Source organism: Erpetoichthys calabaricus, chromosome 2, assembly GCF_900747795.2.
Source record: "Erpetoichthys calabaricus chromosome 2, fErpCal1.3, whole genome shotgun sequence".
In the NCBI taxonomy this organism is placed as follows: Eukaryota; Metazoa; Chordata; class Cladistia; order Polypteriformes; family Polypteridae; genus Erpetoichthys; species Erpetoichthys calabaricus.
In genome coordinates, this window is record NC_041395.2 from 44,542,138 (window position 1) to 44,614,226 (window position 72,089).

General features: G+C 38.2%; 1 protein-coding gene across 1 annotated transcript; it reads right to left on the minus strand.

The window, feature by feature from the left end:
• Positions 1-17,534: 17,534 nt before the first annotated feature.
• On the minus strand, positions 17,535-56,104 carry slc22a17 (solute carrier family 22 member 17). The gene is made up of 10 exons (XM_028793687.2): positions 55,096-56,104; positions 52,565-53,277; positions 47,335-47,438; positions 47,099-47,253; positions 35,255-35,420; positions 34,889-35,004; positions 32,569-32,683; positions 28,387-28,610; positions 21,164-21,275; positions 17,535-21,060 (listed from the first exon to the last, which is right to left on the minus strand). The coding sequence occupies exons 2-10, from the start codon at positions 53,189-53,191 to the stop codon at positions 20,784-20,786; spliced, it is 1,896 nt and encodes a 631-aa protein (XP_028649520.1). The 5' UTR covers positions 53,192-53,277; positions 55,096-56,104; the 3' UTR covers positions 17,535-20,783.
• Between the last annotated feature and the right edge of the window lie 15,985 nt (positions 56,105-72,089).

Genomic DNA, 72,089 nt, shown 5'->3' on the forward strand with positions numbered 1-72,089 from the left:
AGAGAAATTATATTTGATGATATTCCCTGCAGAAAGACTGAGCAAAGAACATTTGAAACAAAGGAACACTTATCATGAGAAACGGTGCACTGGATAAGTGAGCTAGAATATGGACAGATACATTTATATTAAAAATAGAAAGCTGTAAACTGTAACTATAGAGTGGATACAAGAAGTATTCAGATCCGTTCACTTTCTGCGCATTTTATTGTGCTGTCAACATTATTTTGAATTGATAAAGTTTACCATTTTTGCTCATCAATCTGCACACAAAAAACCCATAATGATAATGTGAGAATGTGCTTTCAGCAAGGCTTGCAAATTTATTCAAAGTCAAAAACTGAAATAAATCTCTCATTCATTAAGTATTCAGACCCTGTGCTGTGGCACACCAGACTGTGGTTGTGTGCATCCTGTTTGCTTTAATGATCCTTGAGATGTGTTTAAAACTTGATCAGAGTCCACCTGTGGCAAACTGAATTGATCGGAGGCATTTACCTTTGTAAATACAGTGAGACCCCACAATTCACATTGCCTGTCAGGACAAAATCCAAGACATGAAGTTCAAGGAGCACTCTGTTAAACAAATTACAGTAAGGGTTAGATTAGGGCAAGGGTATAAAATCATTTCTGAAGCTTTGAGTGTTCCCAGCAGCACAGTGGCCTCAGTAATTGTGAAATGGGAGAAAATTGGAACCACCAGGTGTGAATCCTTGTACCCATCACGTACCTTGCAGTGGTTCAACCTTGGGACGTGCCAGGGATAAACCAGGATACATGAGAGCGACACAGACAAGTTGTTAAAAAATAAGACTATATCACAAGTACAGTTCATTTATCTGAATAATAATGATTAAATAAAAAGCAAAAACATTCAAAAACTCCATGACTCTAGTCCAGTTCCCTTTTCCCTTCTTCAGACTGCTACAACGGACCACCAAGGACCCAAGTCACAAACGAAACACATTTCTAATCCCAGTAAAGTCTCTAGTCCCATTCACTTTTCAGGCTACTCCAAGGAATAAACCTCAAATAAGACAGATACCCAGCTCTCCATATTTATTCCCATTCCTGTATTCTCTAGCACCTGGGTACTCACCTCCAGTCTGAGGTCTGCAGTAGTTGTAGGTTTTTACTTTAACCAAATGTTTAATTAGAACCCATTTATTTGCGATTAAAGCAGTATTTTTTTAGACTTACAGTACTTAAATTGAAATGACGCAATTCAGACTTACTCGCATATTTCAGTTTTAAACAGCTGCATTAAGGTTTTAATTGTTGCCTATTTTCTTAATAATGACAAAGGAACCAGCATCTCTCCAGTTAACTTTCTTCAAATGAAACCTGTAAATGTGCATCATGAAGTGTTTGTGTTAATACCATGTTTTGAAATAAATGGGAGAAAAGAGAAAGACCATGAGGTACAAATCTGTTCTGGCCCACAAAACGTCTGTTGATTTTTCGTTTTCTGAGAACATTATCAAATGTGATAAATATTTGTCTTGGAAGAATGAAACCACGAATAAGCCACACAATTAAAGTTTCATGATCTGCCAGGCCTGGCTTCTAATTACGAAACTGGTTGGAATGAAAAACTGAAGCCCCTGCGGATAGCTGAGTACCTCACTCTAGGAGATAAATAAGAGGAGTGCTTCCCCTTTTATGCTTTCTCAGGCTGCTCAAAGTTCTGCGATGTATCCTCCAAAATTGACAGAGTTGTCTACCAACGAAGACGAGTGCTCCATCAGACTTCTGGGTCTTATATGCCTGTGATTCCTACACCCAATCCCGAAGGACACCTCATTCAACTTCCCATTACCAAGCGTGCCCCTATGGTACTTGCTCTACATGCCGTAACTCCGAACGAAAGCCTACACACTTGTGCCCAAACGTGAATCATCACAGACGCTCCAACTCCCGATTATTCTCTAGCAAGTAACTATTTTCTTATATCTCACGAGAAATCTTAAAACGAAACAGCGTCGCTAACGTTCACCTCTTTTATTTGCAGCCCAGCATCTTGTGCTGACATGCCACAGCACATTTTGACAGTATTCAAGTACAAATAGCGCTCCCTGCTCGCACTCGTTGCTTCGCTTACTATTTTTCACTGATCATGACCTCCTAACAACACCTTTCTACAGATCAAACTAAGCATCCTCATCTAACTACTTAAACCAACCAGCAAAAACAGAGATGTGCCTGAAGAAAACCTGCCCCAGAGCGCATGCAACCTCAGATTAGAGTGACAGTTCATCTTTCAGCAAGACAATGACCTGCAGCATACAACCAAGACAAGACTGGAGTGACTTTGGAACAATTCCCTGTCTGTCCTGAGTCGCCCTACAAAGTGTAGACTTAAACCTCATTGAACATTTGTGGAAAGACCAAAGATGGCAGTTTACAGATGCCACCCAGCCAATCTAATGGAGAGGATCTTCCAAAAACAATAGGATAAACTGTCTAAATCTAGATGAGCAAAGGTTGTAGAGACTTACACAGGAAGGCCCAAAGCTGTAATTGCTGCTTAAGTGGCTTCCATAAAGTACTGAATTAAGAGTATGAATGCTTAACTGGGGTGTCCAACTCTGATCCTGGAGGCCTACCATGGCTGCAGGTTTTCATTCTGATCATTTCCTTAATTAGTGACCGTTTTTTCTGATTAACTTTTCCCTTCATTTTCATTGACTTGGTATTTAAGACGCGGACTGCTCATTGTATCTTTTTTATACAATGAGATGCAAAACGAGCCAACACTAGACCAGCTAACCTGTGTCCGTCATACAACATCACAAAATAAAGAAAAGTGAAGGTCTCAATGATGTTGATCTGCTCAGGTCCACAAAACATTTTGACAGTGCTCTTAGACAAAAACTAAAATCAGAAATGTCTGCTGTGGGAGAATGAGAGCACTAACAAGCCATAAATTAAATAGCAGGTTTAACAAGAAGAATTTGAGTTTGAGACCACGATTTAGTTGGTCATCTGTTGGCTCACTTCACATTTTGTTTTTGTTTTTGCTTCTATGTAAGGAAATAAAGGATTCATTTAGAGGAGATGGTCAAGAAATTACTGAAGAAAATGGCAGAAAAGAAAACTTGCAGCTATTGTAGTCCACCAGGATCAGAGCTGGACACTCCTGACTTATATGAATGAGAGATTTCAATTTCTTATTTTTAAAACATTTGTACACTTTTATGAACACATGTTTTGACTTTCATTATGGGTTATTCAATGTTAATGGTTAGAAAATTACATTTTTCCTTTTAAAATTAAGTCTACAACACAAAGTGTGCAGAAACTGAAGGGGTCTGAATACCTTCTGAAAGCCCAGTATCATATTATACAATAAAATCTGCGATGTGATGTCTGTTAAGGCCAAGCTACAGTATGTGCAATTGATGTGACAGGCTTTTCAAATCCGTATTCATCATAAATTCTCAAAGACAGAAACTTGCAAAAAAACATATGAAATACCTTAACAAATGGTGGAGGGATAAGGGGTTTTGAGTCAGCAGTCAAGTCAGCCTCTCTTTGTTAACTTGGGAATTAAGTGAGCAAGTCGTAGAATGTGCTATGGCTGGCTGAGCAGATGTCAGAGAGTTGGCATTTTGATGGTAAGCTAGCTGAGCAAATAGAGCTAAGAAGAATAACAAGAACATCAGGAACTCCTGACCTAAACAGCCTGCCTGCTGTCCGTGAGTACTACTGCCAATTTGTTTTAATATTGAAGTTTTGCAAATGAATTATAATGTTTTTATTGTGGGTGGCCTGGTATTCTAGTGGCTAGATTTGCTGTCCAGCAGTTTAACTGACCTGGGCTCAGCTGTTTGGCTGGAGTCTGCATGATTCTTCTGTGTCCATGTAGGTTTCTTAAAGTACTTCCGTGTTCTCCAAATGCATGCTGCCTGGATAATGGGTGACTCAGTGTCTTGCGTGTGTCCCTAATCCTGCAAAAGACAGGTTTCCAGTTTGTCTCCTGCATTGTGCACATGTATGCTGGAATAAGACTAAAGTATCAGAAAAAAGTGGATTTAAAAGATGGACAGATAAATGGAATTATTTGCTTTTTAAAGTACACTAATAAAGGCTTAAAGAGAGTGGCGATGTGTTGCATGTTGAGTAGCAAGTAAGAATTTTGCTGTACACGTGACTATAATGACTGTACAAACCTATAAACCTTGTGATAGTCCTTGCTGTGAAAAACACTATTTAAATCAACGATTGACAGATTTTAAGATCTTCTGTTTTTAATTGAAAGAAATCACACATCCATTTTCTAACCTGATAATCCATTTCAAGTTTATAAAGTGAAGTGTTCTTTCCTGGCGGCAATGGATGCACAGTGGGAATCAATAGCAAACACACCAGATGTCCATCACATGGCACACTCACTCATTGTGTGTTAATTTAGATGCTTACAGTCATATGAAAAAGTTTGGGAACCCCTCTCAGCCTGCATAATAATTGACTATACTTTCAACAAAAAAGATAACCGTGGTATGTCTTTCATTTCCTAAGAACATCTGATTACTGTGGTGTTTTCCGAACAAAGATTTTTAGTGAAGCAGTAGTTAGTTGTATGAAATTAAATCAAATGTGAAAAATTGACTGTGCAAAAATTTGGTTCCCCTTGTAATTTTGCTGATTTGAATGCCTGTCACTGCTCAATGCTGATTACTTGTAACACCAAATTAGTTGGATTAGCTCGTTAAACCTTGAACTTCATAGACAGGTGTGTCCAATCATGAGATATAAAGGTATTTAAGGTGGTCAATTGCAAGTTGTGCTTCCCTTTGACTCTCCTCTGAAGAGGGACAGCATGGGATCCTCAAAGCAACTCTCAAAAGATCTGAAAACAAAGATTGTTCAGTCTCCTGGTTTAGAGGAAGGCTACAAAAAGCTATCTCAGAGGTTTACACTGTCAGTTTCAACTGTAAGGAATGGAATCAGGAAATGGAAGGCCACAGGCACAGTTGCTGTTAAACCCAGCAGCTCTGGCAGGCCAAGAAAAATACAGGAGTGGCATATGTGCAGGATTGTGAGAATGGTTACAGACAACCCACAGATCACCTCCAAAGACCTGCAAGAACATCTTGCTGCAGATGGTGCATCTGTACATCGTTCTACAATTCAGCACAATTTGCACAAAGAACATCTGTATGGCAGGGTGATGAGAAAGAAGCCCTTTCTGCACTCACGCCACAAACAGAGTCGCTTGTTGTATGCAAATGCTCATTTAGACAAGCCAGATTCATTTTGGAACAAAGTGCTTTGGACTGATGAGTCAAAAATTGAGTTATTTGGTCATAACAAAAAGAGCTTTGCATGGCGGAAGAAGAACATCGCATTCCAAGAAAAACACCTGCTACCTACTGTCAAATTTGGTGGAGGTTCCATCATGCTGTGGGGCTATGTGTCTAGTTCAGGGACTGGGGCCCTTGTTAAAGTCAAGTGTCGGATGAATTCAACCCAATATCAACAAATTCTTCAGGATAATGTTCAAGCATCAGTCACAAAGTTGAAGTTACGCAGGGGTTGGATATTCCAACAAGACAATGACCCAAAACACAGTTTGAAATCTACAAAGGCATTCATGCAGAGGGAGAAGTACAATGTTCTGGAATGGCTGTCACAGTCACCTGACTTGAATATCATCAAAAATCTATGGAGTGATTTGAAGCAGGCTGTCCATGCTCAGCAGCCATCAAATTTAACTGAACTGGAGAGATTTTGTATGTTAGAATGGTCAAAAATACCTCCATCAAGAATCCAGACACTCATCAAAGGCTATAGGAGGTGTCTAGAGGCTGTTAGATTTGTAAAAGGAGGCTCAACTAAGTATTGATGTAATATCTCTGTCTTGGTGCCCACATTTACGCACCTGTCTAATTTTGTTATGATGCATATTGCATATTTTCTGTTAATCCAATAAACTTAATGTCACTGCTGAAATCCTAATGTTTCCATAAGGCATGTCATATATTAAAAGGAAGTTGCTACTTTGAAAGCTCAGCCAATGATAAACAAAAATCCAAAGAATTAAGAGGGGTTCCCAAACTTTTTCATATGACTGTACATGCACATCTTTGGGAATACTGGGGAACAATGTGCAAATTTCTTACAACTAGGCATGGAATTTAAACTGCTTGAGCCAGTATCACTAACCACTGTGCCACCATGCCCCAAGTTGAGAATTTGTTAAATACAAATCTTTAATCTTTACAACTTATTTGATATAGTGTATTTTTTTCATTTTCTATTAATTCGTCCATACAGGTGCTTCACATTTAAGATATTTGTTTCTATTGCTTTTAATTATTGCTTTATTTATTGTTTACATCCTTTTAATGGTTTGAAGTGGTTACCCAGTTACCAGACTGACCAAATCCACCTACCATTGTGTCTGCAGATGATTCTTGGAGTTTGATGGGTTTTTGTAAAGTTGACTTTTGCTCATTTTATTTCTTTCTCTTCTTTTCATGGGCAACCAGCTATCCACAAAATGTTCACATTTCAGCCTAAGCAAGCAACCTGGTGTGACAAATGGGCAGTGGGAGGAAACACGTGTTGCATCCAACTTACAGTATGTGGGAAACATCCATTTTCTAACCTGCTTCGCCCTGTGCAAGGTAGTATTGGAGGTGAAGCCTATCCCAGCCAGTTTAGCAGGGCACCAGTCCCTCAGAATCAGATGTTAGAATAGTCAAGTTATGGAATTGTAGTTGAATAATGAGGTTTGTGCTATTGATAGGGTGGAGGGACTAAGACGTGATAATAATGAATCAGGCTACTTTATACTGTCACTTTTACAGCAAACATGACAAGTTGCTATAAAGAAAACGGGGGGAAAAAAAGATTCATATTCAACAGAAATTGCAGGGAGATATTATGACATGAAGAGTGAGGATTTGTGGCCGTTTTGTCAGAGCGGGGAAGCTGTTCATTCAAATCCATGTCTGCCTCCTGTATTATTAATTATAAAAGCCCTGTTTGGACTGTCTGTCACTTGCAAGAATGTAATACTTTAATGTGAATTAAAGGGTCAGACATGATGTGACGTTGCCAGCTGTACAATACAGTGCATAATATAATTGATCAATTTAAATATGAGCAAGATATAGAACAGAAGGGTAACTTGAAAAAAATATAAACTAAAATACTTTCACTTTTATATTGGTACCAGTGACTATTATAAACTAGATAATTTAAGATTACGGACTGAGCAATCAATGTTCAGATCTAGTAGCACTGCATCAAGTCACTTCACTCCTTGCACCTATCACTTCAGCAAATCTAACTGTTAAAAAAGCAGGAGAATGAATATTTATTTTTCAAAATGAATTCTCCTAACTGTCCTTTGGACACAATTCCAATTGGTAGTTGCACAACTAATGTGGCACAATTCATTAAAATCATTACTAAATAGAATTGCCCCATGCCCCCCTTCCCTTAAAGTAGCCATAAAGAAATCAAATTCAAATCTGAATGTTTTTAAGAGTAAGTTTCTAATTTACCGTTTCTTTGTAGAGTTTTAGAAAAAATTGTCACTGTACAACTTGAATCTTGCCTTAACAAATAATAGATTTTTTATACAAAGTTACTTATAAAGGTCACAGCTTTGACATTTCTAGTCAATGATATTCCACCATTAGAGGAAATGTCACCAAACAGCAAAAATTTGAACACTCTGGCCAGATTACATATTTTATTGACATTTAAAGTAAACAAACTGAACAAATGGCATTTTTTTCAAGGTTCATCTGTAGTTAAGATGTCTGCGTGGGTTTCCTCCGGGTGCTCCGGTTTCCTCCGACAGTCCAAAGACATGCAGGTTAGGTGCATTGGCGATTCTAAATTGTCCCGTGTGTGTGCTTGGTGTGTGGGTGTGTGTGCCCTGCGGTGGGCTGGCGCCCTGCCCAGGGTTAGTTTCCTGCCTTGTGCCCTGTGTTAAGATATAGCGGGTTGGATGATGACTGACTGACTGACTGACTGACTGACTGACTGACTATGAGCCTCTGAATTCCAGCTTTGAAAAAAAAAAAATCCCTATTCTCCCTTGCAGATCGGTTCCATCTGTGAGATGTTCTTGAGCAGTCTCACACGCAACCCAGCTTGAAGAAAGATGTTCTAGGATTGCCAGGGCCTGTCCAAAACCTTCACCTTCAAGGTACCTTATAGTACATTTTGAAGTGTATTGTTGTACAGTAGAAGCCATCTTTTTTTTAGGCTTCAGTTTTCTGAATGAATGCCTGACATTCCCCTTGAAGATTTGTTGAGATTTCGTGGAATCCATTCTTTCGTGTACTCACACATTGTTTCCTGTGCCACTAAGCTGCCACACAACCCCAAAGCACAATCGATCCACCTCTGTTCTTAACAGTTGGCAAGGTGTTTTTTTCTTCAAAAGCTGCTCCTTTTTTTCCCAAACCTTTTGTGGTTGTGGCTAAAGAGTTCAATTTTAACATCATCTTTCCACAGCACTTGGTTTCAAAATTCCTGTATTATGGAGTTATTGCTTTTGCATACCTAAGATGAAGCTTTTCTGACATGAGATTGCAGGTTATGGTTTCCTCCTAATGGCTCTTCCATGAAGGTCATGTCCATGTGCTCAGTATACACTTATATTGACATATCTGTCAGTTTTCTGAGCCCTCCATACCTTGTCTTGATTTACACAGATCCCCTTAATGACAGTTTAGACTGTACAAACTGATACCTCCGAAGCACTTTGCTATCTTTTCATAGGCTCTCCCTGTTTTGTAGGCATCAGTTAGTTTAATTTTCAGATCCTCAGTCAGTTGCTTAGAAGCTATCTTGTTTGCTGAGTGTACCCTAATGTTTGAAGAGTCAAAGAAAAGAATTGATTAGGCTGTGGAACTGTCATCCACTGACAACTCCTAGTGATAGTTGTAGGCCAGACTAACGCCCAACAAGCTAACAAGCCCTGATCAGAGCTGATTAACGACCTCACAACCGACCCGAACATTTGGAGATGACACATTTGCCCGTTTATTTTTTACTATTTTAGTACTTCAGATAATTTTTTATAAAAATTTGTAAATTCGACAGAAAGAGAGAGAAAAATATTTTTTTGTTTGTCTTATTATATAATGTTTCTCTGTTTACTTTTCAACATTTTTTTTCAGTTTATGTTGCATTTCTTTTTTTCATTCTCTATTTGTAACTACTGTTTAGTATGCTTGGCTCTGGTGTCAGAATATAAATAAATATAATTACAAAAGGATATTTCTTCTTATCCTTTCCTATCCTTTTGTAATTATATTTATTTATATTTTGACACTGCAGGGACTTCACCTAATATCGTTGTATTTGTTACAATGACAATAAATATATTCTGATTCTGATTCTCTTAAGTGGAAGTGCACTTAATAGGAATTTATTGAATTGAGTTAAGTCAAAGCTTTATTGTTTATTTCCCAATTGTACACAGTTAACTACCTTAATATATCTTAATCTTTATTATTCAGTGTAATGTTTTTCATTTTTCTTAATTTTTTTATGAAGACTGCACTTTAAATGTAGTCAGCTATTAGATAATTATTCTCTGAATTTAGCTGATTAGGTCATTTAGGAATTGTGATTTGCTGATTTAGTTTTTCATTCAGGCAGTTTTCAGACTCACTTATTGCAGTGCAGGATTATCTGGGAAATCGCAGAGCACAGTCACACCAGTCTGATCTGGGGTCCCAATCAACAAAACACCAGTGTACCCAGTGATACACCTGTGTAAAACAACCAGGATTCAGGAGCTAGGAATATTCTTGACTTTCCCCAGCGCATTTTAATGGATTTTCAGTTTGTACAATACCTTTCTAGGGTGAACAATATGCAGAGATGCTTAATAAATGCAGAAGTATTGTACAGATATAAACTTACATTGGCAGTGTGCATGCATATATATGTGTGACGATGCAGGCTCCTCTCAATACTCCCATCCGGCTTCTGGGAGTTCTGAACCCGACACCGTCGGTAATGTCACCGATGAGCCTCACTGTCTAGCTCAACAAAGCAAAGGGATGGTGCAAAAAGTGAAAAAGTGCTTTTATTTAAAATAAACAAAACAGTGTTCAAATAAATAAGTGTGGTGTCTCTCAAATCTTCAAACAAATAATCCAATAAAAACAAAGTGAAATCGTGGAGGTTAAAAACACAATAGAAAAAAAAATCCTTTCAAAAAACCCGAGGTTAAAACAATGGCTAGAAGCAGTCTTTTTAAAATCAGCCTGGTGCCTTTCTACTGGTGACTCCCCCGCTTCTCCCGTCCAGGCTATGCACCAGGGGAGCCACCCTACCTGCAGCTGACCTTCATTCTGCCTTCTACTTGCTGGTCTGTTTGCCTCGCCGATCCCTGGCTCTGGTAGGCTTAACCAGACCGTGACTTGGGCTCCCCAGCGACAAGGGCGCTCATGCTGGGCCTTTCACGTCCCAAGTCCCGACTCCCGCTGCCTTCTTGGCTTTATGCGGCGAGCCATTCTCCTTCCGGTCACTCCCGCTCCTCACTAACTGCACAGCGGGAGCAAACAACAATCGACTACTCACGGGGTGCCGGCCAAACACCCAGGCTCACTGCTTAGCTGCCTGCAATCAGCGCGAGCCTGCGCTTTCTTGTTCTCCTGCGCTGGCTTTCCTCTACCTGCTTCCAGCCTTCTTCTCCTACAACCTCCATTGTTCATCACTGTCTTCTTCTCTTTTTTTTTTTTCTCCTAGCCGCCTCGCACTTCTATTTATCACGGGGACGTGAATCAAATGTGGCAATTAGCAGCTCCCAGCACCAATTACGGATGTGGACAACTCCTCACCTGTGCACTTAGGCAAGGACCGCCCGCATCACGAATTCCCCTGGGAACCGCTTCCGGCCACACTACCATGCCCCCTCTCTAAGCCGCGAGAGCAGCGATTATTTATTTAAAAAGTGGCCCTGTTGACTTGAGCTATGGACCCGCTACACCACAATATAATCTTGCTTTTGGAAGTTGCATTGGCAAACAGCATAGCTTCACAGCACCAGTAGCTGGAGAGTTCAAACGCTGACCATGGGCCTCATGTATAACGCTGTGCGTAGAATTCGCACTATAACATGACGTAAGCACAAAAGTGGAAATGTGCTTATGCACAAAAAAAATCCAGATGCATAAATCTGTGTGAACGGCAACTTCTATGGTCTTCTGCTCCATAAATCCCGGTCAGTGTGAAAAGTAACGCACGTGCACGCGCCTGCTGTCCCGCCCCAACTCCTCCCAAAATTACGCCTCTTTGAATATGCAAATCAATATAAATAGCCCTTAAGCTCAGCCTTCTGTGAAAAGACAATAGCAAAAGCAAGAGGGAAAATAGAGGAATTTCAGCAAATACCAAGTGGAGGCAAAGAAAAACGTACTATTTGTTAGTTTAAACAGTGATATAAACAACAACAGGAAGTTGATCAAGTGACAGAGTGTCAGAGAAACTCGAAAGCACAAGTTCACAAAGTCGCACAGTGCCCGAAATAAAAAAGAAGTTGTCAGATATCAAAGTCGCCCACCGTCTGAGTGTCATATGAAAGCTTATTAGGGTACAGTGAAAAAAAAGGCACACAGTGGGAAAAAAACACGAAATGCCAACTTTAATCTCGAAATTTCCACTTTAATCACCTAGTTTATTTTGTCATTAAAGTAGAACATCATAAATTTCATCTTAAAATCGTTTAATTTACTAGTTTCTCAATCCCATCGTAACAAAAGTAGCACATTAAATGCTTTGTTCTTATTTGATCTTCTATGTGCTCTATGTGCGTGAATCACTATGTGCTTCCGGGCTTTCTTTTCCTCCGACAGGACACAGAATCCATTACATTCATATTACAGCTCTCTGAATAACTAAAATACTGAGATGTATACGTGATATCATTTTCATGATGATAGGAGTTAAAGCATGTTATTAAACATGGGAACACAGTGGTGCAGTGATTGTTCATGTCTCATGCAAGATACTTGCTGCGCCGTGTGCGACCTTCGATGAAATACTTTATTGCAGCAGTACTGTCTCTTTCAAACGTACTAACCTCCAATTCCTGTCCTTACTTTTCTTTCTCCAAATATCCAATCACCACACAATCAGCTGTGTAATAGACGTTAAGCCAACTGTAAGCTTAGAACGCCGATTCTTCAAAACTTTTAAGGAACATTGAAATATCTTCGTAGTATGTATTTAATTATTCTATGTTCTATTTAATTATTGTGTCGCGCCAGTACAAGCAAGAATACAGTGCGAGGCAGGAACAATCCGTGAACGGAGCGTCAGCAGCTCGCTAGCGCTGCGGCACTGTGTAGTTAAGGTTTTATCTGTATAATATAATAAACATATTTTGCTGCATTTCATCTTAAAAATGATATCGTCATCATTTGTAAATATGTGCTTTATAAAGTGACTCAGGTTGTGCAATATTATAACTGTATCGCAAGTTTACAGTGAGGTGATTGTACTTATAAGTACAAACAGTTCTACAAGGAGCACTTGATGGACTGATTGAGTGCGTTTATAGTTCTTGGAATGAAACTGTTTCTGAAACGCGACGTCCGTACAGGAAAGGCTCTGAAGTGTTTGTCATATGAGAGCAGTTCAATAGACAGCATGGCTGAGGCAGCGTGAGCTTGATGCTGTATACCGGTAATTCTCTTTCCAATCAGCTGCTGTACAGCTGTGATTCACACTCAGATACAGTGGGATAAATACTCTGAGTGGTGCAGTGAGAGTAATATGGAAAAAGATGATCTGCTGTGGCAACACCTAACAGGAGCAGCTAAAAGAAGAAGAAGAAGGTGCAGTGAGAGTAACCGCTAAAGCAGCTATGGTATTTGGAATAGTTTGACCATTATGTGGACCATTATATTGTTACAGGTTAATTACAATCAGATGCATTAAACTAATAAACAATATGCAGTTAATTTCAGTGTATTTATAAAGCCGCGTCAGGGATGTGGATCTAAAAAAGAAAGGATAACCACACAGGAACAGTTTCACTGCTTTGACGCTGGGTGCCGCCAGTCTGCAAAACCGAGCAGAGAACTTGTGTACTACAGGGTATGAGCTACCGTGGAAATGTGCGTGGCTTTACACCAAGTTTTATACATCGCGATTTGAACATGGAAATGTTCTTACGCAGCATTTTTGTGTGTACGCACCGTTTATACTTGAGGCCCCAGGTCACTATCCCCTTTGGTTATCATGGTTTCTCTGTCACATGCCAAAACGTGCAGTTTAGGGTGATTGGCTTCTGGGAGTATTCTTTGAAGTGGGCTGGCAGGTCATGCAGATAAGTTCTGGCTTTGCACTCGAAGCTGACTTGAGTAGGTTGTAGCCACACCAAGACTCTAAAACGAGTTTCAGGAAGGTCATGAAATGCATTCTAAGGGATAACGTGAGAAAAGACCCTTAAAAGTTAAATATTACTTTTAATCAACAGTCAATTATTTATTTTTTGACATCTCTTTGTATTACCCTCCCTAATGGGTATTGCATGAAGGTGTTTTCTTCTGAAGTTCAAAAATGAATGTATTTTAAAGAATGCTACAAAGAAATTATAAATGACGTCAAAGGTAATGATGTTATTTCTTCTCTCCTTTTCATCAGTGAAATTTTGTAAGCATTTTTGCAAAAATGACTTTACTGGAAACTAACAGTTAGAAGTTTTCTGGGATGGCCTGAAAGTCTTACTATTATCTGGAGAAAGTGAGACTTTAACTAAAGTTCACAAGAACAGTACACAATGGACAGATCCTGAACACGTGTTCGCTCATGATCAGCTGTATGCAGCTCTCACAAAAAGCAAAAACCCTCAAATGAACCATGTGCACATCACCAACACAAAGGAGCACGGCAATATTATATTTGACCAACTCTATCGAAAATAATCAAAGAAATACGGAATACTAAGTAATTAATCCAGGTCCTCAAATTAAAAAGCCAAGATGTACACAATTTAAATTTCTTTCTGCTCATCATTTTAGGAACAAGTATTTTACTATTACATTTATTAATTTAGAACAGCTAATTAACTAGGTGGCATACAGTGCCTAGAAAATTTTCAGATGTTGCTGGATTACAACTGAGTTCTAATTACATCTAGTTTTAATTTATAATTTTACTGCAAAGTCGCAAGCTCAAAAGCAAAACAAATCATTAAAGAGAAAGTTAGTTATCAGTCAGTAGAATTCTTGAAGTTGGTAAATGAAATCTTCTGCTTACAATGACATATGGATGAAGTCTTTAGAGTGGGTACTGAATGTGTTTGTGCCCGATTGGTCTCAGCTCTTTATGACAGACCACGGTTTTCCAGTTGTTCCACAGTCGCCTCATGAAGTAAAGTCCAGCTGTTTGACTTGGTGACAAAAGAAGTTCCCTTTTTCAGTGCCATAGCATTGCAGTGTCACTTTGTTCCTGTGCATAAGATTGTCATCCTGCTGAAAATGAAGCACCCAGATTTTATTTTATTTTTGTCCCCTTTAAATATTTTCTGCAACTGCGTGCCACCCATTTTTCCTTAACTCCTCACAAGTTGCCAAATCTGAGTTTTTAAGAAGTATCCATAAAATATGATGCTGTTTCCACCACACTTCAGTGCTGTGATAACTTTCTTGGGGGTTTGCATTGTGCAGTGTTTTAAATTTTACCAAAATGTTACCATAAGAATGTTTGCCGAGGCTTGAGTGTGCACTAAAATACTGGAAATGTTAAAGAAGTTTGAATATCTTTGGAAAGCATTACAGTACTTTGAGACAGTGGTGGCCACTAAGACTTACATTTATCCTCAATGTCCTAGAACCCACTGCCCAGCATTATGTCAATGATTCTTCTAATACATTTTATTTATAAAGTGCCTTTCCCATGCTCAAGGCACTTCACAGAGTTTAAGAAAGAACAGCAGGGTATACAGTATATAGCATTGTACTAAACCAGATAAATAAATAAAGAAGATTAAGACGGTAAATTCAGAGAAAAAGCCTAACAGACAACATAATTGATGGTCTCGCGCACACACACACACACACACACATAAGTTACATGACCATCTTGACAGAGAAGTAAACTGAGAGAAGGGTAATAAAGTCAAGTAGAGCTAAAAGCCTTCCTGAACAGATGAGTTTTGAGTTGTTCTTTAAAAGAATTCACAGAGTCAGCTGACCTGATTAATTTCGGTAGCTCATTCCAGAGTCTGAAGGCCCTGTCACCCATAGAGTGTAGATTAGTGTGGGGCACAACAAGATTAGTAGGCGGGCAGGCACATAGTGATGGAGAAGGTCACTGATGTAGTTTGGCGCGAGGTTATTTAAGGCTTTGTAAGTTATTAGTAGGATTTTATATTCGATTCTGTAAGACACAGGGAGCCAGTGAAGACAGAGCAGGATGGGTGTGATGTGCTCGCTGCTGCTGGTTCGTGTAAGGACTCTTGCAGCTGAGTTTTGAATAAGCTGGAGCTGTGATATAAGATTAGAAGGGGCACCTGCCAGTAGGGAACTACAATAATCGATGCAGGATGTGATAAAAGCATAGACAAGTTTCTCAGCATTACAGAAGGAGAGGAAGGAGCGAACACGGGATATGTTACGGAGGTGAAAGTAAGAAAGTTTCTTAATGTGATTTATGTGGGTGGAATAAGAGAGGGAGGAATCAAAAATGACACCAAGATTTTTTACAGTAGAGGCAGGTCTGATGAGATCACTGCCAAGATGGACTGGGAAGGAGCTCATTTTATTAAGTTGCACTTTAGTCTCAATTTGCAGGAGTTCAGTTTTGTTGCAATTTAATTTTAAAGAGTTCTGCTCCATCCAGGTATTAATTTCACTGAGGCAGGTTGTGAGCCGAGAGAGCTCTGATGAAGTTCCACTTTTAACATTGAAATAGAGTTGAGTATCATCTGCATAAAAATGATAACCCAGTCCATAGCTACGGATAATATGGCCAAGGGGAAGCATGTAAATACAGAAAAGCAGAGGACAGAGCCCTGAGGAACTCCTTGTGTAAATGGTGCTGAGTTGGATCTGCTGTTACCAAGACTAACAAACTCTTGCCTATCAGTCAGATAGGACTTGAACCACTGGAGGGCAGTGCCAGAGATAACCAGCATGTTCTCCATTCTGGACAGTAGGATGTCATGTCTGACCCGAGAGTCAAATGCTGCACTGAGGTCTAACAGAATTAATATGCTAGTTTGACCAGAGTCTGCTGCCATAAGCAAATCATTGGTTACCCGTAGCAGAGCAGTTTCACAGCTGTGACTGAAAGGGATCCATCAAATTATTAGAAGTTAAGTAATTGGTGAGTTGGGAGGCTACAACACGCTCAAGAACTTTTGACAGAAAAGGTAAGTGGGAGATAGGCCGAACACAGTCTTTAAACACTTTTGCTATTTCAAAGGAAACATTGACGATTAAGAAGTATAATCAAAACCTGGTATTTAATTTAGGTCAGCAAACCTTAAACATAATCTATTTAAAAAAAATGGTGTACATTAAACATCTTTTAAGAGTTGAATTGCCAATGAGATGACTGATACTGTAAGCGTTTTCTCCTGTTGTTGCGGCCCAGCTAATGCCTCACGCTATCTTAGAGATGTCCTTAATAGGCCTCCATTATGTCTGCTACACTTACAGCTTCCCAATGCTGTACTTTTATTTAGTTTAAACGAAAAGCATCATCTGAAAAGGAAATAGTTGGTAGAAGCTGTGTTATGAAAAAACAAAGAGTACAAGAAAAGTGCAGTTTGGTGTGCTAAAAATAATGAGAACACATACAGTATATGTTAAAGCCTTGCAAAATACCGTATTTCTTAATGCTTCCTTTCATCTGTTTATAAGTAGATCAACTTCACTGAAGGCTGCCCAGGAGTTGCCTAAAATACCAGTAGATGGTGGTATAGGCCCATAGAGGGACGTTTCTTCACCCTGGAAGTTACTTCCATTTTTCTGGGCTCTGTTGGAAAACATGTCAAGGCTTACTGTTGATGGGACAATGGCAGGGAAGTAAAAGGCAGACAGAAAAAAACAACGTGGGAGTAAAATTTACGAGAAAAACACAGTGATGATCCTCCCCATCAGACAGACAGGGACACAAGGTCATTTAAGACACCCCAAAGATACAGCAGGTTTCTTGTTTTATAGGTTTTTTTAAAACTTTGTATTCTTGCCTCGAACATTTTATTAGTCTAGTGTACCACATTTAAGTTTATCATGTCAGTATCGTTATTCTGGCTGTACAGAGACAATATTAGCACACAAACTCTCAGTTCAATGTAAAAGTAGGAATTACTGCTTATTCTGTTATTCTGCATACAAGCCAGAATTGTACACAAAGTTACTGTTATATTGTATATGTGATAGATGTTCTTATGAAAAGTGACTTAGAAGATTAGAATACAGTTGCTTTCATGTATATTGTTCACAGCTGCAGAATAAATATGTTCATTGACTTAACCCTGTGGCTTAAAGTGAAATGCTTTGGCGAGAAAGCTGTGCTGCCTGTCGGTAATACAAAAATATTTTCAAAGATGTTTTACTTGCTTTACAATGTTTCCAGTCCGTAATACATTTGCAGATATTAAAGTACAACAAGGCACTTGTAGCCTTCATGTAACACATTATTACAAAAAGCAAAAAACTCAGCATTATAAAGTTGTAAAAAATGCTGCACTTCAGGTTATGCTGGGACTTCAGTCAAAGGGTCCATACAGTTAATACTTACCAACAACATAGCTGCAAGCGGGCCTCAAAATAAAAAAACAATTTGTAAATCACTACATGATTTGGACTTCACACAGAGAAATGTATAAAATTCTTTTTCAGTTATGCTGTTGTCTTTTTCTAGAGTAAAATAAAGCCCAAAGACTTTATTCACACCAATAATAATTTAATGTCAGTAGCAGGTCAAACCAAGAACATCAAGGCTGGCCAGTTTAAGCCATCAGTTTTTGTCTTTAGACGTGTAAGCATGTGATTGTAGGTTCACATCTGATCATCATGTGGAAGGAGCCTTCAACGAAGTCAAGAGAAAATGTCAGTTGTACCCTTGAGTGATCACAATTTCATTCGAGTTTAACTTCACTCATAATCAAGATTCCTTTAAATTGCTCATTCATAGCTGCTGGTAGACTCCGTCATTTGATCAACAACTTGTGGTGTCTTTCAATAATTTTCCTTGACTTTTGGCAGATATTGTAGGCATCAGAATGTCATGATGGTAGTTTTACCTGTAAAGCCATTTTCAAAGTCAGTTTTTTTTTTGCCTCGGACATGTAATGCCTATCTGTCTGCACCTCAACTGCGTGCTCTGTGTCTTCTTGTCGAGAACATTTGTTCTTCAATATTAACAAGGAGGGTATTTTTATAGATTGGAACTAAAACAGGCATGAAGCCTGAATGGACCCGTGCCCTATCTCTGTGTCTTTGTCAGTATGGTAGTAGCACACTAAGTATAGATCTAGTATGTCTGTAGAGAACCACTAAAGTATGGCTCTAGTTATTGGGCTGAAGTTGACAAATATTTCTAACATTGGGCCTAGTAAACATTTTGTTTTTTGTTTTTTTCAAAAACAAGTCTTGGCTTCAGCCATAAACTTTTATTGTTTAAAACCCATCCATCTGTATCTGTGTATGGCTCTAATATTTACAAGAGAGAAGTGACATTTGACAGAGATGTAATTGATTCCTGGTAAGAATTTTCTATTTCTTATGCACTCCTCATTTTTAAAAACCAATTATGTAAAGCTCTTTCTTTAAAACTAGTGTTCCATAGACTTAACACAAATTTAAAAGAACGTTAACTTAAACCTACCCAGTAAAGGCACAGATATTTATGTTTATTTGATGATGTGCAGATGTAACTGTCATTCCCTCCAGAGGACCACATGGTATCAGCCACAATATCTGCATATCTCACTGATATTGCAACCTGGAGGAAGGAACACCATCTCCAGCTCAACCTTGTAATGATGGACCTCCGTGTTATCCCAGCTTCTCCATCTATTCAGCACCCCATCTGTGTTCAGCCTGGCCGCTAACTGGTCAGTCACCCAGGGGTGACTGATGACAAGACATTCTTCAACACCATGTTGCTACAGTCTCACAGATTCACTCAATACAGTATCTGCAAGGTCAGACCATATCTGACAGAATATGCAGAACAACTCCTGCTTCAGGCTTTGGCCACTTCTGGACTACTGCAACTCTCTGCTGGTAGACATACCATCATGTGTCACCAAGTCACTGCAGATGGTTCGAAATGCAGCAGTCCAGTGTTCTACCAATACATGTCACTAATCTTTTCAATTCACTTCATTGGCTTCCTGTAGTGGCACATGTTACATTTAAATCCTTGATGCTTGCCTACAGAGTAGTCATGGGCTCAGCACCCATATACAGTATATGTATGATCAATGTATAACCTTGTCCTATAACACATGTTCCCAGCAGTCCCCCAGACTGATGTTAATTCATTTATGTTGACCTCCTTTGTAAGTTACTTTGGATAAAGGCATCTGCTAGGTAAATAAATGTAAATGTTTATTTTTCAGAGAGAGTTTAACTGTCACTTGATTTCCTTCTGCTGAGCAGTTTTCTGTGTGCGCACAACTTCTGGGTCTCAACTCGTAAACACATTTTAAATATTTATTTTTTTTAGTAGATAGGTGTTCTTTAGATTGAAGTATTTATACTCCAAAATATAGCAAGAGGGTGTATAATTTTGTCTGACCTGGCGGTTGTAATGTAACTTGTCTCTTTATGTTGATTATTCCCCACAATGAACTGCTGGACCTCTAGAAGTAAGCTGTCACATTAAATTAAATATATACGATTACCAGAAAACATCAAGGAAAATAGCCATTGTCTATTTTCACTTTCATCTTTCATTTTTTTTTAAAGTTGCACTCATGCTAGGAGAGGGGTTTCTGGCTGAACATTATACTTATTATTGGACAAGTGCTTTTATAAGAATGTTGAAGTGGATATCACATGCCAAAATATAAGCATGATGTAAGTTGGAAGTACGCAACGTTTTGTTTATCTGCGCCCATTGTACCTGTGGATAGTCTAGAGTGCCAGTTCCAATTAAGATTGCTCAGTTGAACAAAAAACCTGATTTTTCTATTTTCTTTCTACAAGAACAGTAACAATAATGCAGACAGGTACTCCATGTCCAGTATATGCTATATAATTTTTTATACAATGAAAGCAATGTGCCAGCTGTGCACTTTTTAGTCTTACTTAAACATTAAACATGAGACTCTCTCTCAGATTCAGCTGCATGTCCATTTTATTTTTGGTGCAGGACCAAAAAAGCTTTCGACACCCTTTCCTTTTTAACGGAAATTAATCTTTATGGTTTGTCTTAATAGGTGGGTCTGCATTTCTCAAGATTGCCAAAATTCAATGTATGTTTTATCAAGAGGCTATAAAACTGTTGCCCCCAACTCATTTTCTTAAACCGGGTCAAGTATGTCTTTTAGTCAGGAGAGCAAAGTACCTGCAATATATTGTACTGTCGATCACTCCATAAAGTGCTTTTTTATAGTGCTCACTATGAAAGGCGCTGTGAAGCTTAAACACAGGCTTACTGAATAATGGATTGCTTCAATATAGTGCCTGAGGTCATAGAATCATTTATTCCTCTTTCAGGTGCATCAGTCTGACACTGAAGATTTAATTGGTGAGCTACTGATAAAAGCTACCTGACTGGTAAGTGTGTATTTTTTAAAACTCCTGTTAGTGTTTTTTTCTGTTAAAAGATATTCAGATGGAAGGGTTAGGAGTGGAAAGTAAAGGGACATTGTCTCTCCTTTTGCGGAGAAGTGAAGGACGACGGTACAGCTCGCCATCCCGTAGTGTTTCAGGCAAAGGCTTTCTCTTACTTTCTGGTAGTAGCATGATGGACAGAATACAAAGTAGGGCCAAAGAGGTGTAGACCACATGATGCAGAAAATAGCCATACTGGTTATGCAGATCCATGATTGGGGAGGTCAGTCTCCCAACTGCTCCAAGTGAGAGGATCAGTCCGACCCCAACTCCTCTGTAACAGAAAATGAATATAAAAATAAAGGCCTCCCACAGCATTCTAGACTTTACTGACCACGTAACAACACCACATCTTCTGCTGCATTTTAGACTCTTACCTAACTATAGTAGGAATGACTTCTGCTGCAAAGAGCACACTCAAGGCTGCAGCTGCATAAGAAGAGAAGAGACCCAGGACAGAAAAGATGGTGATTGCCACTTCATTCAAATCTGCAAAACAAGGGTACATTTAAGTACTTCCATATGAAATGTGCAACATAAGAAAGACTAAGCAGATATAGAAAGGGGTTTACTATGGTGATTATTAGTAAATAGCCAATGATTAGCTGCTTTATTCTGAAATATGTACATTACAAGTATTTTAGCATTTGTGGCATATAGTTTAATGTTTATCTGTTTCAGAATAAAGCCAACATGTATGGTGAGAACCACAAATGTGCTATCATTTAATTTATAATAATAAAGAACAAATACACCTTCAGGCATTAATTTTTGCCTAGTAAACATGTAGCAAGTAAAATCCCCTTCATATGCCAGAGTACAAAGATTAGCTAGAGAAATCTATCATTGCTGGACATCTCTCAAAGATAACCCAAGGTCTGGGTAGCCTTCAGCAATGATGACAGAAGAAAATGTTGCCAATGTGGAGCAATTCATAATACAAAATAACAGGGCATGAGATAAAACACAAAGTATTGGGGTTAGTTAGGGGTCAGCTGAAATAAATTCCAACCATTTAAAACATGAAAAAGATCATGTTGACTCCTGAAATAAAGCATCATCACATACATATACACTGTAGCCAGAATCTGACATAATGAATGTGAACTGGGAGAACCTTGAAAAGTGCTTCAGAAAAGTGTTCGTAAGTGTAGAGAAAACTTCGATGTATTGTTACATACCAGAGTCTAAACATTATACAGAACAATGGAAATACTGTGATTCTCTAATACCAAAGAAATCTAAAGTCAAGGGCAGTCGTAGCAAAATCATTCATACTATATTTAATGATGTTGATCGTGTAGCCTCAATTGATTACAAAAGGCTCACATATAAGGCCATCATTACACTGATGTACTTTGGCATTTGCAGCAGTCAGTAAGGGAAACGTATTGAGGAAAGTTGTCAACCATCCCCACAGTGCTTCAGGACTAAGTGTACCAGCTGTACATTAATTACATTTATTGCTGAAGATGCACTAAGAAACTCTTGATTTGAAGAAATAGCAATTTTACCCTGTAATCCATACCTGCCCCTCTCTGACTACCACCTGACATGCAATTTAAAAGTTACGTCTGTGGGACGTACTTTGCCAATGATGAAGGTATCAAGTCAGCTGCAGGAGAAAGTTTGTGCAAGAAAAAAGATGGCCTAGAAAATCTTTGTGAATCTTTGTGAATGTAATCCTGGAACACTAGTAGTGTACTAGTGTTCCAGGATTAAACTAAAAAATAAATTCGTTTTCCTAATGTTTCTCGGAATATGTCAGGCTCAAAAACATCATTATCACACCTAGTATTTGCCCACGTGTCATGTCTTTGCAACTTAGGAGGAAAATGAATAAGTCTTAATTGGTCGTTTGAACATGAGATAGATAGATAGATAGATAGATAGATAGATAGATAGATAGATAGATAGATAGATAGATAGATAGATAGATAGATAGATAGATAGATAGATAGATAAACTTTATTAATCCCCAAGGAGAAATTCACATACTCCAGCAGCATACTGATAAAAACAATATTAATTAAATTAAATTAGTGTACACCACACAGACTGAAATAAATGTATTAGGGACAACAACACTACTGATATTATGAACTACTGATGACCCAATTCCAATTTTCCCAAATACCTGATACAGGTCTGATTTTGGTGTACACTCTCAAATCTATGTGATATAAAATGTTTTGAAATCAGATACAAGCCAGTTTTGTGTGGAGTACTGAATTCCAAATCCAAACTGATCACAATTTAAGTAGGTCAGATTTTTGGCAGAATGCGGCTTACTGTGCATCTTTTTTGTGCATTATGCAATATGTGAAAACAATCATCATGGACAAATTCAATTGTTCAGCGAGAAATCAAAAATGTTAGTAAATGAATGCACTGTGCTACATTAACTATCAAAATATTGAAAACATGTTCTGCCTCTAAAAAGGTCAAAAATGAATTGACATCAGCAGAAAAAAAACATGTTTGCACTTTACCTGCACAACTATATCAAAACCCACGTGCAGCGCACACTTTTTTCACATATGCTGTGTATACATAAATGCTTAATCCACATTTAAACCATGCAATGTCAACACCACAGTCATCAGATCAAAGTTCTTCACCAGTTACAAATCAGGCATTACCTGTAGTGTAAACTTGGTCTACGTATGGGGAGCTATGCATGAAGTGGTGGTCTGCTTTTTCTGTTGGTCAGTATATTCTCTTTTTCTTTATTCTTCTTCAAAATGAAACTCAGTGAAAGTAACTATCATACTACTGGAGAGATTTCTGATATATCAAGTAACTTGTTACTGTTTACACCCTTACCACCATTTAATGAAAATACAAGATAATAGTACTTTCTACATAATTATATTCACAGAAAACGTGTGGTACTAAAAATATGTTAAATCATTGGTACTGCCAACGTATAACTAATAAACTTTATTTAAATGTTTTGTTTCTTACCTGATGAACTGAAAACTATTCAATATTTAAAAACAGTATTGCTCATGAGAAGTTCAGAATCCTCACATTTCCCTACTTTTAGACAACACTGAATTAATAATTATGAAAATATATTGTAGTTGAGTAGTGTTTTTTTCTAGTAGAAGAAATAAATTAAACTCACCTAAGCAACTGTTTAAATGGCCAGGGCCTGCAGAGCAATTACTATATAGTGGAAATGTAAAATGTCCTGCTCTCTGGAGATATTAAGGAGCAGTGCTAAACTATACAACAGCAAAGTAGAACAGAAGAATTAAAAAGGTAATATTTTTCATGTATACATGTACAACGTACATCCATACTTACATACATACATGTACACTTTCACCATACAGTAATCCCTCCTCCATCGCGGGGGTTGCGTTCCAGAGCCACCCGCGAAATAAGAAAATCCGCGAAGTAGAAACCATATGTTTATATGGTTATTTTTATATTGTCATGCTTGGGTCACAGATTTGCGCAGAAACACAGGAGGTTGTAGAGAGACAGGAACGTTATTCAAACACTGCAAACAAACATTTGTCTCTTTTTCAAAAGTTTAAACTGTGCTCCATGACAAGACAGAGATGACAGTTCCGTCTCACAATTAAAAGAATGCAAACATATCTTCCTCTTCAAAGGAGTGCTTGTCAGGAGCAGTGACTGTCACAGAGATAGAGAAAAGCAAACAGATCAATAGGGCTGTTTTTCTTTTAAGTATGTGAAGCACCGCGGCACAAAGCTGTTGAAGGCGGCAGCTCACACCCCCTCCGTCAGGAGCAGACAAAGTAAGCTGTTGAAGGCGGCAGCTCACACCCCCTCCGTCAGGAGCAGACAAAGTGAGACAGAGTTTGTTTTTCAATCAAAAATCAATACGTGCCCTTCGAGCTTTTAAGTATGCGAAGCTCCGTGCAGCATGTCGTTTCAGGAAGCAGCTGCACAAAAGATCACAACGTGAAGATAATCTTTCAGCATTTTTAGACGAGTGTCCGTATCGTCTAGGTGTGCAAACAGCCCCCCTGCTCAATCCCCCTACGTCAGGATCAGAGAAAGTCAGCGCAAAAGAAAGAGAAAAGTAAGCCGGGTAGCTTCTCAGCCATCTGCCAATAGCGTCCCTTGTATGAAATCAACTGGGCAAACCAACTGAGGAAGCATGTACCAGAAATTAAAAGACCCATTGTCCGCAGAAACCCGCGAAGCAGTGAAAAATCCGCGATATATATTTAAATATGCTTACACATAAAATCCGCGATGGAGTGAAGCCGCGAAAGGCGAAGCGCGATATAGCGAGGGATTACTGCATGGAGTGTTCTAGAATGAGAGGGCTGTCTCAAGGGTGAATAAACAATGTTATTTTCATTTTTATTTTTTGTCTTGTGAGCTGTAATAATAGTTTAACAATTAAAATATCAATTTTAACATTGATATTCTTTGCTAGTTAAATTTGCAAAACCTTTTCTGAAGTCTATGGCAAACATACAGTGTGTGGCAAATAGGCTCCCAAAGGGAGTTTACCAAATTATTTGCACTCCTGGGGGCAAATTGCTATGTTTACGTCTTTAATGATCATCCATCCATCCATTTTCCAACCCGCTGAATCCGAACACAGGGTCACGGGGGTCTGCTGGAGCCAATCCCAGCCAACACAGGGCACAAGGCAGGGAACCAATCCTGGGCAGGGTGCCAATCCACCGCAGGACACACACAAACACACCCACACACCAAGCACACACTAGGGCCAATTTAGAATCGCCAATCCACCTAACCTGCATGTCTTTGGACTGTGGGAGGAAACCGGAGCGCCCGGAGGAAACCCACGCAGACACGGGGAGAACATGCAAACTCCACGCAGGGAGGACCCGGGAATCGAACCCAGATCCCCAGGTGTCCCAACTGCGAGGCAGCAGCGCTACCCACTGCGCCACCGTGCCGCCCTCTTTAATGATCAACTGTAGTGATATATAAGAAGGAATTCTCCAAAATACAAGTACATTATATGCCAAAATATGGCATATTTTACTTTACATTAAATTCCGATGACACCTTACCGCAATATCTCTGAAAAGGATGTTTAATGATTGAATCCATCAATCCAGGGATTTGTCCATCCCAGCAAGCATTGGGCACAAGGCTGAAACAATCCCTGGACGGCACAGAAGACGGTATGTGAGACTTTTAAAATGTATCGTGTCATTACGATCGGGAATATGTGATGCTTGAATATGAAAGCACCTCGAATACATCTGTATGTCGGCATTTTGCTTCACCACATCGAACCATTTATCAAACATCGAAGCACATACACCGATCTCGTAGGGTCCGCAAAGCGGCTTTCTGTCACATGTAGATAGTAACCAGAGACTCTGACATCACTTTTAAACTTTTAGCACACTAGGCCCCCTTGAATATTTGCTGGTACTGCAACTCGCGCACGCATTGCATTAATTTCTGAGGACCTGCTAAGAGGACGCGTCAAATGAACGCTGGGAACACGTGGCAGCCATAATGCGTGCGCGTACACGTTCTGAGCAGTTCTGTCCAGGCCTGTTTTCAGCCTATTACCCAGTCCTAGTGATATAGACTTCAGTCACCGCCACACAGAAACAGGTTGAGAAGGCTCTAGAATCTACATACTGAACTCAGTCCATTGAGGGTGACAATGAAAGCACCTGAATACTAATCTATGAGTACATTTTCTAACTTTTTTTAAAATCTTTATTCTAGTTAAAGGTCATGGGGGCCCAGAAGCTTATTTCAAAAGCAAGAAAGGAACCAACCTTGAGCATAGCACCAAATTATCAGAGTCCACTGAAAAATGCTTGCAACTTTTTTGGTCTTTGGCAAATATCTTGCAGGTAGTCTAACTAAAAAAATCCAAATTCCAATTGTATACCAACATTTTTTACCGGTTAGCTTTTTTTCAGACTTACTGGTTTTGAATCTATTTATTACTACATTGTTATTATAGGTTCTTATTTTTCTGCATAAAAGATGGTTGCATTGTTACACTAAAAACACTTTTGTACACTTGCAAACAAAACTCCAGTAAAATGCAATTTAACAATTTGAATAAACTACTTCTGACTATAAATTAAACAAGTTTTGTAATAATTTGTCCGAACAATTTATACAGATTTTAGAAATCCATGTTATAATGTTTTCTTAGAAAATCTACCTCTCCTTGCATGTCACACGTCAAGTATTACATACTTTTTAACTCACCCACACTCTCTGGATACTGCAGATTAAGTCAGGGTTTTATATTTCTGCAGTTAATGATATAGTTTGTCAAAGGGTTTATCTTAACTACATCTGGCGCCCATCTTTACATCTCTTGATTCAGAAATAATTTGCGTACAAACCACTTTGGAACAAGCATATCCATATTCCTCATGTATTTTTTTAATTCATTGTGTAACAGTATGAATACATTTAACAAGGATCTTTAAGAAATTATCAATGAAAGAAACTTATGTAACTTCAAAACAATAACAAATTAATTTTGTATTCATCTATTTATCAATTTTTAAAACCACTTAATCCAATTCTGGATCACATGGTCTATCCTGGTAATATCAGGCACAAGTCAGAATTCATCATTGGTTAAGAAGGACACTGCTGAAGTATAGGGTTTAAATAGACAACTCCAAGAACAATTATGTTTTGCTTCTACTCTACTATGGCTTGCGCCATTAGACACCATCCTGCTGGCAGCTTAATCTTCTTCCAAGTCACAAGTCCTTTGGAGACAGTAACAGGTTTTCCTCAGCAGTGTTTCTCTACTATATTACTTTACAGAATATTGGATATGGGCGGCACGGTGGCGCAGTGGTAGCGCTGCTGCCTCGCAGTTAGGAGACCCGGGTTCGCTTCCCGGGTCCACCCTGCGTGGAGTTTGCGTGTTCTCCCCGTGTCTGCGTGGGTTTCCTCCGGGCGCTCCGGTTTCCTCCCACAGTCCAAAGACATGCAGGTTAGGTGGATTGGTGATTCTAAATTGGCCCTAGTGTGTGCTTGGTGTGTGGGTGTGTTTGTGTGTGTCCTGCGGTAGGTTGGCACCCTGCCCAGGATTGTTCCCTGCCTTGTGCCCTGTGTTGGCTGGGATTGGCTCCAGCAGACCCCCGTGACCCTGTGTTCGGATTCAGCGGGTTGGAAAATAGATGGATGGATGGAATATTGGATATGTTTATTATTTGTTAGTACGGTGTTGAGGCAATAGTGTTTGTGTGGAAGGGGTTGTGAATGCTTTTTGTAGCTACTGCAAAGGTGTAGATTGTGTAGACTACAGGCCAAAGCTATCAGGAAATTTTTGTATTATATTCTTTAAACTTTTGAATAAAGTAATTCCCACTATTTCTGATTTTACTTTGCATGTAAAACTGTGAGATTCTCATTTTGTACTGTTTGAAAGATTGACATCTTAGCTAACATTTAACACTACCTTCTCAATACCATGTATCTTTGCTTTCCTCAAATCCTGTCCATGCAAATTTACTTCTTAGTGGCTTTCTGCCCTGTGAGCATATTACCCAGGAGTTCGCCTAACTAGGCACACATTTAAAGATTAATCAAAATAAAGAATCAGCCATACACACAATAAATCTGATAGTAAACTTACATTCAATGAGCCCAAGCAACACCAGTGAAGCAATGCCTGTCAAGGTCATGGTGAGAAGTAAAATGCCTCTTCTTCCAAATTTATCAACAGTTAAACACAGAAAAAGACAAGCCAGTCCTCCCATGCCAGCAGAAAGAAGATATGAAGAGTAAAAACCAGTCTGGGAACCTCGAACATCTCTTCGAAATGTACCGTAGCAGTGATGAATGCCATGAGAGATGAAGCTGTAATCACATAATATTTCAGTATGAGCTTGTTACAAATTCATTCATTTTGGACAATAATTACTGTATAACACTACTGTTTTGTCTCAATATGCAAATGTTTCTCATCATTTAAATCTATGCAGACAATATATAATTACACTAACGTACAATTAGACAGGATGCAGGGTTTCAGACTTAAAATCACATAACATTTGCATTTATATTTCATACTGTCCACATATCTGTTTTACTAGTGTTTAATAGTTATTCTACTATGGTTTCCAAATTTCAGATGTATTGGTAAAATTAAAAAGATAACTAGTGCATTTTTCAAATTCATGTTAGTTCTTCACAACCACAGAATTAAATTTCCATATTAAACTGTGTTCTAAAGTGAAGTTTTTTTTCTTCACAACTTTAAAAAAATCTGGAGTGTTTTTCACTCAATTTTCTCATATACATTGAGATTATATAATAAATTGTATGAATATGTCAACTTGTGAAACAAAACATGTACCTATTCAAATTTCAAGTTTATTTAATAGTTCTTTTACCTGATTAGATACATTTCCAATTGCGGTGTTATTTTGTGTTAGTAATATGTCAGTTCCTTGCAATGTAGTTAATAAACTGTTACTAAATACAGTATGATGAATAATGAGATATTCACAAAATTATATATTATTCTAGCCCTGTCTTTAACTCTGTTTATATGAAAAATCAGAGCGTAAAACTGCTGCCTTTGAGATGCTGTTTTCTCTCATTTTCATATAAAAACTTAAATGCAGGTATCGTTTTAAAAACGTTCAGGCAATCAAAAAATACAGAAAATGAGAAGAAATGTCAAAAAATTCACTAACTACAAAATTGATGAAAGATCAAAACATATATGAAATACAATTTGTTGAATTAAACATAAGGACAAAGAAGTAAATGTGTAGCCCAAATCCGAAAGGTACAGTATGTAAATTAAAAAATTTTCAATTTTAAAGAATATCTATACTTTAATTAAAATGATATATTACCAGAAAAATTATAAAACAATGATTTCATTAATCATAATATGATCTTAATTAGTTCAAACAACCACCATAATTACAGATAAAACAAAATTCTTTCATTGACAAAATAACGTGTAACAATGAAAAAACAAACTTACCAACTGATAGTATTCATATATAGCCAATCATATGTGATAAATATAGAACACAAATACTAAGTTGCGTAATTTCACCAATGAATTAATAAGCTTTTGTGGAAATTCGGAGCCAACACAATGAAGAAAATTTCACAAACACTATTAAATCACTAAAAGTACTGTATTTTAAGCACAAAACCAAAATAAGCAAAAAGTAAATTTAAAAAAAAACACAGCTCAAAACAATTGTGGAACACAATTTGCCTTAAGAACGACAGTAACAAGTACCTAAACATTGAAATATGATCATTTGTTTAACAGATAAACCTGGTTCAACAATATCACAGAATCAACTGTCAAAAAAGCAGATTGAAATGTTGTCAGTCAATCAAAGTAGTGGAGTAAATTCTAGAAAATCTCTAGTTCTGGGTAAAAAAAAATAGACCCAAATTTGATGCCCATAAAAATGTCAATCCCACGAGGCAATAAACTTTTATGATACCAGATGTGTTCATAACAAATGTCGGAGTTATACTTCTCTATACTAACTATAGTTACAGTTATTAAGGGCATTGATGAGTGACAATTTGCCAGTCTTTTGTAAAGCACCACAATTAAAGCATAAAAAATATGGATTGTTCTCCACTCAACTTTCTTTATACCTGTTCAGGTAAAGTAGATATCACTTTCGGTTGTCCTTTTATAATGAAACTTCATATCTGTGTGTTTCTTGCTAAATTGCAATCACTTATTTTTGTTTATAATGCAAGTTTATATGGCAAAGAACTAGTTCCGGTAATCCAATCAAACTGAAATTTCAAATCTGACTTTTTTTTTTTCCAGTCACCTGATCAAGGTCAAATTGTACATCTAATGATAAGTAATGATCATACAAAATTGAAATTATATTTATATAATGGTAGTAATGCATATGTAATAGTGCTGGTACCGGTTAAGATATCTTTTCTGGTTATCCGATTACAGTGAAATTGTACATCTATGTGTTTCTTACCCTAATTAACGATAATATAAAATTTAAATTATTTTCTCTTTTTATAATGCAATTTCACATGAAAAACTACTATACAACATTTCAATTAATTGTTTATTTAAACTATGTACCAGTTTATCAGAAAATTTTTGAAATGTGTTCAGGTAAAGTACCAATTCCAGTTGACGTATATTGCCCAACAGTTGATAGAAAACTAACATTTTGATATAATACCCATATGCCAAATTTCATTTATCTAGCTCAAAGCGTTCTCAAGTTATCATGTTTCCATACATACACACAGACACACACACACACACACACCCCCACACACACCTAATTGCAAAAATGGTCAAAACGTGTTCAGGAGCGCATGAAAAGTGGAGAGTCATCAAAATCTCAAGGTCAAATATTTATGCGATTTCTATACTCTATTCTACGTATATGAGAAAGTAAAAGTACTATGGCCATTTGTGACATTTAAAATAGATACAAGGACAAACTTTAAAGTATTTTTTTTCAGACCTCAAGAAAAACAGCACCAAGAATCTCTAGAATATATTACCCCCTTTTGTTTTACAAACATGAAACAGGGAAGACATGTTTTCTTAAACTCAAAACCTTTGCCATTTCATAGTAGATGTACTCTGTTACTTTTTTGCTCTTGTTTTTACATTTGATTTATAACCCTTGAAACCCATTTTAACTTGTAAGAATGGGTACAAGTACAATATGTTTCAAAATTTCTAACACAATTTCACTTTAGAACACTATTTCATATAGCAAATTAACATGCACCATGATTGTGAAGAAATAACTTCAGATTAAAAAATACCAAACTTATACTTTTATAAGTCCTAAAACATCTAGTAAAACTGCTTTATTTCCATAACATGATACAACAAGATTAATAAAATATATATTACAACACATAAGAGTTACAGCCATTTCAATGAATTGGGAATTCTATAATAAACTTTGAAATATATGTCATGCTAAATATATTAAACATAATATAATTTATATGTTTTATTTTTTCTTCAATATAGAATTGCTGGGGCGGCATGGTGGCGCAGTGGGTAGCGCTGCTGCTTCGCAGTTAGAAGACCTGGGTTCGCTTCCCGGGTCCTCCCTGCGTGGAGTTTGCATGTTCTTTCCGTGTCTGCGTGGGTTTCCTCCGGGTGCTTTGGTTTCCTCCCACAGTCCAAAGACATGCGGGTTTGGTGCATTGGCGAACCTAAATTGTCCCTAGTGTGTGCTTGGTGTGTGTGTGTGTGTGTGTGCACGCCCTGCCCAGGGTTTGTTTCCTGCCTTGCGCCCTGTGTTGGCTGGGATTGGCTCCAGCAGACCCCCGTGACTCTGTGTTAGGATATAGCAGGTTGGATAATGGATGGATGGATAGAATTGCTGCTTCTTTAGGGGTTTAATTAAATTTCCCTCATTTTAATCTTTTACTTTTTTTCTTTTATCATATTCAGAGTAAATTTAAGCTGGGAGCTTGTTCGATATGATGTTAGTTTTTTGAGATTTTCATTTAAGATCTTTTGTTGTTATTGTTAATGAAATATACCAGTATTAAAAGTACCACTTTTCTTTATAATATATTTCACTTTACTACCATTTGTAATATTTTCACAAAGTTTAGCATTCCAGATTTTGTATTTCATAATATTTAAATTTTTTGCATATGCCCAGAAATGCCACATTGATTGCTTCTATCAAACTGAACCAAAGTGTTGACTCAGTATAACATGCACACACATGCAGAGCATTCTAAAATGAACTGCATCTCTCAAGACATAGCATTTAAACCATTTACAGTTACAACAGACTCAGTTTTTCCTTACGAAGTGAAACCTAGAATACAGATGTTTCTCCAGATATTCCGACAGTGTAGCAGTTTGTTAGCAGCAACTTCCCAGGATGCCACTGATGATTCAAACAAGGTCACCGAGTCTAGTTCTAAAATGGAAGTTAAAAAAAATGGTAACTCTGAACATAGTACTGCTTTTACACAGAATATAAAAATAAATTACAAACTAAACAACATGAAGGAAGGAGTTATGTGAAATAAATGGCAGATATGACAACATGTAAACCTATACGTTTGTCTTGGTAATATACATGTCACAGACTGCTTGTATACTATATATATATATACAGTACTGTGCAAAAGTTTTAAGCAGGTGTGAAAAAATGCTGTAAACAAAGAATGCTTTCAGAAATATAAATAATGATTGTTTATTGTTATCAATTTACAAAATGCAAAGTGAGCGAACAAAAGAAAAATCTAAATCAAATCAATATTTGGTGTTACTACCTTTTGCCTTCAAACCAGCATCAATTCTTATAGGTACACTTGCACAAAGTCAGGGATTTTGTAGGATTCTAGTCAGGTGTCTGATCAACCAATTCTACCAAACAGGTGCTAATGATCATCAATGTCACACGTAGGTTGAAACACAGTCATTAACTGAAACAGAAACAGCTGTGTAGGAGGCTTAAAACTGGGTGAGGAACTCTGCTACCAAGGTGAGGTTGTGGAAGACAGTTTCATGTCATGGCAAGATTGAGCACAGCAACAAGACACAAGGTAGTTCTACTGCATCAGCAAGGTCTCTCCCAGACAAACATTTCAAAGCAGACTGGGGTTTCAAGATGTGCTGTTCAAGCTCTTTTGAAGAAGCACAAAGAAACGGGCAACATTGAGGATCGTAGACGCAGTGGTTGGCCAAGGAAACTTAGTGCAGCAGATGAAAGACACATCAAGCTTATTACCCTTCGAAATCGGAAGATGTCCAGCAGTGTCATCAGCTCAGAACTGGCAGAAACCAGTGGGACCCAGGTACACCCATCTACTGTCCGGAGAAGTCTGGCCAGAAGTGGTCTTCATGGAAGTGTTGCAGCCAAAAAGCCATACCTCCGACGTGGAAACAAGGCCAAGCGACTCAAGTATGCATGAAAACATAGGAACTGGGGTGCAGAAAAATGGCAGCAGGTGCTCTGGACTGATGAGTCAAAATTTGAAATATTTGGCTGTAGCAGAAGGCAGTTTGTTCGTCGAAGGGCTGGAGAGCGGTACAATAATGAGTGTCTGCAGGCAACAGTGAAGCATGGTGGAGGTTCCTTGAATGTTTGGGGTTGCATTTCTGCAAATGGAGTTGGAGATTTGGTCAGGATTAATGGTGTTCTCAATGCTGGGAAATATAGGCAGATACTTATCCATCATGCAATACCATCAGGGACGCATATGATTGGCCCCAAATTTATTCTGCAGCAGGACAACAACCCCAAACATACAGCCAAAGTCATTAAGAACTATCTTCAGCGTAAAGAGGAACAAGAAGTCCTGGAAGTGATGGTATGGCCCCCACAGAACCCTGATCTCAACATCATCGAGTGTGTCTGGGATTACATGAAGAGACAGAAGGATGTGAGGAAGCCTACATTCATAGAAGATCTGTGGTTAGTTCTCCAAGATGTTTGGAACAACCTACCAGCCGAGTTCCTTCAAAAACTGTGTGCAAGTGTACCTAGAAGAATTGATGCTGTTTTGAAGGCAAAGAGTGGTCACACCAAATATTGATTTGATTTAGATTTCTCTTTTGTTCATTCACTGCATTTTGTTGATTGATGAAAATAAATGATTAACACTTCTATTTTTGAAAGCATTCTTTGTTTACAGCATTTTTTCACACCTGTCTAAAACTTTTGCACAGTACTGTGTATATATATATATATATATATATATATATATATATATAATATAGACCAAGAGATAATGGATAATGTCTCTAGCATGTGTTCTGGGTCTTTACCCAGCAGACTGTGCCTGCCTTGACTCATTCTGGGGATGGGGAAGCAGAGTGATTAGAAAATCAAAATTATCCAAGAACTTAGCTCACCCTTAATGTACTGTACATCGTAACAATAAATCTCTCAGTCAAATACACTTCAAGAATCTGCACAGATTTGAGTGAGGTATATCACAGTGTTCATGTTTACATGCATAGTTTTCAATGAACAAAGTATTTCTTCTGCAAGTAAAATTCAGTATTACTACTAAAGAATATTTTTATACAGAGTATTATATACTGCAATTGTACTTTTTTTCTAATATGGTTGATTATATCAGATTTGCCAGTGTATGCTAATTTTATAACTTACCTCTGAACAATTCCTCATCTCTACTATCAGAAAATGACTGAAGAATTTCTTTGGCTTTCTGTGGCCAACCAGACACCAGCAGCCAACGTGGTGACTCTGGGAAAACACCTGGAAGCCTGCAAAATGTGTAGTATGCATTACTCTTACAGTATGTGCCGTTAACCTTATAGGAACAGTAAGAATTATAAATAGCAAAATCAAAAATATTAAAATAAAAATCAGTTCACTCGGGCATATGCATGTGAAATATGTTTAAATGTCAATACTTGCTATATATGGGCTGTAAACCTAAATTATAAAGAGTCATTTTGCAAAAAATCCAATACAAATGCTTTCAAATTAGAAAATAACATTATACTCACTTACCCATAGCTAAGAAACAGTGCCAGTGGTGCCACAATAGCTCCTTGCAGTCCCCTCCATGATTGACATCCAAGAGCTACACCCAGTAACAAAAACTGTCCAGAAATAGTGAAAAGTCCTGCTATCATAGTCCCCATAAGTCTACGTGCTGGGTCACAGAGCTCCAGCCCTGTCAGGAAAATAGAAATAGATAAGTGCTAGTACAAAAACAATGGAAGAGTTAGAAGGAATTTCAATGACACTTTTAATAAGACAGTAAATGTGTAGGATGAATAAGGTGAAAAGGCTATGTAAAGAGGGGAGAATCTGGAGTATAAGAATAACAGCATAGTTAATACAACAGACAAGGTCAGCCAAGTTACACATCCTGCAACTAATTCAATGAAAAAGACTCCATGCTATACAGTGATAAATTGGTATGATAGCTTGTTTTAATGACAGGTAAAGGACAATAGCAGTTGTAAAACTGGTAAGAGTTATGGCGGATTAAGTAGAATTATTATCAATGATACATGAAATATTTTATAGTAAAATTAAACCAGTTGGTCTGTATAAAGACAAAAATAGTAATTGTTTATTAAACCAAACCGGTTTAACTTTCAAAATAAGTACTCATAGACCAGTGATCACAAGCTTTGTTTCCTTAATAACCAAGGTGGACCACAGTCTACTGAATCTGTTCTCTCCACCACTCATTTCATGTGTGACTTTGAGCAACTCACTGAATCTGATGTTCTAAGACCACGGTTTTCAAACTTTTTTGAACAAGTACCACTCCGCGAGGACCAGTAAACTGAAGTACCACTGTCAATGAATTGTTAATTTACACCTGTGTTGTTTTGAAGAAAAAGTCACTATCATCACTATAATGACTATAATTATTAAACTAATTAAGGAAATGGGTGCCCACGCTAATAAAAGCCGGCTTGGAGTCTTCCACGCGTTTACAGTAGTATACTTATACTATATATGATTATATGCAATATATTGGCATTCTAGCAACATCGATTCGTGGAAAATAAAGGACCACACGAGTACCACTTGGCATGACTTGAAGTACCACCAGTGGTACGTGTACCACAGTTTGAAAACCGTGGTTCTAAGACGCACGTGTAAACAATATATGTAGCAGCACTCTGACACAAAAGGTAATGATACTGCCACATAATTTTAGGATCCTGGATTTAAACCCTGTGCCTGGACTTTGTCCAGGTGGAATTTGCACATCTTTCCCATTTCTATATGGGTTTTCCTCCAGGTACTTCAGTTTTCTGTCTGCTTCCCAAAAACATGACGCTTAGGTTAACTGATGATTCTAAATTGGGCCAACTGTGAATGCAGGCCCTGTGACTGACTGCCTCCCTGTCCAGAGTTCTTTCCTGCCTTGTACCCAGTGCTTCTGGGGTAGGCATCAGCCCCCTGTAAACCTGTATTGAATTATGCAAGTTAAAGAATGAAGAGAGATAGGGAATGTAATACAGCCTAACATATTCTGTTGCCCATGGTAAACATTTTTATTTGCCAAATAAGTAGGCAAATAAATAAAGGAATGAAGAAAAATTGTTCACAATATAATTGCTCAAATTAAATTAAATGGTAAATGATCTTTTCTAAACTTGTCTTAATGATGACACTAAATCTGTAATATAATATTTTTATTATGAAAAGTAATAAACTGGTAATAAAATGTTCTCAACTACATGTCATTAGACTGCCTTATCTAGAATCCACCAATAAGATTTAACAATTGGGTCAGCAGCATTACAGCAATTACAAACAAAATCTTTGACAAATCAGGGACAACCTCATAGAAAATATTCTTGGCTAATTTTTTCTTTTAATTGACTAAAATGTATTACACTAAGAAATTATGAGAAAATGCAAGACTAACAGAAAAAAACATATTTGTATGTACTGGGCAGAACAGCCAGTTTGTTTCTATATGAAGTATTGCATACAACAAAGCTTAGCAAGCAAAAGGAAAAATGTTAAAAAAAATATATTTGGAAGGGATTTGAATTACTATTGGTTCTTTTTGGGAAGGTCAATTAACAGGAATGTTTAATCAGTACAGAGAACAAATGATTTCTATACTATACAATCTGGAAAAAGGATGGCATAATATCTATTATGAAAACTGCACGTTATCATTCTGCTCGCTAGTGAATGTACCTATCCTTGAAACCTAAATGTAGCTGCCAGAATTTTTAGCCAACATTTAAGTATATTAAAATTAATACTTATTTTGATATCAAATATTCTCCACTGAATTACTGCTTTAAGTGTTCTGAACAAACACAGTGTTGCTTGAGATTGTAACTATTGATTGATGGTAATCTGTTCTTGGCCTTTTTGCATCATTATTAAAAATTTAAAAACATTTAACATTTCTTTCTTATAGACTGAAATACATTATTTAATACTGTAATTAACCTTCTGCGCATTTTTCTAGTCAGCTTTTAGAGAGACATTTTTACATATTTCTTTAACTTAGGAGTTATCCAGGACTTATTGTTGGGGAAAGTTTGATCTTCTTTTATGGAATGACTAAATACTCAAAGAAGGACATATATCCTGAAATGTGGATGCAACAATGGTGACCCTACAAACAACAAAATATCAGATATAATTTTTTAGCTCTTAGTGCTTAATTGAAGAGGATATGTCATTAATAGTTAAGTGCCCTTTTATAAAGGCCTGGTGCATTGCTGAAATATGACAGTTACAGCATTTGTTGCTGATGAAGATGTACACTCCTCCTACCTCTACTTCTTATTCTCTAAATCTGCAGCCAAATTGGGTGTCAATATTTAGTGAGATTCTCAAAATGAAACCTGGACAGGATTGAAAATACTCGAGTAAGAGTTAATCTGCTCTTTTCCTAATACAATATTTTTACTTCCTTTTCTATAATCCTTTATTTCCATCCATCCATCCATTTTCCAACCCTCTGAATCCGAACACAGGGTCACGGGGGTCTGCTGGAGCCAATCCCAGCCAACACAGGGCACAAGGCAGGAACCAATCCCGGGCAGGGTGCCAACCCACCGCAGGACACACACAAACACACCCACACACCAATCACACACTAGGGCCAATTTAGAATCGCCAATCCATCTAACCTGCATGTCTTTGGACTGTGGGAGGAAACCGGAGCGCCCGGAGGAAACCCACGCAGACACGGGGAGAACATGCAAACTCCACGCAGGGAGGACCCGGGAAGCGAACCCAGGTCTCCCAACTGCGAGGCAGCAGCGCTACCCACTGCGCAACCGTGCCGCCTCCTTTAATTCCTTTACTCTTAAATGCACATTGCTCTATACACACTTCAATGTCGGGAACTTATATATGCCTCAATAAAATGGACTAGGTAAATTATCGTTGTCTTTCTCACTTTCAGTTAAATTTTCTGGTGAAGGTGCTGTGGGCAATAGGGTTAGGCATGCCAGATGCTCCTTGGATTATACCGAACATGCAACTCTGGAGGTTAGCATATGGCATTTATGAATGCCACACAATCATTAGTTGAAGCCTTCCATTCACACTAAAAGATTACCTTCAGGATTCACCATGTGAATGTCTCAGAAATAAGACAGGAATAGAAATTGATGAGCTATACTCAAGTGAACAATCTGCTGTTAAAACATTTTGTTGTGTTCTAATATGCCAGAATATATTCACTTCTAACTGAACACAAAGAAGAGTACAAAAAAAAAACTTTCACATTGAAATTAAGTAATAATGTAGATTAGCAGGGCCATCCCTAGAAGACTGAATGGCTCCTCTGTTATAGCCACAAATGTATACAGTATATTGTTATTTAATCACCATTGATGTGTGATATTATGTGATAAAAAAAATTCTGAAATTACATTTCTTAATGCAATACCTAGATTCATTCATTTAATCTGGTTAATTTGACTCTGCTTCACATGTTGTTAATGAAGGAGCATCAAATGAGTCAAAGTCTATTAATAGTAGTAACAGGTCACTGGAGTCTGCTTCACTTGACTGTTTCCTATTATGTTTCTTGATAATGATCAACACACACCAGAAGAATCACCCTGACAAAAATACGAAAGCACAAACTGTCATCAATAATAATTATAATTATCATTTACATTTATATAGCACATTTTTCACTACTCAAAGCGCTCTCCATGCAGGGAGGACCTGGGACAGGAACCCATGACCTCCTTACTGCGAGGCAGCACCGCTACCACTATGCCACCTACATACTCTGAAGATAAGCCACTGATTCTTTGCTGCTCTTCCACGACATTAGTTGTTGAACAATAACATTTGCCAGGCAACATAGTTGCTAGGAATTTTTCTTGGTGTTACATCCAAGCACATAACAAGAAACATTAAACAACATAATATGCAATACATGACACCATCACATTATATACAGTGTAAACAGATATATATATATAAAAAAATATAGTAAAATAGAACTGCACTCCCACCCCAATAAAATATCTGGTAAATTCTATATTAAATAAACATAATTTTTGTTGAAAGGAGGACAATAGAAAGAGACAGATGAATCAGAGAATTTGTTTAACCAATACAGACTTGAGCACCACATTGACCTTCACTTGGTCCCACTGTGGTAGAGGCTACAGGAGGATAAATACCCAGTCCTGGCTACGTTACCTAGAAAATATCTAGCATCCCCAGCCTCTACTGTCCCTGCTGTATTGGGAAAAATGCATTAAAATGACTAACTTAATGCATTACTTATTTTATAAAAGGAAAAATACTAGTGTTACTTTAAGAAATGTTTTTTTAAATATATTTGTTTTACTGTTTCACTATGGAAACTTGTTCCTGCCACTCAAAAAAGTATATTATTATTGTTGTTGTTGTTCTTGTTACTGCATTATTTTGCAGAAGTATTGCTATTCGTATATGTATGTGTACTTTTCTACTTTTATTTTTCTATTTTTATGCTGCTGCTGAAGAATGTGAATTTCCCATTGGGATTAATAAAGTATCTATCTATCTATCTATCTATCTATCTATCTATCTATCTATCTATCTATCTATCTATTCTTTTCAAAAGATGTTGTCTGCTGAGATCGTAACATTATGCTTCTGTCATCTGGTGAAAACTAATAAAGAAGAGGTTAAGCACGTGTATCATGGAATCAAGTGAAAAGAACTGACCAGAAATTACAGGCATGTATTTATTCCTTAATTTGCTGATGAGTAAATTTAATCCACCCAGTTTAGAGTCACTGGGAGCCAGTGATCATCGCAGCACAACTTGGTGTAAGGCAAGGCCAGTGTGTGGAATAATGCTGTCTGGGTGCAAAGCACATTTTTGATGTCCTTTAGCCACAACTACTGCTGATTCCATGCATTCATTGGATAATATTTGCATACATTAGCAATAGGGTAAACAGGCATCATGGGTAAATGTTAGAGATAATCATTATAGTTTGATTTCATTGAATTTTTGATGAAATTAGGCTAGTAAGTTTAGTTCAAGGACATAAATATAAGTTACAGGTTACAGAAAAACAAACTATAAGGGTGCTGTTACCATTATTGTAAACAGACTGGTAGGTTAAATACTGAACTACCCAACACCACAACTGTAAGTGTTATCATTCAAGTCTGATGTAATTTTATCACTTGTGATATACGGTAGATTCTTTTTACAGAAATGGGAAATACAAAACTCACACACACACACAAAAAGCTGCCATGTATTTTCCTAAATTTCATTCTGTAAATTGCACATCTTTCTGAGAGACGCATTTGGCAGTGATGATTCTACTGCAAGCACCTTTGAAAACTTACCATCATGTGCTGACCAATTCACAGATGTCCTGGATTGCAAATAATCTGAAGCCAGCTTGTAACTATTATTCATGTTTATAAGGCTGCATCTGCCTGATAATTACAACTTGTATTCATTTTGCAGATTCAGGATATATATCAGGAAAATTAATGCCAATATCCATGGCGTGACATGTGGCATTGAGATGCACATACAGTAGAGCCTCTGGTCATAAACGTTTCCGAACACGTACAAATCGGGTTACGATCAAAAAGTTTCCCAAAATTTTGCATCTGTTCACGACCACATGCTTTGGTGGCGAACAAAAACACTGGCGGCCAGCTTCCCTACGCGTGTTCGTACGCACCGATGATTGCCCATTCTCCGTTTCCCATTTTCTTTTGTTAGTGTATACAGGGCCAAACAAAGCAGCTGATGTTGCAAAAGGAGTTACAATGTTAACCAAACAAGGGCCTCAACTGCTGGAGGAGGTGGAAAAACTGTTGCTAGTGTGGTAGAACAAGAAGCAACTTGCAGGGGATAGCGTAAGCGAGGCGATCATATGCGAGAAAGCCAGGAAGATTCATGGCGATTTGCTGAAAAAAATCCTTCTTTGAGTGGCAAAGGTGAGGAATTTAAAGCCAGTAGAGGATAGTTTGAAAAGTTTTGCATGAGAAGTGGCATTTTTTCCCTGTGCTTAAAACTCATAAAAAAAAGTGTTTACAGCGAGCGGTTCATAAAGATCTAGCGCAAACTCTTACAATGTTAGTTTTCTCTGTTGTTCAAGGTTTTCTCAGTGTTATTCAATGTTTTTGCATTTAGTTCACTATTACACTGTGCATTCTATGGTATAATGAATTATTTTTGTGCTTAAAAAATATATATTTACATACAGTCAGTTCGTATGGTCTGGAACGGATTAATTGTATTTACATACAATCTTATGGGGAAATTACATTCGGGTCGCGTCCAGAGTTTTGGAACGAATTACGGTTGTGACCAGAAGTACCACTGTATGCTGTTTTGATTCTGTGACACTTGTAGTGTGCTACAAAATTGCTTTATGCCAAATAAGGAACTTTTAAAATGCATATATTCTCACAGTTTTAAAGGTAATATATAGATACTAGCCATGTGCGCCCAACTACGTTGCGCGTGTTAAAGTTGTCTGTGAAGGGCTCCCTGTTTAAACGCGGCTGCCAGTCGTGAACTGGGCCCTTCGTCGCACAGCATTATGATTTTTTATAAGAGAAACAAAATTACAAAAGAAAACCCTTGGACATTGATTCAATAGGAACGGCCTACTCGGAATCACTGTCCAAACAGTAATTATGTGGTGGTGTAGAAGAATTTCTGCTTCTCTCCGTTCACAGTCCGTCTCGTTTTCACGACGCTGTCGTTTCCTCTCACGATCTCTTCTCAACCTTTCTCCAATCTCGCAGGTTGCTTTGTGGCAATCCAAAGAGTAAGGCAATATACACGGAGCAATGGTTATAAAAGGGGGACACATAGGTATCCAGGCTCTTTAAAGCATAAATAGGGATCACTTGACTGACATGTGAGCAAGCCAGGGTACAAATGTGAGACGCGCAGCACTCACCGGCTACAACGTAACAATAATAATTTCCGGAACATGCTGTTACGTTGTCATTCATTTTACCCACTGTCTTTCTTTCATTCATATGTTACATAGGCACGTACCTTTTATCTTCGGCAATCTCATTCTCTAACCAAGCCTCAGGAGCTAACCAGCGTAACACTGTCCACCACCCCTTTCGTTATTCCGGCACATTGTTGACATCCGTAAGTAACAACAACGTACTAAACTGGAAGGTGGTCTACACATGCGTGGAATTCGCGGACAAAAAAAGATCAAGATCCAAATGAAGATTATATATAGAGATGTTACTGAAGGTGTGTGTAATTCTTAAGGTCTGTACCTAACATTTTCATGTTGTTACTTTGTAATATTAAAAAATGTATATGAAAATGCCATCTCAGGTGACTGACTTGTTACCTCACCCCATGTGCTAGTCCAGGAATAAGGCAAGAAGGAAATGTATTGGACGGTATGTAGCTCCTTTGCAAGAAATGAGTGAAGTGTGTGCAGTCTGGTAACACAAACCTATTGGTAAAGTGTCAGTTTAGTTTTAATCCAGTTATTTGCTATATACATGTTTGAACAGTGTGATCTGCTAGTGCAGCAGCATTGTTCAGGTCTTGAATATTTGGAGGCTCATGTTCAGGATGGAAAAAGGGGAAGGATGTTTTTTATTTCACATCACATGAAGGACTATATGTATCTCTCTTTATAAAAAAAATCCTGGAGAGAAACAGTAAGGTGTCGAGACGTGATCTTCACATTAAGATCACGGAAGATACTTAAAAGACCCGCGAGGACCTTAAACATGAGACTTTGTGCCAAGAGATTGACCCAGGACCGTCTCGCGATGACGTAGAACATGAGATTCTTGCAAGACACGCCCTACTTACAATCAATATCAAACAAGACAATGGGGCAACAAAACATTCAGTCATGTGAAGGATTTGAGCACACACAGATCCAGGGTTTCAGCGCACATAAAGCGTATAAGGACAATACGTTATAAATGAAGTATCAACAACTAAGCGAAGAAGAAAGCAGCGCGGAGAAAAGAGACTCAAAAGCGCTGGAGAGAAAAAAGAGCAAAAAAGAAAAAATAATCTAGGTGCAAATTCAGAAAATAAGGAAAGTAATTACTGTATAAGCCCGTAACAAGTTGAACTGAAACAAAGCACGCCCAATCGGGCTCAGAATTAAAAGACAGAGTAAAAGACAAAGTAGAACTTCATAAACACATTCACAAACATTGGCGCTATACACATGCAGAGCAGATTGTGAAAGCAGTGGAATTCGAAAGGCTCAAAAAAAAAAATGTATGTGCGATACAAATGTGGAGAAAGTTAAAGAATATGAAAGTAGGAAAATTAGAAAGTATAAAAAAAAGTAAAGATCACAGTAGCGCAAACAAACAGAAATTATTACTTGAAAAAGGGAAAATAATCATCACGGACCTGGTGTCATTAAAAAAAAAGCAGGACAAAGCGAGGTCAGAAATAAAAGAGTAGAAAACAAAGTAAAACGTCATAAAGAGGTTACAAAAAAAGGGGGCCAAACACATGCAGAGCAGGTTAGAGATAATGAAAACTGGAATTCAAAAGACTCAAAAAAAACGTAGGGGTGAAAACACATGCAGAGCAAGATACAGAATTTGAAAGCAGAAAAAAACGAGTGTCAAAACAAAGACAGTAAACATCGCATTAGCGAAAAAAAAGAGAAATTATTACTCAGAGAAATAACGAAAAGGCGAATAGAGATCGAATATATGGACACAGGTGATATGTCAGAAGTATGTAAATATTGTAAGGCTTTAAAGTTTAAGTCAGAGAATTTTAAAAATGTTTACCTCACATGCATTTATTGGTTACTTTGCAAAAAAAATTACTAACTGCTGATGATGTTGATCACTTTGTCTGTGCTGAAATTCCAAACAGAGAAACCTATCCTGAATTATGGTACAAAGTCATTAAACACACGTCTCACTGATCTCATTTAAAAGATTCAGCATGTTGGGACTCGAAAGATTCCAAATATTGTTTTTTACATAAGTTCTGAAATAAAAGTGAAACTAATGAAACAGCAACAATTCAAAGAAAAAAAAATCTTAAAAGTGTGTATCCAGAAAACCAAACACAGGGGTTGGCGAGCAGGGGGCAAAGCCCCCTAGTTTTCTTAATGGAAAAGTAGTAGTTGACCACTATATTATTGTTGAAAATTAGCTTTTTTCAATTTTGTGTTTTACTGTACCCAATGCTAGAAGTGACATCCTATGAAATAACAAAGGCTTAAAATAAGGAGCACTAAAAACTGCATAATACAGTGAATAGCATTAAATCGCGCACTGTGTTCTTCTCTTAATCTGGAATGGAGTAGTAATGAATGGTGCAATACTCTTTTTTCTGTTTGTTCCAGAAAATAGATTTATTTTGAATACACATACAGGTTTCATATGTCTATTATTTGTAACACATTACATTTTATAATAAATAAGTATATAACATATTTAACTACTTTTTGTAAGTAATGAGTAATGTAATGTTTCTCAACACTGTAAACTTTTGTTTTCTGTATCTAGATATGTTAATAAAAATGATATATAAGTGTGTGTGTAATATAAGTAAAAAAAATCAGTGCTGATTAATGATACTTATAATTTCAAATAATCTTGTAGTTATGCAGTAGAAATAACCTGAAATTGTCATGTTTTATGTATTTACCAAGAAAATCAACTTTTTTTGGTCATGAAACCCATTGCAAAATAAAACACTATCAGTATATTAAGAGTCATTTCAGTATCACTTACACAAAATGTAAACCCTGTTCATGGGATTCATACATTATTTTAAAAATGTTATTTACCTAACTTACACTGCAGCAAAGTCTTATTATTAGATTTTTATGATCCGATATGATGGAAGTCATATCAAATCTATTAATTCTCTCTTGAGACAGACGAAAAGAAAAAAAATATTTACAGATGTACTTTTTTTTTAGCATCCCAAAAATAAAAGTAGGCTATCACAGTTTTTGGACAACAAAGTAGTTTGTCCCATCCAGTGCAACCTACATGATTATGTGCCAGGTTTACAAAACAATCTGAAATTTTCACACATTTCCCACATCACTTAAATCAAGTTATGGAATTTTTTCTTTTGTGTTATCTTAGTGACTTCCACATTTCCCTTGACACGAATATTGATAGCTCCTGGCATTTTGAACAGTGCTTAGGAGACTAACATCTTTTTTTATCCCTCCAATTGACTGGAATCATTTTGTCTTTGGCCATGCAGTTCCTGCACCACCACACTGCAGCTTCAAGTGACAAGGCATATCAGGGCAGTTTGGTAATACAGTGCCATATGCATCAGTTTCACTATCTGTGTCAATGTCTGATGGATGTCTGAACTAATGGTTCAGTTCTGGTTTGTTCTAAAACCAGCTTTACAGCTTTTTTTTTTTTTTTTTTTTACACACCATTGTATTTTATGTTGAAGGCTCCACCACCACTCATCAATATTGATGAGTTACTATGAGTGGCAGAAAGCATAGAAAAATTCATTTTTTTGCGAGATGATGTTATTTCATCCACAAGATTGCAGCAGAATGCTGTCCCAAGCGTTATTCAGACTTAATGCTATATACGTGAACAAAACAGGTTTCCTCGGGTTAATCATTTTTACACGGAATTCTGAGTCCGAGTGACCTTTGGGGTTAATGTTAGGGAGGTCTCATAGTGCCTGTCCTGGTGAAATGAGATGTAAGGCAGGTATGCGTACTTTAAATACATCAACTTCAGGCTAAGAATTCAAGTAGAGCTGTTACTGTGCACGTGCTTAAACCAAACGAATGACCTTATAAAAAAACAAATTTACCTGGTGAACTGCCAGTGATGGATCCTTTAAATTAGGCATTAATGATGTTCAGAAAAAGAGCAGTAAAGTACCAAAGCTTTAAAAAGCCCCTGTTAGTGACACAGCCATTGTGCTTGGAATCAGGATATGAACATTTTACAAAGGGCTCAACTGGCAGGACAAAGTAGAGACCAGGTTTTGCAGAACAAGTGAAACAGAAGGTGAATAGGAAGCATTTATGCAGTATTGTGTTTTTTGGTGTCCAGGTAATCCAGTGGGTAGCAGGCTTTTGTTATTTTATACTTTATCTGTACATTTGTTCTCTTTGATCTGTTTCACTTTTCCATTAATAAAATCGTTACAGCTTTTGTACTTATAGCCTCCTTGATTTTCCTTTGGGCTCAGTGACTGCCTGTGTGTACCCAACCACAGCTCATATTTATCTGCTATCTATGTATTTGTCTATATTATATATATATATATATATATATATATATATTTTAAATGTATCATGGGCATTTTAAAATAGTCTGTAGAAAAATTAAGTCAAATCAATATTAAAAAAAATCCCACAAACATTTAAATTAATTTGTTCTCATACTCACGTGTAATGTACAGACATAGATAGACTCCAGCAGTTGATGCTCCAAGAAAGAACCGAGTCAGAATAAAAATGGAAGGACTTGGCGAGACACAAACCAAAACTCCAAAAAAGACGGTGAGAAACAGTGAAAAAAGGAAAGACTTCAGACGGCCAAACCTGTAAAACAGCATTTGGAACATTCAACATAAGTTAATGTCTATGAAAGAAAATAGTTGACGAGTGCCTCCTTGCACATACCTATCGGCAGCACATCCTAAGAGCAGATATCCAGTAAGAATACCAATGATGAAGCAGACTTCCTCAACAGGTACTTTCCAGTAGCTGTCACAAACAAGATTCCACTGAAAAGAAACAAAATGAATTCAATGGTAAAGACATATCTACAGTAGTTCTTATTCAGTAATTTTATGTTTTGTAAGAAAAGGTATTACAAATACAAAAGGATTAGGCATTACCTCTCACTTAAAGTTCTGTGAATCTGCACTTCATTTTTTTTGGTACCCTAGCAGATCACATATTTTTTAATGGCCTTGAATAATGCAGGACTCTGTTACAACTTGTTGACCTTCTTCACCAAAAACAACAATTTGTGCAAGTATCTCTCTCCAACTGAGCGTTTTTAGAGTATCTGAAGTGGTCCGATGCTAACTCCCGTGTAAGGCCGAAGAGTTGCAGTGGAAGACAGAGAAGCAAGGAGAGGCTTGGCAGGACGCCCTGCTGGGAGCCTGTGTGACAGCAGGGACCCAAGCTTGAGAGTGCTGTGCCTGCCAGCAGGACATCTGTTCCGGCTGCAGGATCCCAAACAAGGTAAGCCGTGGAGACCTCATTTTAGAAAGCATGCACCAGGGACTGAGTTTTTTTAAAGGATAGCTTCCTGCTGTGTGGATGTTTAATCTTGTTTTTATGGATTATTTATTTATGTAAGAACTGCACTGCACTATTTATTTGAACACTGTTTGATTTTTTGATGTTTTTTAATAAAAGCATTTGTCACTTTTACACCAACCCCTTGCTACAAGTGTGTGTCCTCATTTGCCCAGCTCATCTCGGTACATGACTATCAACCGTTCGGGTCTAAGAGGCTCCCAAATGCAAACAGGAGCATGGAGCTGACCCGCACCGTCATACTCACCAACCCCCAAGGTATAAAGCAGTGTTCTGCTGTTAGCAGTGCCATACAGTACGTTTCTCCTCATGGATGGTCACAAGGCGTAAGGTAAAGGGTGCACACGGTCTATTGGCATCCCCAGAATTGGAAGTGTCAAACTGTTTTTTCAGGTCCATGCGGAGCTGGGCAGTGTCTCTGAAGATTCTGAGGTGGTAGGCAGGGATGAGGAGCCCCAACGGGCCACCTAAAACCAGTTCCCAGGAAAAGAGAGGTACTGATAGTTTGGGACTCAATCATTAGGGGTATTGAAATGCAGGTTTGCTCCTGAAACAGAGAGTCTCGCACGGTTTGTTGCCTTCCAGGTACATAGATGGGAGACCTCCTCGGAAGGGTGGAAAGGCTCTTGGCCAGAATTGGATCCAGTTGTCATTGTCCATGTTGAAACAAACATGGGTAGTCTGTCAGCTCTGTGATCCAAATTTAAAGAGTTAGGTGCCAGGCTGAAGAGCAAAACAGACAAGGTAGTCTTCTCTGAAGTTCTGCCTTTGCCACACACCAGTTCAAGTAAGACTAAGGAGATTAGGGGGTTGGGGGAAGCAGGGGGTTTAAATCAGGCCAGGTTTAGATCTAAATGTGGAGGAGCAAACAATGGTGTAGATATAAAAATGCATAGTAATGTAAATTCTAACCCAATATTTAAATATAAAAGTAAAAGGAGTGACACCTTAAAAATAGCTTTCCTTAATGCTAGACGTATCAAAAATAAAAGAAGTGAGCTGGAGTTGTATGTAGCAGAGAATAATTATGATAGTATAGCAATAATGGAAACCTGGCTAAATTACAATGGTGGGGATGAGTGTAACATAGAGGGATACACATTTTAGGAAGGGAAGGCCAAACAGCAAAAGAGGTTTGGTTGCTGTCTATGTCAAACAGAATTTAAATGCAAGTCCTCTTCAGTTAGATGGTGAGCCCCATCTTAGTGAGGACATGTGCCTTCACTTGGAAAGCATCAGGGAAAGAGGTCTTATTTTTAGTAATATTTAAAGGGCAAGTTTACAGGGTTAGTGCTATGGGGGAACTTTACATCTCCAGACAACAGACGTGACTCCTTTTTTCAGCAAAAGTTCTTCTGTGTCATCATGTTCAACTTTATTGTCTGCTACAGCTTCAGTTTCAGAATGTTCTCTGTCCATTTTCACCGTGCAATACCTCCACTACCGCATGTACTCCGTTGTATACTTGTTTAGTGGTGTAGCAGTGAAAAAGGTCCCCCTTAAACAGTTTCCCACTGCGCCACGTTCCAAACATTGTTTAGGCAATTTAAACCGGTGTTGCGGTATAAGTAAAATCCATATCATAACAAAAATAAAAAACGGTTTTCAGTATGAACCGGTATACCGCCCAGCACTATTTACAATCATAAATTAAACTCTTTACAATCATCAAATTCACTCTCAATACTAAAATAAGCCTATGACAATTACATTGACAATCATGTTACATTATTTTTAAAATGTTTCCTTTTGTTTTTCATAACTTCTTTAACACACTACTTCTCCGCTGCGAAGCACGGGTATTTTGATAGTTTACTATATATACTAAATACCGTATATATAGTATTATATTTACTATAAATATATATATAGTGTAGTATTTACTATAAATGTAAAGTATACACATAGGAAGTAAAAATGTTAGGTTTGAATACACAATGGGAGGTCTGAAAATCGAGAGTACACCTAATGAAAAGGATTTAGGAGTTGTAGTGGATTCAACGCTATCAGCTTCCATGCAGTGTTCAGGAGCCATTAAAAAGGATAACAGAATGTTACGCTATATAGCACGGTATGTGCAGAGTACAAGTCCAAGAAGGTTATGCTCATGCTTTATAATGCACTGGTGAGGGCTCATCTAGAGTACTGTGTACAGTTTTGTTCTCCAGGCTACAGAAAGGACATACCAGCAATAGAAATGTCCAGAGAAGAAGCGACTAGACTCATTCCAGGACTACTGAAGATGAATTATGAAGGAAGATTAAAAGACCTGAGCCTTTTCAGTTTAATCAAAAGAAGATTAAGTGGTGACATGATTGAAGTGTTTAAAATTATGAAGAGAATTAGCACAGTGAATCAAGACTATTATATTAAAATTAGTTCATCAAGAACAAGGGAACACAGTTCTGAACTTAATGGTAAATTTTGCACAAACATTAGGAAGTTTTTCTTTACATAGAGAACCATATACACTTTGAATAAGCTACCAAGTAGTGTGGTAGAAGATAAGAATATAGGGACTTTCAAAACTCATCTTGATGTTTTTTTAGAAGAATTAAGTGGATAGGATGATGAGCTTTGTTGGGCTGAATGGCCTTTCTCATCTAGATTGTTCTAATGTATTGTCTGTCACACCAGCCTTCTTCTCTCCATGGATTTTGCTGATGTGCCATCTTTGATTAAATGCTTTTGCGTTTTTAAAATTATCTGGGATGGCCATAGGAAGAAGTTCAAATACACCCCAAAGCCCTTTTTACAAAAAAGCCAGATCAACAAGCTCAGTTGAAAGACCCAACTACTGAATACCCCTAATGGTGTGACAATTCTGTTTTATGCTGACCACCTCTCTAATAAGGCTAGCAAAAGAGGAATGAATAACAGATTTGCAAAACCACTCCCATTAAGATCTTCCTGGCCTAATGTTTTAGTGTCTGTGTTTGTGGACTGTGCTCTTCAACCATCTATGGTCACACATACAGTACAGCATCAATGGATGTTCTTCTAATTTCAAGTGTAAACTGAGTGAGATACAAAGATTATGATGAAAATAAAAATGTGAATAACTGTTTTTAATAAAGCAGTATTTGAAAACTAAGTCTGGCATCATACATATCCACTATTTGTAGTCAGAACTATCTTCCTGTGTTGTTGTCCATATGCAATAGACACCAGTTTGGCCAGTGTTAAGCAATACACAACAGAATGTTAGAGGACGCAGTGGACTGCAGGGGGTACTCATCAAATAGTTGGCCAGAAATATCCAAAAATTGGTTTATTCTAGCAAAGGGAGGAAGGGGTGAAGAAAGTATATAAACACAAAGTAACATCAAAAATAACCTAAACAATCCTAATCTGTATCCAGCAGTGGTGGTGGCTGACTACTTATCTAACAGAGTACCTTAAGCACTCCTGTTATCCTCTCCAGCACTCTGTTACTCTCTCTTTGGTCAGGCCACTCTTCCTCCCACTAGTCAAGCTTTTGCCCACTTTTTCTGTCACGTCCAACATTGACAGTCATATGACCGGAAAGTGATTTTAATGCCCACCCTCAGAATACTGCTGGCTGATCAACAGGAACCACTCCCATAGTCCTGGACAATGTAATGAAGCTTAGAAGCCTACAGCTCTTTCTTGTATACCCAGGTGCATCGGCATTTTGCCATATGTAGAGACATATACTTGTCAAGACCAGACAGCCTGGACTATCCAGTTTTATTGAGTAAAATAACATAACGTGGCCTCTAGCAGCTTTGGAAACTCCACATAAACTAATGTAATCCATGGTTTTGTAAGACTCATTTCCCTACAAGTAGTGTTCCTCTGCATACCATAATGTTGTGATGCTACTCAGTGTAGTTATATTTACATGAATATGTACGAGGGTAAATCAACAAGTAAAAGGCAATTTGAAAATTCTGCAGTAACCACAATGGATAGAAGGTGATGAAATACAACATATTTCCAATGGCTCATAGGTAGTTCAAAAACAACGCGCAGCGCTTGGCTGTAAGTCTAGTTGAAGCCAGCAGGTTTCACACCCTCAGCCCAAAGAAATCTCACTGCAGCGCCCTGTTCAACAATGGTGCAGTCATGCAGCAGTGTCCATGTTCATTTGACCTTGGCTTCAACTAGATTAATGGCAGAGCATGTTTGAACTACCTATAAGCCATCATAAACATGTTGTATTGTGTCAGCTTCTATCCATTATGGATACCGCGTAATTTTCAAATTTCCCTTTTTGATTTACCCTTGTACATACACTCTCAAGTGCACTCTATGTAGTAAACACATTCCACATAGAGTAGATAAAACTTCAGAAAATAACGTGTTCGTATTCATGCACTTTTCACAGGGAATTACTAATAGTTTTTGTTTCAAATCCAATAGTGTTTTGAATTATTTTGCATTATTTTATTGGATCATGGTGGGAAGTGTTTAGGGAGAAATCAACATATGAGACATAGATTCATAGAATAACTTTTGGATGATACTTATGGACTTCCTACTAAAAGGGTGGTCTGGACATCAGTGGTCCTTACGCTTTGAATATGACACCAGTATCTGTTAAGCAAGCAGCTCTTACCTGAGTAACCATATTGTCTCTGAGGCCTTCGATGTTGTAGTATACCCAGCCTTGCTGGCATGGAACTGGCCCTCTCCGTGTTTCATTTTCAAAAATGAACTGTTGACATTGTGACTGCCTCTGTCTGACACCTCCTGGTGTCCCAGGATGGGAGTCATTGACCACTGGCAGTGTAGCATTCAAAATAGCCCCATCACTTGCATTACGCAGTTCTGCTGGTAGCATTGCCCAATCAATCTGGCAATGATGGTTAGGTGCCAGAGTAAGAAGGCTGTCAGAAAAGTACACAAAGGCCACAAAAATATTGGGTACACAAGAAAGACCTAAAAGGAGTCGCTGGCGAGCACCAAATCCGCCCAAACGGTGCAACAGGTTTTCAAAATCACTTCCACCATTGTTGCTGACACCTAGAGAAATAGGAGACGAGGAATCTAGCATTGACTCAGGGCTGTTGTTCACAACAGTCCTGTGAGAGGGAAGATTATTGTTGGTGACAGAAGAGGCACAAAACTCAACTCTAGGAACTGATGAATCAGAGTCCAGCATCTCATCCATATTGGTCTCTTCTCTGTTCAGTTTACCTGCAGCTCTTCTGCTCTCACTCATTTCCTCCCAGTCCCTTGACATTTTGCTACTGCTCAAATTCAAGTCGTTGCTTTATTCCCAAAAACAGCTTTTCTTCTCCCTTAGTAGTTCAAGATTTGTGTAATATCCTATTAATAAAAACAAAGTAAAGAAAGGTTTTTGGTAACAGGGCTTCATAAAATAGATGTAATGGAACACCATGCTTAGAAGAATTAATTCCTTAAAATGCTGTAAAAAAAACTGACACAGTATTCTCAAGTTTTTTCCTCCATCCTGAAATTGTAACCTTCCTTGGGTAAAGATGTCAGCCAAATATATACTAAGAAGAATAATAATCTCCTTATACAAACAATGCAAATTAAATTACTATATTGATATATTGTAAATATATTTTAAATACAAATCAAGGGGCATCATGCTCTTTAATGCACTAATTGTAATCACCACAGTGGAACTAAAAAAAAAAAAAACACACACAGCAGTTCCTAAAAATACACACAAGAGAACAGCCAAGTGCATCGCTGAACCAAAAGGTATGTGGTACTGTGACATGCAACAGGAACTAAACCACTAGATTCTTGAAAATACATGTGTATGGGATGAGGAAGTACAGGTCTTCGATTGATTTGCCACACTGAACTGGCTTCTTTAGCCCATTACCCAGCAGCTATGTGTGTTCCCTGCGATGGACTGGCACCTTGTACAAGGCTGGTTCTAATATCGAGACTAAGCATTAACTTTACGTGTTCCTGAACTGAATAAGTGAGTTAGGAAATGGGTGTTATAATATTAATCTTTATTTTTTGTTAGCTTTCTATAAGTGATAGAAATCTGCCACACGTCTTTTGGGGAGGGGGGATTCTGATCCAAGGAAGTCAATTTTACAATTTATTTTTTGCTAGAAAGCTTAATTTAAAATTTACTTTCTAAATATTATTTTCTCCGTCATAGTGTGTTACAATGACAATTTATTCAATGATTCACCAGGAATGTGTGTAATGTCATCAGTCCAACTATAGAAATGTCACCCAGTTCATTTAAGAAACATCCAAGATTGGATATGCATAGCCATTATATGTGATTCTTTTTGTTACTGCTCTGTATTTTGACTTTGATATTTTGGTTAGCATTTGTGTTTTTTGCTCTCTGTTTTTGGCCACATCTATTCTCCTGGTCCTTCCTTTTAAAATTCTTACTGCCAGCATTTTTTCAGTCAATACAATGGATGGATGAATAAAGTTGATCCAACACAATTATTTAATCTAAATATTTATTATTATTTAAGTCCTAGGATGCCAGTGGAAATGCCAAAGAGTAGATCAAGTCTGAAACAAAACAAAAGATCATGCGACTGTGGAACAATCTACAGGACCATGCACTTCAAGTTGTCTTTGAAACTGGCTAGATGACATATTGGAACAAAAAACCTTGAGGTGATTCAATAGACATTGTTTCATTTAAAAACATTCTTAAAATAGCTAAAAGGACAATAAGGGGTCAGGAATTCTAAAATTGACACTGTGGGTTAATTTATTAGTTACGCTGTATTTTTTGAGGCCAGTTTCCATTAGAGCACAAGTGCAGAATATGAAGCTGGAATGACAAAGATTATTATAAAAACATGCCAATAGATTGCAACTGAAAAACAAAGAAGTTGTCTCATTGCTTTTTTATACAAAAAAAACTGTACAGAATATGATGAGTGAACGCATGAACAGAAAAAATAAACTGGAAAGGTAGATAGATAGGACACAATAGAGATGGATAGATCGTTGAATATTAAAGGTGCTCTACAGATAGCTGTGAAAGGCATTGATGGATGAACAGATAATGAAATAAATGACACTATTATAATAAGCATTTATTGGTTTCCTGAGGCTAACACAAAAATAAAATTCAGGGTAACACCACTTTCTACATGTATTAAATTAACGGTACTTACTTACCCAACATTTAAGAATAATGATGGCAATTGTTTTAATTTATTTTTATATAGAATGCATCATATGTATGTTATAAAAAGAAATAGCCTAATATCTTTAGATGATTTAGAAGCGATACAAGGCTCGACCGTTCGAGTCGTGCCGGTTGTTTAGTTTCAATGTGCCATTTTTGCCTTTTTTGTTTCTATTGCTCTCTTGCTGATTTCTTTCAGCGTTGCTTCAGTTTTGCCACAAGTCCCAGTCGATTTCCTGGAGTACCGATCGTCCCGGACTTCCATTCAGGCACATTTAACAATAAAACGGCGTATATTTATCATCATAATTATTAGCACTATTATTAAACGGGAGGCTTCCGTGAAAAGCTGTGTCTTAATACGACCCGTATTTGTTTCGCCGACAGTAAAAGCGTCGTGCAATCAGAGCCGCTTCTTAAAGGGGCAGATAGGCAGCCCTAGGGGAAAAAAATGAAAAACGCCTTGTGAATAGCTGTTTCTTAAAGGGGACCGCTTTTGGAAAACTGTTTTCATATCCCCACACGTGCGCGCCTGAATGTTCGGTTTTGTCAGTGGAGGTAATAAACTGAAGATGCTAGCTTTTCCCAAGTTCTGTTTTTAACAGCACTTTTTCGGGATTCCCGGTTAGGGACAAAGCCATGCAGGAAAACTCGAGTGTGTCATCTGTCTCGTAGCAACTAGATGACGCCGCTCCAGGCCGCACGGCCAGATCACCTTGGAGCTGCGGCCCAGGACGCGAGGCTCGCCCTTCGGTGAGCTGTCATCGCAGTGTACGCACGTCCGCATTTAGACTCTCAATTGCATCTAGAACCATTTCTTTATGCAGATACATAATTTCTATTTGCGTTATTCATAATTGATGGAAGTCGGTTATATAGCAAACTTTTTGTGCCTCCACTAGGAAGAAAGAGCACGAAAAGCCCGGTGTCCTTTCCAGTTCGCCTGAGCACACCACCCATGCGATTACCCAGTTTGATTCGTTTCCACCATCTAACGTGTGAAGTGGGATATCGCATACAACACCTGATAAGGGAGGAGAGGACAGCCCTCCATCGTCACGTGCGCCTGCCGGCCATTCCCGGCACACCGCCAAGACCACAAGCTGGAGCCACGGCTGGAAAAATACACCGCTAGAAAAAAAGTGGAAAAGGGTGGAGCTGGAGCACCGCGGTTACAATGGCAGACTGCATCAGAGACAGGCAACACTTACTTTGTTATTAATGACAAGAGAGTCATGAAACTCAAACGATGCTAAAAATCACTAATGTTTTCAGTGATTATTTTGATTGGCTTTGGCTACTAAAAGGGAAGATACAGGCAGGTTTTATTAACTTCTCCCTAGAATTATCTTTCAGATACATTCTTTCTTCCTCATACATATACAGGGTATTTCCTTTTTTAGCTACGACAATGAGGTACATGTACTCTTACAAAGAACAGTGAATAACAAAAAAAAAAAGATTTTGTGGTTGTAATATTTTAATGTGTTAGTTCTGTATTATTCATGATGCAAATTCCCACATCCAGTCAGAAATGTTAGGAATGGTGTCTCATGGAACCAACCCCATCTTCATTATCATGTTATTTATTTCACTGAAAAGCAGAAGGACACAATTCTTGAGAAAGCCGACTCTTCAGGGGAAGTTAGTTCTGTTTTTAACGGACATGTCAACAGCCACAAGCCGTTGGTGGCTGAACAAGCAGAGCCTTTATGACTGAGTGGGGCAACACACTCTATGGGACACTGAAATATTACAGAAATATTGAGAAAGAGCATTTCACAAGGGGCTGTGGTTACTCAGCAGCCTGGGGCAGAGAGATGAGGTCTTCAGCCATCACCTTTTAGTGTTTTAAAAGCATGTGTAAAGCGATTGCTTGAGACTGTCAAGTTCAAGTCACTGTTAATCTTCACTCACACAGCACTGAACACAACTAAAGACTAATGGCCAATAATAAGCAAGTCTACTTTTTTATATAGTACATTTTGTTAAGATTGTGTTGAGAAGCTTTTTAATTATAGAATTGCTGTACAATTGTTCGTATTGTCTTTGATAATTTGGAGCACTAGCTGGTTAAATGATTTTGTAGTGTTACAGTGTGAGTCAGCTATTGACTGAACGTGATGCCCTGAGGTTTGTAGTGCCAGCCCTTAGTCTCCAGTCCACAATGAGGCCATTTATAATAAGGTCACCTCAACACTGTAGACCACTGCATACTGTATAGTATTTGTCTTAGCTTCAGTACAATTATAAATTAAGGTCAATCGTTCTCTTTTTTTTTTAAAGACATCATCTTTTAGTATGTGCAGAAATGCATATCATGAGTACATGACAAAGAAAAGACAATGTTTTTTTATTTTGATCACATTTCTAAAATTGCAAAACTACATCCATATACCCATCACATGTGATGGATCTTTTGTTTCTAAATGACATTATTATGGTTTTCCTTTGGAATGATCTCTTTAGAATGTGGCTGAATCGGGACAGTAAAATCACCCTACGTAAATTCTATAGATAGATAGATAGATAGATAGATAGATAGATAGATAGATAGATAGATAGATAGATACTTTATTAATCCCAGGGGGAAATTCACATACTCCAGCAGCAAAAAATATTAAATTAAAGAGTAATAAAAAATGCAGGTAAAAAACAGACAATAACTTGAATAATGTTCAACGTTTACCCCTCTGGTGGAATTGAAGAGTCGCATTGTTCGGGGGAGGAATGATCTTCTCAGTCTGTCAGTGGAGCAGGGCAGTGACAGCAGTCTGTCGCTGAAACTGCTCCTCTGTCTGGAGATGACACTGTTTAATGGATGTAGTGGATTCTCCATAATTGATAGGAGCCTGTTGAGTGCCCGTTGCTCTGCTACGGATGTCAAACCGTCCAGCTCTATGCCAACAATAGAGCCTGCCTTCCTCACCAGTTTGTCCAGGCGTGAGGCATCCTTCTTCTTAATGCTGCCTCCCCAGCACACCACTCCGTAGAAGAGGGCACTCGCCACAACCATCTGATAGAACATCTGCAGCATCTTACTGCAGATGTTGAAGGATGCCAGTCTTCTATGGAAGTACAGGCGGCTCTATGTACAGTATATACAATTTCAGGTGTAAAATCACCTTATATACATTAAAGTATATGTTTATTTCATATGGCACATAATGTTTCTATGTTTATGTTTCAATATTATGTTTTGTCTTTATCTTGCATTTCATTTTTCATCCTTTATTTATTTGTAAGTATTGTATAGTATGCTGTACTCACAAGTTAAAGTGTAACTGAATTGAATATGTTCATCTTCGTGCATATTTATTTGAGTTCAGGGTCACAGACAATTGAAGCCAATCTCGGCAGTGTCTTTGGAATGCTGGAATTGTATGCAATAACTTTTGACTGGAATTATGTATAAAGTGTGTGTGTATATATATATATATATATATATATATATATATATATATATATATATACTGTATACATGAGGTGTGACAATTTAATTCCCAGAAAAATGTACATGCGGAGCTGTACACTAGTGGCTACTGTCACCTTCAAAGTACTCCCCTTGTGCATCTATATTTTGACTTAAACGGCATTCCCATTTATGGAAGCAGGCCTGAAACTCATTTTCAATATTAACGTCCATCGTTGTTGTTTTAAGCTATCGCTTCTGGGGTATCCGTTACAACGTTTGAATCTCTTATGCCACTCAGACACACTCGACTTTTTCATTGCATCTTCACCATATGCCACTTTCAACAGTTGTAATGTTTCAGTAGCACATTTGCCGATTTTCACTCAGAATTTAATATTAATACTCGTACGTTGCCCTAAATTTCGATCACCCATTTTTACGCCAAAGTGTACACGCAGATATCTATTACCTTCCCAATAGCTAACTAACAACTGGCTCGATCAGCTTGAAATTTACGCACATTGTGTATATGTTCAGGGGGAGCAGCAATTGAATATTCAATATCTCCCCTGGATGCTAGATGGCAACCCCCCTGGGTTGGAGTGGTGCCTCGGTCTCCCGCATGGCTCCATGGGAATTGGAGTTTGGTGCAGACCTGTTGGGTCCCGTAGGTGCAGCCAGGGGGTGCTGCAGCTGGGACTCTTGAGCCCTTGTGGGCAGTGTTTTCACCACACCCGGAAGTTCAGCTGGAACTCGGCAATCAAGCACCTGGAGCACTTCCGGGTGAACTATAAAAGGGACCAGCAGCCACCACTCTGAGAGCCTGAGTCAAGAGGTGGAGGACAATGCTTGCCGGGAGGAGGAGGAGTGGTGGTGGTGACCAGTGTGTTTTTGTGCAGTGCTAGTGGTGCTTTTGGGACTGTGTACTGCCTGTGGGACATGGGGAAGATGTGCCCCACAGGTGAAGAAAAATAAAAGTTTATTGGCTTTTATACGTGGCCCTGGTGTCAGTCTGTGTCAGGTCGGTGCCTATATAGCACCTTTGTTACAACATATTAGTTCAAACATGTTCAAACACGTATACTCATGTGATTTCTATACCGGATCAGTCGATTCCCAGGTTATCAATGGCTGCCACCAGTACTGTTAGCCAACAGGGTGTGAGGGAAATAGGGCTACTGTTGGCTGAAGTAGAAGAGGGGGAAAAGTATGTTCGGTGGTAGGAGGAGAGAAGGAAGGGCAGGAGAGTGGAACTGAGGGTAGGAACTTTGAATGTTGGAAGTATGAATGGTACAGGGAGTGAGTTAGCCAATATGATGGAGAGAAGGAAGGTTGATATATTGTGTGTGCAAGAGACCTGGAAGGGGAGTAAGGCCAGGGGTATCAGAGGTGGGCTCAAATTATTCTACTATTGTTGGATGGGAGAAGAAATGGGGTAGGGGTTATCCTGAAGGAACAGTATGTCAAACATGTTTTGGAGGTGAAAACAGTGTCAGACAGCGTGATTATTATGAAGCTGGTAACTGAAGGTGTGATGATGAATGTTGTTATTACATACATCCTGCAAGTTCGGTGTGCAATGGATGAGAAAGAAGATTTCAGGAGTGAGTTGGATGAAGTGGTGGAGAGTGAACCCAAGGGAGAAAGAATGGTGATTGGAACAGATTTCAGTGGACATGTTGGTGAAGGGAACAGAGGAGGTGATGGGTATATATGGTGTCAAGGAAAGAAATGCAGAAGGTCAGATAATAGTGGATTTTGCAGAAAGGATGAATATGGCTGTAGATAAGTACATATTTTAAGAAGGGTGGACAATAGCGTGAAATACAAGAGTGGAGGAAGATGCACACACATGGATTATATCCTATGCAGGAAAGTCACTCAGAAGGAGTTTGGAGGTGAAAATGGAATTCTGAAAGGTGGAGTTCAAGGAGGAGGTCAGACAGGCACTGGGTGGCAGTGAAGGGTTATAGCCTGGTAACTACAGCAGAAGTGGTAAGGAAGACAGCTAGAAGGGTCTGTGGTGTGACATCTTGACAGAGGAAGGCAGACAAGGAAACCTGGTAGTGAAATGGGGAAGTACAGGAGAATATTTAGAGGAAGAGGTTGGTAAAGAATTGGGATAATCAGAGAGATAAAGAAAGTAGACAGGAGTACAAGGAGATAAGGCGTAAGGTGAAGAGAGAAGTGGTGAAAACTAAAGCAAAGGCGTATGATGAGTTGTGTGAGAGGCTGGACACAAAGGAGGAAGAAAAGGACCAAATAGCTAGACAGAGGGACCGAGCTGGGAAAGATGTGCAGCAGGTTAGGGTGATACAATACAATACAATTTATTTCTGTATAGCCCAGAATCACACAAGGAGTGCTGCAATGGGCTATATAACAGGCCCGGCCTTTTGACAGCCCCCCATCCTTGACTCTCTAAGAAGTCAAGAAACAACTCCCAGAAAAACCCATGAAGGGGAAAAAATGGAAGAAACCTTGGGAAAGGCAGTTCAAAGAGAGACCCCTTTCCAAGTAGGTTGGGCGTGCGGTGGGTGTCAAAAAAAAGGGGGTAAATACAATACACAGAACAGAACACAAGTAATCCCCAATACAATATAATAATGCAACAGAAATATTACAAATACAGAGCAGAATTCAACAGTAGATGATATCACATAATATGATTTGGATTTATTCAGAGTCTTGGAGACCTCGGCCATCAAGCTGCCTCCCCCTATTTGCCATTCCACAGCTGATTCAGCACTGGGCCAGCCAATCCAATGAAAGGACACCTCTACCCCATGATTCCTGTGATCCTTAATCATAGATGACTTTACCTTAGGCAGGCAGAACAACTTGGCATGTGAGCAGTGGCACCAAGTGCCACATTTGAGAACCAAAAAGAGAAATACAATAGGTGAGGGTTAGTAGCAAATTGCACCTATCATATTACTTATCTTTTAGTGCTAGAAAAGCGCTATATAAATGCAAAGAATTATTATTAATGACTAAAAACAGAGATGCAGTCTGCACAGTTAATCAGCAGCTCTAGTCAGGATATGCTAAACTGAAGTAGTGAGTCTTCAGCTGGGATTTGAAAGCTGAGACCGAAGGGGCATCTCTTATAGTAGCAGGCAGAACATTCCACAATTTAGGTGCCCTGTAACTAAAAGCATGACCTCCCACTGTTATTTTATTAATCCTTGGAATCATAAGCAGACTGGTATCTTGAGATCTTAACTTACGTTCTGGTTTGTAAGGCATGATAAGTTCAGACAAGTAAGCCGGACCTTGGCCATTTAAGGCTTTATATGTTAAAAGGAGGATTTTGAAATCTGCCCTAAACTTAACCGGGAGCCAGTGTAAGGATTTAAGAACTGGAGTTATGTGTTCGTATTTTATTGTTCTTGTAATAATTCTTGCAGCATCATTTTGGGATAACTGGAGGCTGTATAAAGAACAGTTTGAACATCCAGTGAACACAGAATTGCTGTAGTCAATCCTTCTTGAAATAAATTCATGAATTAATTTCTCAGAATCCTCCTTATTTAGAAAACACCTTAATTTCCCAATATTTTCAAGATGGAAGAAGCATGATTTAGACATCTTTTAAATGTGAACATTAAGTGACATGCTAGAGTCAAAGATAACTTCTAGATTGAAGGCTGATTCGGTAAAATTAATGGTGATTCCAACTGAGTTAAATGATGACAAAATATTGTTTCGATCAGCATCATTCCTTCCAACAATTAACATCTCTGTTTTATCAGTGTTTAAAGACAAGTAGTTGTCATCCACCCACTCCTTTAATTCACTAAAACAACTAATAAAAAACAACATCGGAGAAACTCCATTTGATCTAAAAAAAATGGGTGTCATCTGTGTATGAGTGAAAATTAACATTATGTTTTCTAATGATACATCCCAGTGGAAGCATGTAAAGTGAAAACAGTAAAGGTCCCAGCACTGAGCCTTGCAGGACACCATATCTCAGTTCTGTGTATAATGATGGAGTACTGTCAGTACATTTCTATTCATAGTGGAATCGAGTTGATATTTAAGAAGTAAACCAGGCAAGGACAGTGCCTGTAAGCCCAACAACATTTTCTTGCCTGTGCAGTAAAATAGATGGTCAATGCTGTCAAACACTGGGCTTAAGTCTAACCACATAATTACAGTGGTGTTTCCTTCATCAGAGGATATCTGAATGATGTTTGCAATAGGTGTTTTTGCCAGTACTGTATTATGACCAGTGTGGAAGCCAGACTGGCATTTCACTAATAAATCGTGATGCGTAAGGTGTGACTGAAGCTGATTGGCGACTATTTTTTCAAGTATATTGGAGAGAAAAGGTAAATTTGAAATTGTTCTATAGTTATTAAGTATGTGTGGGTCTAGGTCTGACTTTTTAAGTAATGGTTTGATGATAGACACTTTTAGTGCATCAGGTACTTTGCCATGCAATAATGAACTAAAGGATAAAGGATAATAATGGAAAAGTACTCACATGCGAGGAGAGTGTGTTGAATAGATGGAAAGAGTACAATACACAGTACAGTTAATAAATAGAAGAATGAAGAGAATAAGAGAGAGAGAAGGATGGATGATGAGGAGATAGTGAACCAGGTAGTGCAAAAGATTGTCAAGGTGGAAGTAAGGACTTCTATGAAGAGGATGAAGAATGGGAAGGCTGTTGGTCCAGATGATATACTTGTGGAAGCACAGAAGATGAGAGTGGAGTTCTTAACCAGATTGTTTAGTGCAATCTTGGAAAGTAAGAGGAGTGGAGAAAAAGTGTACTGGTGCCACTTTTTAAGAAAAAGGGTAATGTGCTGAGATGTACTAATTGCAGAGAGATAATATTGATCAGTCACAGCATGAAGTTATGGGAAAGAGTAGTGGAAGAAGGAAGGTGATGATTAGCGAGCAGCAGCATGGTTTCATGTCGGAAAAGAGAACTACAGATGTGATGTTTGCTCTGAGGGTGTTGATGGAGAAGTATAGAGAAGACCAGAAAGAGCTGCATTGTGTATTTTTGGACTTGGAGAAAGCATATGACAGGGTGCTTAGAGAGGAGTTGTGGTATTGTATGAGGAAGTTGGGAGTGGTAGAAAAGTATGTAAGAGTGATACAGGATATATATGAGGGAAATGTGAAAGTGGTGAGGTCTGCAGTAGGAGTGACGGATGTGTTAAAGGTGGAGGTGGGATTACACCAGGAATCATCTCTAAACCCTTTCTTATTTGTAATGGTGATGGACAGGTTAACAGATGAGAAATCAGACGGGAGTCCCCATGAACTATGATGTTTGAGGATGACATTGTGATCTGTAACCGTGGAAGGAGGAGACCGTGGAAAGGTGGAGATATGCCCTAGAGAGAAGAGGAATGAAGGTCAGTAGGACCAAGACAGAATACATGTGTGTGAATGAGAGGGAGGTCAGAGGAATGGGGAGGATGCAGGAAGTAGAGCTGGCAAAGGTGGATGAGTTTAAATACTTGAGGTCAACAGTACAGAATAACAGGGAGTGTGGAAGAGAGAGGAAGAAGAACATGCAGACAGGGTGGAGTGTGTGGAGAAGAATGCCAGGAGTGATTTGTGACAGACAGGTACCAGCAAGAGTGAAAGGGAAGGCCTAGATGACGGTAGTGAGACCAGCTATGTTATATGTTTTTAGAGGGTGGCACAAACAAAAAGACAGGAGACGGAGTTGGAGGTGGCAGGGTTAAAGATGTTCAGATTTGCATTGGTTGTGACAAGGATGGACAGGATTAGAAATGAGTATGTACATACAGACATGGTCCTGAGTTATAAGCAAGTTCTGTTCTTGCATAATTTTATATATGTTGTGTTTCAGCCTGGGTTCTAATTCATATTCTAGGTCTTCTTGGTAGCTTATTCCAAGTGTCTATGGTTCTCTGTGTAAAGAAAAACTTCCTACTGTTTGTGCATAATTTACCTTTAACAAGTTTCCAACTGGGTCCCTGTGTTCTTGATTAACTCATTTTAAAATAACAGTCTCAATCCACTATACTAATTCCCTGTATAATTTTAAAAACTTCAATCATGATTCCTCTTAATCTTCTTTTGCTTAAACTGAAAATGCTTAGCTCTTTCATTCTTTCTTCATAATTCATGTAGACCTGGAGTCAGCCTATTCGCTATTCTTTGGACATTTCATATTGCTGCTAGGTCCTTTTTGTATCTTGGCAACCAAAACTTTACACAGTACTCCAGATCAGTAATTGCAAATGCATTATAAAGCTTGAGCATAACCTCCTTAGACTTCTACTCAACACATTCTGGCGCTATATAATGCATCATTCTGTTAGCCTTCTTAATGGCTTCTGAACACTGTCTGAAAGTTGATAGTGTAGAGTCCTCAATGACTACTAAATCCTCCTCATAATGTGTACTATCGATTTTCATACCTACCATCATGTATTCAAATCTATATTTTACTTCCTACGTGTAATACTTTACATTTACTGACATTAAATTTAATCTCCCACAAATCTGCCCCAGCCTGTATGCTGTACAAGTCCATCTGTAATGATTTAATGGATTCCAGGTTATCTACCAGTCCACCAAGCTTGGTATCATCTGCAAACTTAATCCGCTTGTTACTTATATTCCTTTCAAAATCTTTTATATATATTAAAAATAGCATTGGTCCTAGCACTGACCTCTGTGGGTACACCACTCTTTACATTGGCCAACTGTGATAAGGTTCCTCGCACCATAACCCTCTGTTTCCTGTGTCTGAGCCAATTCTGCACCCATCTACAAACATCACCCTGAACTCCCAGCTTCTTTTAGTTTGATGCCTAACCTCTCATGTGGCACCTTATCAAATGCTTTTTGAAAGTAAAGATAAATAATATTATATGCTCTACTTTGATTGTACCCTTTTGTTGCTTCCTTGTAGAATTCCAGTATGTTAGTAAAACGTGAACTCTCTTCTGAACCCATGCTGACTGTTCCTGTTCTTGCCATGTGTTATTCAATCTTATCTTTAACAATTCCTTCCCTTAATTTTCCTGTGATGCATGTTATTTTTTATATAATGGGATAATATTTTCCATTTTCCAGTCCTTCGTAATTTCCCCAGTGTGCAGTGACTTCCTAAAAATATGCATCAAGGGTTTATATATAATAATAATGTACTCACTAATGTTCTTAAGAACTAAAGGGTAAATATTATCTGGTCTTGGAGATTTGTTTGATTTCAGCCTATTTAATCTGATCAGTACTTCTCCCTCTACAATTTCTAAATTACTCAGTACCTCCTTAGTGGTCCCTTTTACCACCGGAAGGTTATCTAATTCCTCACTTTTGAAGACCTCAGAAAAATGCGAGTTTAGAGCATCCACTATTTCACTGTCTGTATTTTTAATACCCCTTTACTATTTCTGATGCACTTCACCTCCTCCTTGACTGTTCTTTTACTACTAAAATACAGAAAGAATCTCTTTGGGTCATTATACACCTTATCTGTTATATTCCTCTGTAACTGTCATTTAGCCTCCATAATATCCTTCTAAACGGTTGCCCTTATGTTCTCATTTGCCCTACAATTCACATTGGAGTTATTTGTCTTATACGCCTTTCCTTTGCAGCTTCTTTTTTTAACTCTTTATGAACCCACTGCAGAGTGTTTTTAAATTTCCTATTAATTCCAAATTTAGGGATGCACCTCTCCTGGATTACATGAAAAACGTATTTAAACCTGTTCCACTGCTCCTCAACTGTCTCCACACTAAAAAGCTTATTCCAGTCTATCCTACTTAGACATTGCCGCATCTGCTCAAAATATGCTCTACCAAAGTTGAACTTAACTGTTTCAGTCTTTGCGTCCAAACTCTTCCAAAGCACTGAGAAATATATTATATTATTGTCACTTGACCCTAGTGGTTCAATTATAAGTTAAAAAACAATCATTTGTTACTTCTAAAAACTCCTGCTCTTGTGCTCTGCTCTTTGCAATGTTATCCCAGTTAATATTTGGATAGTTAAAGTCCACCTTGACTCTAATATCCCCCTGTAAACTTGCCTTTTTAATATTACAGTATTAAAAAATGTGTGTTGAAATTACTGTCTGCATTGGGCGGTCTATAACACACTCTCAAAATAAGATTTTATTTTTGATACTTCTGGCCTTAAGGTAAGCTATTTTTAATGTGATACTCATTTTACTTTTACTTTTAAACATTGAGTTACAATTTACATTACTATGCATTTTTATTTTTACACTATTGTTTGTTCCTCCATGTGCAGTTATAAACCTGGCCTGACTTAAACTCACTGCACCCCATACCCTAGTTTAAACATTACTTGACTAAGTTACTCATACGGCTCCCCAATACATTGGCGCCTCTCTGGTTCAGATGTAACCAGTCGTGGCAGAACAAGTCCCATCTGTTCCAAAGGAGTCCCAATGTCTCATAAACCTATACCCTTCTACACACTACACCAAGATTTGAGCCACACGTTAAGCCTTCTAATCTCCTCAGTCTTACCTGGACTGGTGCATGGCATAGGCAGAACTTCAGCGAAGACTACCTTGTCCGTTCTTCTTCTCAGCCTAGCACCTAACTCTTTAAATTTGGATTGCAGAACTGACAGACTACCCTTTATGTATGCCATTTGTTCCAACATGGGCAATGGCAACTTGGTCCACCCCCGATCTGGCCAAGAGCCTATCCACCTTTCCAGGGAGGTCTCCCACTTGTGCACCCAGAAGGCAACACACTGTGCAAGTCTCTCTGCCTCTGGAGCACACCTGCGCTTCAGTGATTGAGGCCCCATCTATTGCTACCCCTCTCTTACTGGGAAATGTTTTTGATGGGCACCTCATGCATGCCTACCACCTCAGAATCTTCAGATAAGCCATCTAGCTCTGCAAGGACCTGAAAAGGTTTGACACTTCATATTCAGAGGTTGATGCCCCTGGACAATGTGCACCATTTTACCTTGTGCTTTGTGACCGTGACCCACTTATCTCTACCTGAGTGGTCTGGAATCTCTTCCCGCACCACTTTAGGGGTGCACACTATCTAAAGAACACCTGGGCCAGGATTTTTTTTCAGTTTCCTACTACAACACACACCAGCCAACTCCTCATCCAGTTCAGCAACCCTGAGCTTGAGGTGCTGGCATCTCCTGCAGATGTAGCCCTCATAAAAGACTGGTTTCTCCAAGCCGTCCTCTAAAAATTGTACTGGCGTCAGTATTAAAATTTGAGTTAAAATTATGAAAACTGCCTTAACCTTTTTTTAAATTTTATTAAAATTAAATGATTTAACCTAAATGGTAAAACTAAAAAAAATAACTGCTATAGTTATTTTATACCTTCTGGCCCCTTAAGCTGCTGTTTTTTCTTTCTATGAGGTTAACTTTACTTATATACTGTATGTCTGTTCTCCTGATTTTGCACTCCTCTTAGTCCTTGCTTAAAAGCTCTCCACTCACATTGTTTGTACTCCCTCGTATTAATGAACCCTTATGGTGTTGCCCTCTTAACTGCGCTACTCTCCTGACTTCTAAGAACTGTTCAATCATGAAAAACTTGCTTACTGAATATCCGCTGCTAGTTAATTTCATACTGTTTTGTCTTCTTCTACAGCTGTTTGTGCCTAATCAGTGTCTTAACGCTGGCCTTGTGCTTACACATCACTGAACTATTCTCTTTACCTGAACTATTCTCTTTACCGCTGCCTTTATTTTTTTCCCACCTAAGGAATCGCTTAGGAATCTGTTACTTATAACTGTTTCTTGCTACAACACCAGTTATTTACTTACAGAGATGCCAGTTTCAGCTACTGCTGCTTACTGCCCTGTCTTTGAATACAAATAACAAGAATAAGTACAAGTAGCAAGTAACAAGTACATTTTCCAAATGCACCCCAAACACCTAACTGCTTTTGCTCCTGTGTGGGCAAAGAAAAAGCAAAAAAACCCTTCTAAATAGAAAAACAGCTTTAACAATTTCTGCATGGCTCCTTAGCGGCAAACAAAACACAAGTTTATAGGAGCAAAATGTATTTTTTAAGTAACTGTCACACCTCAGAAATCAGCAGCTCTCAGCCACTTCTGTTTCGTTTGCAAAGTTGACGTCAGCACATCAGTATGTCTCTTTTGTTAATCTTTAATGCTTTTATTCATGCTAATGTTAATTTTGTTGATTATTTGCATCATTCTTTGTTTTGATTGTGTCTGTATATGTAAGCAGTCTGGGTTATGTGTGTGTGTTTTGTGGGTGGTCCACCAAGAGGCGGAGCTGCCTGGCAATCACTGCCAGGAATAGACCTCACCCTATAAATCTGGAGGATCTCCTAACGTTTCTGGCAGTTCATTGTGAATGTGCTCTGGGAGTTTGGCGAGTTCTTGTGACATTTTAGGGAATTGTTAGTTTTGGTATTTAGACTTTCATGCTCTGTTCTTGACTACATTTCTGGATTACTACATCCGCACTGTGTTTGCCTTGGATTGCCTTGTGTTTTTACTCAACTCTATTTTACCTTTGTGCTCTGCAGAGCTATTCTGTGTAATAGAGCATTTTTGTGATGAATAAAACAGTTTTACTTTTATGAAGTTTCTGTGTTTTCCTATTTATCTAGCCGGGGTTTGGCTGTATATCCCCTCTAGTGGGCATTATTAGAAGTGCCTTCGCACATTTTTTCAACTTATTTGTCTTGGGGACTCCTAGTCATAACAGTATGTACATTAGAATTTGCACTAAAAATGTCTGCTAATGGAAATACTGACAAAGTTGTGTAAAGCTTTATTATTTTACAGAAAAACATTTCAAACATGTTAATAAAATTTCAGTGAATCAATATTAATATAAATTATGTGTAGGTACATTATGTCAACTTTATGTGTAAGCATCCTACAGTTTTTGATAATGATACAGTGCCTTATAGAATTGAAAAAGGCATAATGATAGCAACTCTCCACTGACAATCAATTCCTCAACAGAGATGTGCTGTCTTTGTTGAGGAATCGCTAAGAATATCACATCCTCCTCCTAGCAGCTATACTCCCTGAGTTGACATGGCTGGGATGCATACTTAGAACGGTGGGAATTGCAGGCAGCAGTTTGTGCTGCTCAAGTAAATGGGCAGCTGCTGATTAAGCTGCCTGCCTGTGACAGAGTTACATTCGGTGACACATGCTGTCTTTGCTGAGGGATCATCACCTCCTTCTCCCAGCAGCTATGTTCACTACGACAGCATAGCTGGGATGATTATTTCAGAAGTTGGGAATCACATGCAGCTGCTTCTAAACCTCAGGTAAGCAGACAGATGCTGTTTGAGTTGCCAACTTGTGACTTATTGTGTGGATACCAATGCTGCTGGTTACATTCTGCAAAATTTGCACATGAAAGCACAAAATGATTGGAAATGGAAACAAAATGTCTGTAGTGAGCATTACAATTCCTCAACATTAGTGAAAGCTGCTACGTATTCATCCACTTCAAAACTAATTTGCCTCATTTGTAAGTAAAAAAAGTTGCTCTATGAATATTAATTGAAATTCAATTCAAAAGAAAAAGATTTGGGGGTTTTATGTGCACTTTTATATCTGAAAAATTGCCATTAACCCAAGACCCACCTATAAGGGGTGCTTTTAAGTTAACTCTGAACCAAGTAAGGCCAAGTAGGTAAAGGTCATATTTAAAAAAAAATAAACATGAAACCCAGGTTTAATCTCTATCTAATATTTGGATTGCCTAAAGCACATTATCACCATGTTGTTACCTCTGTGTGCCCTTATGCTTGGCCTTTGCTGCTTTTCCTTCATCTGTCCCCTCTTTTTCCTGCCCATTGGCTCCTACTGTCCTCCTGACAACAAGCTCGTCAGTCAAATGGCCAGAAGGAGTCAGGAGCTACTTCCAGGAAAAGCCCACCAATTACTTCTGGGATCAAGAATGGCCTACTGAAACCCAGGAGCAGTTCTGACCTCCTCCTGACAGTCCCAGGTCTCCATGCAATCCTGGACCTCAACCTTCTTTGAAAAGAAAAGACAACTACCTGCCTATCATAAAGGGAGCAGGAAGCCACTTAACATTTTGGGGGACTCCACTTTCTGTTGTCTCCGAAAAAGTTCCATCCATTATAGCAGAATATAGCATCCTATATTGTTATTCCAGTTATACTGTCAATGACAGTACAGTTTGCATATGATCCACCATAGTATATTATGATCCAGTTTCTGTCTTGTACTTTGGAAAAACAGTTTTCATTAACGGATCAGTTTCATGGCCCTGAGGCCCAAAAATTCTGTCCTCAACAAAGAGTTAATTTAATCATGCAATAATTAGAGAAAAACACAATGAATATTCATATTTAATTGTTTTGGACTATGATGGTTGCAGAATAGTTGAAATGATGCCACGTCCAACCGCAAGTCAGCAGCATGATGGTTGGAGTCTTGCCTGTGAACTTTTTTATCTTGATGTTTCATATACAAAAATAGAGTTTCGACAAACTAAATTATTTATTTAAATGATAAATAATTACTTCCCCCATAACTTCTTTCTCAGCATCCTGTTTGTACTCTGGCTATGTGCATTCTTGCATTCAGCAGCATTCTGCATTTTGAGGTATTTTTTGTGATTCATTTAACTGACACTTTTATTTAAAATGGGACTTAAACATGCATTCAGTTCTAGTCCGAGTGAACCGGCAGCTAATAAGGCCTGTTAAGGTTATGATTTTGGAGGAGAAAGTGTCACTTCTGGATATGGAATAAATAAAAAGTTTATCTAATGTAATCTAATCTAATGAAACAAGCAGTGCATTCATTTTCATTTGTAGGCTGCAGATATGGTGGGAAAGGATCTATGGTTCACTATATTTATAGGTGAGAATAGAGGATTGTGAAAGATCTGTTTCTGGTGCACTGAAAACTGTGAAAACAGTGTCTCAAGAGCATAATAAAAAAGGAAAGTGCCCACAACATGTGGATTGAGGATCTAATAAGAAAATAAATCAAACATAAAATAACATAAATACACCTATTCTATTTCAAAAACCACTTAATCCTTTACACTGCTATGTAAAACTGGAGCTTGTCCAGACAGCATTGTGTGCAAAGCAAGGAACAGCCCTGGATAGGACACTAGTTCTTTGATGGACACACACTGGCATGGAGCTAATTTAGAACTGACAGCACACCTAGTGTTCACTTCTTTGGGGTATGGAGGAGCCTTGAGTACTTGGAGAAAGCCCACACAGACACAATGGGAATGTGAAAACACCACAAAGTGACTCAGATCAGGATTTGAACTATGGTGGTAGAGCCATAAACGGCAATGCTAATACCACAAAACAGTACAGATTAGAGGAAAGATGTTGGTTTTTAAGGAGAATTCTATTAAGTATGTCTGTACCTTTTTATTAAGTAAGACTATTAATAAGTATACATTTAAACACTTCAAGCAAGCAAAAAAGGGGAAGACCAAAGAGGAGGTTTATGGATGTAGTGAGGGAGGACATGAAGACTGTCAGTGTGATGACTGATCCCTGTAAAAGACGGCAATAAATGGAGACGGATGATTTGCTGTTGCGACCCCTAAAT

What these genes read in the sequence shown, in the direction of transcription:
- slc22a17 (XM_028793687.2), bottom strand. Translation starts at nt 53,191, where the DNA reads ATGTCAAGGGACTGGGAGGAAATGAGTGAGAGCAGAAGAGCTGCAGGT. An exon ending in TGTATTCTAGGTTTCACTTC is followed by an intron (nt 28,611 to 32,568) that starts GTAAGGAAAAAC and finishes ATGTGATTACAG; the next exon opens with CTTCATCTCTCATGGCATTC. An exon ending in GTTGCTTGGGCTCATTGAAT is followed by an intron (nt 21,276 to 28,386) that starts GTAAGTTTACTA and finishes CTTGTTTTGCAG; the next exon opens with ATTTGAATGAAGTGGCAATC.